Source organism: Heterodontus francisci, chromosome 17 (genome assembly GCF_036365525.1).
Source record: "Heterodontus francisci isolate sHetFra1 chromosome 17, sHetFra1.hap1, whole genome shotgun sequence".
Taxonomy (NCBI): Eukaryota; Metazoa; Chordata; class Chondrichthyes; order Heterodontiformes; family Heterodontidae; genus Heterodontus; species Heterodontus francisci.
This window is the reverse complement of record NC_090387.1, coordinates 61,193,742-61,265,830: the sequence shown is the minus strand read 5'-3', so window position 1 is coordinate 61,265,830 and position 72,089 is coordinate 61,193,742. Positions and strand designations below refer to the sequence as shown.

Here is a 72,089-nt window from a genome sequence, read left to right as displayed (position 1 = left end):
GCAGAATTGTAGTTGGCTCTCTTCCCCTGGTCTCTGGCTGTAGCAGTCTGTAGGCTTGGAGGGTCCACAGTCACAGATGGTTTTCACACAATGTTTTCTGGGGGGAGAGAGAGAGAAAAGGAATCCCACAGCTTTCTCTGCTGCTGCAGTCTCAGTTTCTGCTTGTCTTCTTTGTCCAAAGGAAACAAACCAGCTCCCCCTGAGATGGTCACATGGCTGCTTCAGGTTTCCTGGAATCTTCTAATGAATTCAAGGTTAGGAATTGGCTCCACATGCCCCAGGATGCCAATTTACACTTGGAGGAGGTTTGCTCTTTCAAAGTCAATATAAGAACATAAGAACCTAAGAACTAGGAGCAGGAGTAGGCAATTCAGCCCCTTGAGCCTGCCCCGCCATTCAATACGATCATGGCTGATCTCATCTCAGCCTCAACTCTACTTTCCTGCCCGTTCTCCATAACCCTTCAACCCATTACTAATTAAAAATCTGTCTATCTCCTCCTTAAATTTACTCAATGTCCCGGCATCCACCGCACTCTGGGGTAGTGAAGTCCACAGACTCACAACCCTTTGAGAGAAGTAATTTCTCCTCATCTCTGTTTTAAATATGCTACCCCTTATCCTAAAACTATGACCTCTCGGTCTAGATTGCCCCACCAGATGAAACATCTTCTCTACGTCTGCTTTGTCAATCCCCTTAATCATCTTATATACCTCAATTAGATCTCCTCTCATTCTTCTAAACTCTCGAGAATAAAGGCCTAAACTGCTCAATCTGTCTTCATAAGACAAACCCCTCATCTCTGGAATCAATCTTGTGAACCTCCTCTGAACTGCCTCCAATGCAACTACATCCCTCCTCAAGTAAGGGGACCAAAACTGTACACAATACTCCAAGTGCGGTCTCACTAATGCCTTGTACAGTTGCCAATGAAGCCATTTTAGGTAATTTAATCACTTAGAGCAAGCCATTGTTCTGGCTGAGCTTCTTGTTAGACCTTTGTCTCCCGTTCAGTCACCTGCTATTTCAGATGCAAATTGCAGTAGCCATTTTGGCTGCTAGTTTTTTTGAAGTTACTGTAGGATTTTTTCCATTAAAAGTCTAATGTAAGTTTCCAACTGGTGAAATTAATATTTCTCATTTGGCATAAAGGGTTTTCTTGACAGCCCATAACTGGTTTTATTTCCTATCACAACAGCTATCTTATTTCAACATCTGATAATTATTGGAAGTTACATTTTTGTTGGCCCCATCAAACCAGGAGAGATACAATTAAGAGATCCTATTAGGTCAAATAGAGTTCTCTATGTGTGAGTCAAGTGAACTGTCCATGAGCAGCCATTACAGCTTCTACGAAGTTATTTGAAGTGTATTTTGGAAGTGGATTTCCACCATTTGTAAAAGACATTCAGACAAAATATGCATATACCACAGAATGGAAATTCTGTTCTCATCAAAGCTACTCTCCTATGGCTACTAATATAAAATAAAAATAGAAAATGATGGAAATACTCAGCAGGTCTGGACCTGATTTTTCTATCTCCATAGATGCTGCCAGACCTGCTGAGTATTTTCAACATTTTATGTTTTTATTTCAGATTTCTAGCACTTGCACATAGTCGTTTGCTTTTGCTCCCATGGTTTGGTTTAATTTTTCCGAGCTCCTAATTACCCTTCATTATCTAGTTCACCACCTCTGTCCAACATCACTCCTTCCCCTTCCTTATTTATCCAGGCTCTGTTTGCAATTCCCGATCTTCCCTGTTCAGTGATCTAAACAAAGTAGACTGCTTGGATCCAGATATCTATTCCAGTCCTGCATTATTGCAACTAGCTCCACCATACCATACTTATAGACAAGGATGGGAACATTTCTAAACATGCCTTTTTAAACCTGTCTTGTTTCACAGTTATATTGAGCATTAATGAGGTTGAAATTCCAACCATTCATAATAAATAGGTGGAAGATCAAGTCCAAAATTCCCATCTCAGGAATGCTTGATGCACATATCCCCAGGATATCCCAAAGCATATCATAGCCAATGAAGTTCTTTTGAAGTCTTGTCGCTGTTGTAATGTGGGCAACCTTGGCAGACAATTTGTGAATAGTACAGTCCCACAAACAGAAGTGAGATAAATGACCAGATCATTTATTTTTGCTGGTGTTGGTTGAAGGGGGGATATTGGTCAGAACAGCAGAATTCCCGTGCTCTTCTTTGGACACCGCTATAGATCATTCACGTCCATCTGAGAAGACAGATGGAACCTTGGCGTAATATCTAAAAGATGTCCATTCCATCAGTACAGCACTAGAAATCTCAAGCTGGTTTATACACTAAAGTCTTGAACCCATGATTTTCTGACTCAGCTATGAGAGTGCTACTACTAATGTAAAGCGATGTAAAAATTAAGGTTGCATACGGCAAGATCCTCCCAATTTGCTGCAAGAAAGATCTGCCACAGGCAGTCAGTAGTACATACATTTATCAAGCAAGTGAGTGTGTACAAACAGATGCTATGTAATATTTTAAATGGCATCTCACAGAGAGATTCCAACTTAGATTAACGGCATGCTTCATAGTAGCATATCTCCCTCTGATACTAGCAAATGCATATGAAGGACCTGGGTGATTGTATTGATTTGATTCAAGATCTCCCTCTTTCCAGGTTGTACCTGTGCTGTTATTGGAGGGTAAACTTCAGCCTCAAATGGGGTTATCCTCCATTGGTGCACCACCTGCAGCAGAAGTTCTAACTCTTCAGTGTCAATGGACACAGTGCTGTCTGCATGTCTCTGCTGTGCCTTTGCACATATTTCTGTTGCCACCACAACTTTCACTTCAATGGCAAGTTGCAGCCTTTTAGAAGCTGCTGTGTTACTGGATTTTACGTCCCAACTAAGAATGCCACAGACATGTTTCATGTGCAACTAACCTATTTAATTTAGAGAAGGGATCCCTGTCACAATTGTTAGCACAGTCTATTTTTTGAGCTGCTGGCACAGTTGAGGGTCTGTCATGGGCTAGTTCACTGCACTTAAGGGGAAACTAGATAAGCACATGATGGAGACAGGAATAGAAAGATATGGTGATAGGGTTAGATAAAGCAGTGGTAGGAGGTTCATGTGGAGCATAAACACTGGGCCAAATGGGTTGTTTTGTGCTGAAGATTGTATGCAATACCATTTTAACATTCTCCAAATCAGGCTTTATATCTCAACTTTAATCAGTGAGAGGAAATTTAAAACCATCTTAGGAATCAGCAGTCAACTTTTATTGTGCTTCATACAAAAATTCACTGAAAACTTTGATTTCAATGTTGTAGATCTACTTTAAATTGCGCTGGATATGTATAATAATCTGAAAAGCAATCACTGCCTATGTTATAATTTGGTTTCACTACATAGTGTTTAACTCATGCCAAGCAATGCCAAGGTATTTTCATTAATTCAAATGGTTTCATGTAACAATATTCTAATTTTGCAGTTAGTTCTATGTGATGATTATCATAATATGAATCTAAAGTGCAAGATGATGTTGTCAGTGCCAGCTCAACCTTAAATGCTCTCATCTGGACCAGATATCTGCTACCTGCAGTTGGCAGTATCAGGCGACATCTGGAGGTATGCGTGTGCGGAAGCCAGTGAACGTGTGTTGACACCCATGGTCAAATAACTTGCCAACACAAAATATCAAGACTTATATGTGAGCACTCCAGCAAACTACTCCTCAGGCAGCCTGCATCCATGGAACTATACTGAAGAAATGAACCTATAGCTTCAGCAGAAACATTTTCTGAGAAAAAAACTTTTTTAAGATCACATGATGATGTCACCTCCCCAACAATTTACTAAGTAGAAATTCATCTTGGGCGATGGTGTAAATCGGGTAGTATAGGATTGGCCACATGTTCTACACAGCGCCTGATATTTAATTCTATTGACTAATGCAACTGAGTATCAGGCGCTGCATATAATGGCCGGCCAATCTGATAACACTCATTTTACACTAATGGCCAAGACGAATTTCTACCTCTATGTGTTTCTCTATTTAACAACAGTCACAACACAGCGAGTGTAATTCATTGTTTAAAGTACTGTGAGAGGTTTTGAAATGATCAACCATAACAGAAATTCAATTATTATTATTATTCATTACAATTTTAGGCCGCAGTTAAATTACCACTTTTAGATCAATGGAAAGTTGTGATGAGTCTACATTAATGTGAAAGAATCAATATATCTCGGGAATTGGGTCTTGATCTGATTCCTGAATATACTAAAGCCAAGTGGTATGAAAACTATCTCACACCACTTGGGATAGGCAGAAACTGGATGTGCCAATGACTTTCTAAAATTGCTTACAGTCTTAATGTTATATTGTCCCCTGTTCGCTTCACAAATATTAGTAACCAGCATCATGGAGAGTGAAACATTTTGCCTATACATAAGCACTTTACAACACCCAATCGACAGCTTTTGGTTCAGTGTACTATAACTACAACTTCAAAAAGCACCTACAAACTCAACAAAGCTCTTTGTTAGATCCAAATTGTACAGGGCAGGAACTCCCGCTAGGTTGCATTGGTTTTTCAGCACAATTCGCTTCACATCAGCCAAACCAATGGAAAAGATCAAGGAATTTTAAGTACAAGTTACATTCAGCATAAGTCGAGTTTCTGCAATCTTTTGCACCAGAATAAAAAGCATTGCACTGCCCTGTGTGTTTCTGCTAGTTGTGTTTGTGGTCCTTTGAACAGGCTTTTAAAATTAAGCTGGTTTATTTAAGCACCAGGATACTAATAAGCACATCTTAAAACCTTTTAAGCATTTAAAAAAAAATGTACTGAGAAACTAACTACTATACACGAGTGTAACTAGCAAATGGTTCTACATATTTTTTAGAGTCATTTTCAGTTATTTAAAACCAGGTTAGTCACAGGTGGAGGACTAGTACATTCCCTTTAAAAATGCTTATGTTTTGTGATAAACGCTTTCTCAGCTATATTAATAAACTACATATAAATATATTAAGGAGTACTTTTAAAGAAAATGTTTTTAAAAAATTAAGTTTTAAATTGTTGCCCAATTGCACCGGTTCATGGCAGTTTGCTGGTGATCTGCAAATTAGTTTGAACAGAAGCTTGAGAAAATAAACACTTCTTAAAATTAGCGCAATTTTGAACACAATTTGCACCAATTGCACCCAAAGTGGAAACTCTTGGCCACATCAATTTTGCTTTTATTTTTACATTGGGTTTTGTTTAGCAAATATTTGTAAATGTGTTCTTTATATATGATTTTTTTGTGTAGTAAGTTTTATTTCCAGTGTTATTTTTTTACTGTCCTGGTATATCCTTTTGTTGTAGAATTTCCAACATTCATTTGCAGTTCTTTGTTGGCAGACCCCATTTTAACATTCAATACACTGGCACTTTTGTAACAGATTGTTTTCCATAGTCTGCAAACTGTACAATGTACTTGGTCTCTGCTTGCTGCATTTCTTCTTTTAATGTGTTGTTCATTCACTGTTAGCCAAATAGTTTTCCTTATCTCTCAGTGTTGTGCGGGGTGGAGTACTCCATTGCCATTGTCAGTAAAAAATCTCAAGAAAAACGCATATCCACCAAATGGGCTTTCAACAGCCATTCGTAGAGTGAACAAGCGAAGGTGAAATACTGCTATTCTGGGTTCAAGAAATTACTAGCAAGGAACATATTCAAAAGGCACAAAGACAGTAGCACCTTGTGCCATTTGCACCAAAATGTTCCCTGAAAAAATATAATGCTATAAGCATCTACATAGGAGTTTACTAAGAAATACATGCATAGACCTTACCCAGCTAACCATAATGTACCTTCCAGAAACAGTATTGTAAATCACAAATGCCTGTTTCGTTAGAGAATAACAATACTCTGGTTGCAGTAATCCATTTATATTGGTGCCCAGCACATGTACTAATACATTACATAGCCATTGTCTCTCGTCTATGTTAAAGACCCCATTGCACCAAAAAGGAACAGCACATTTTCTTAATGTCCAGGCCAGCATTCCTCCCACAACCATCATCAAAAAAAAATCAATGTTTTGACTCCTGCTGTTAGTGAGATCTTGCTCTGTGCAAAATGGCTGCCTCATTTACCTAGTAATTTAAAGTAATTTGTTGTATGTGAAACTATTTCTTTCTTTAATGACTAGCCATTACTGTGTACAATTAAACATGGAATACTTAGTTCAAATTAGTTCATATAATTAAATCTAGATTGCCTTTCCCTGCATTGTCCTCTGAAGAAATCCATGGTCTGAGTTAGAAATGTAAATGAAGCCTCGCTGTATTTAATTTTAATAAAATATGAATACTACATTTAAAAACTTTAATTTCCGAATTGCAGGGAACCAACTAAGCTCAAGCAGCATTCTTGCACAACTTACATGATTAAACAGATATGAATTTATATGAATAAATTCAAACACCCAACTCAATTCAACATCACTACTGTCAGAACTAAAATGTCATTCCGGTGCAAGTCTGTTACAATGTAAACATTGTCAAGTTCAATACCAGTGTGGGTATATTTGTGTGCAACTGGCTCATTCATGATCAGTATGGCTCTCCTTACATCTCAAGTGTCATGCTAGACCCCCACCTGCCAAGAATGAGGCAAAATAATTTTGTCATGAACATTGATTTTAAACTGTTACTGGAGTGAGGGGAGATCTTGTTGAACAGATCAGCTGTGGCTGGAAAATATATTTGCATATTAACAGACGGTGTTTGGAAGGACAAAGCAGCCATTCCCTGACATTCAAACCACAATGGACTTTTGATCACCAGACATTGAAGGTCGGGGAGCTCGCATTCCAGGTTGACTGCTAAAATGGCCGATTACACAAACGGACATTGACAAACCAGCTAGTCACATGACTAACCTGCTGGGCAACTTGAGTTTTTTGAATTTGTACAAACAGTTTGGGCAGAAAGCTGTTTGCTCCTGGACTGAGAAGATCTCTCTCCTGTCTGCTCCCATCTCTTTCTCACAAGCCTCTGAATCCACTGAAGACACATGAACCCCAAGAGAAAAGTCTCCTACAGTGAACAAGGTTTAAGAAGAATACTGGGCCCCAACGAAAAGCAAGATCTACCTCTACAGTGAGCTCAAAGAGCCATAACAACAACTCTTCAGATATTGCCTCAAACTTTTCCACTTAATTTATTTTGCTCTGTTCTGTCTCTGTCTGCATGTGTGTATCGCGTATGCATGCTAGTGTGGGTGCACCGTGTATCCGTAGGCGTCAACCAAATTAGAGTTTAAGTTTAATAAATTTCTACTTTTCTTCTTTAAACCTAAGAAAACCTGTTTGTGCTGGTTTCTTTGCCTTATAATTGGAAAGCGGTGATTGAGGATTCACCAAGGGAGAGCTAAAAACACGGTGTGTTTAAAATTAAACCCTGTTACAGTAAGGCCAGGTGAAGGCTGAAAGGGAACCCGAGACCTCTTTCTCACCTGGTCATAACACAAGGCTAAATCAGCATTCAAGACAGTCAGGTACAATAATCTCACAGTTGTGAGGTAGTTCTATGTGGTAAGCATATTTGGTTTAAAAGTCTGTATTAATTACACTGCACTGACTAGCCTATAGGTGTACAACAAACAGAACACAACAGGTGAGCATGGTGAGATGCTATGATGCCCATCATATTACGGTGTCTGAAACATACTTTATTTACAACAGTAAATTGGTAGTATTGTTAAGAAAATACTTTGATTGCATATTGCAATGTATTGTACCCAGTTTGATCAAAAGTGTAATCAAATTAGCAAAATGCAAAATTGGACTGCTGTTATTCTTATTAGATATAAAAGGTGTTGCGATAACATATACAATTATGCAAACTAATCTGAAAACCATGCTGTGTTTTGCATGCTATACTTAATGTAGGATTAAGATTGGGAAAATTGACTTCAAGCAGATAAAGCATGAATGTTTTTTGTACTAAAACATTACGGTTTTAAAATATCAACACGAAAATTACTTATCCTTCTCCACTTGGTAGAACTCAATCAACAATGATAGCATTGTCATAAAATGGAGTTTGAAGCTGTAATTACAAAGAATGAAGGCATAACACACCCCAGACAATTCTCATTTTCACCATCAAATTCACATTGGATACAACAGAAGTGAATATAGCTGATTGTAACAAAATAAAAAATATGTTTTAACCAAATTAAAATATGTGTGATCTTATGACCAGTGGGTTAGTAATTCAATACCAAGTATTCCAAGGGCTCTTGCCAGCACAGATTCAAGTGTGCACCTCTCCATCATGCCCCCCACTATGCACCGGATTTCTCGTCACAACTGGAGAAGTCTGTATGGCCTAAGTAAAAAGAACATAACAAAATCCACTAAAATATACGTGTGGAGCTGAATCAGGAAATTTGAAAATGTCTGCTCCCCACCTATTGTCAAGGTGAAAGGGGCCCAGTTCACACCACAAGAACATAAGAAATAGGAGCAGAAGTAGACCGTATAACCCATCAAGCCTGCTCTGCCATTCAATACGATCATGGCTGATCTTGGGCTTCAATTCCACTTTCCTGCCTGCTCCCCAAATCCTTTGATTCCCTGCGAGACCAAAAATCGATCTATCCCAGCTTTAAATGTATTCAATGATGGAGCATCCACAACCCACTAGGGTAGAGAATTCCAAAGATTCACAACCCTTTGAGTGAAGTAATTTCTCCTCATCTCAGTCCTGAATGATTGGCGCCTTATCCTGAGACTATGTCCCCGTGTTCTAGATTCCCTGACCAGTGGGAACAATCTCTCAGCTTCTCCCTATCAAGCCTTTTCAGAATCTTGTATGTCTCAATTAGATCACCTCTCATTCTTCTAAACTCCAGAGAATATAGGCCCAATTTACTCAGCCTCTCATCATAGGACAACTCCCTTGCCAAATATAACACAACTTGCAACCGACAGAATTACAGTGACACAACCAAATCCCAGTAGAGACTAACTCAGCAGGAAAGTTCAGTGGTTCTTCCTGCTACCATTCTCTACCAAAAGCACTCATTCTATACTATTGGGCAGGTGGTGGCATAGTGAGATTGTATTGGACTAGTAACCCAGAGAGTCAGGGTATTATTCTGGGGACATGGGTTCAAATCCCACCACAGAAGAAGGTGGAATTTGAATTTAATTAATAAAAATCTGGAATTTTAAAAAAAACCTAATGATGGCCATGAAACCATTGTTGATTGTTATAGAAGCCCATCTGGTTCACTAATGCCCTTTAGGGAAGGAAATCTGCTGTCCTTACCTGGCTGACATGTGATTCCAGACCCACAGCAATGTGGTTGACTCTGAAATGGCCCAGCAAGTTACTCAGTTGTATCTAACTGCTACGAAGTCAATAAAGAATGAAACCGGATGGACCACCCGGTGTCGACCTAGGCACCAGAAATTACAACGGCAGACCCAGCCCTGTCGACCCTGCAAAGTCATCCTTACTAACATCTGGGGGCTTGTGCCAAAGTTGGGAAAGCTGTCCCACAGACTAGTCAAGCAACAACCTGATATAGTCATATGGAATCATACCTTACAGACAATGTCCCAGACACCGCCATCTCATTCCCCAGGTATGTCCTGTCCGCCAGCAGAGGTGGTATACAGTCGCTGTGGGAGTCCTCAAGATTGACTCCAGACCCCATGAAGTCTCATGGCATCAGGTCAAACACGGGCAAGGAAACTGCCTGCTGATTACCACCTACTGCCTTTCCTTAGCTGATGAATCAGTACTCCCCCATGTTGAACACCACTTGGAGGAAGCACTGAGGGTGGCAAGGGTGCAGAATGTACTCTGGGTGGGGTACTTCAATGTACATTACCAAGAGTGGCTCGGTAGCACCACAACTGGCCGAGTCCTAAAGGACATAGCTGCTAGACTGGGTCTGCAGCAGCTGGTGAGGGAAGAACATACTTGACCTTGTCCTCACCAATCTGCCTGGCGCAGATGCATCTGTCCATGACAGTATTGGCAGGGGTAACCACCCCACAGTCCTTGTGGAGACGAAGTCCGGGCCTTCACATTGAGGGTAACGTCCATCGTGTTGTTTGGCACTGCCACTGCGCTAAATGGGATAGATTTCGAACAGATCTAGCAATGCAAATCTGGGCATCCATAAGGCGCTGTGGGCCATCATCAGCAGCAGAATTGTACTCAACCACAATCTGTAACCTCATGGCCCGACATATCCCCCACTCTACCATTACCATCAAGCCAGGAGACCAATCCTGGTTCAATGAAGAGTGCAGGAGGGCATCCCAGGGGCAGCACCAGGCATACCTCAAAATGAGGTATCAATCTGGTGAAGCTACAAGCCAGGACTACTTGCATGCCAAACTGCGATAGCAGCATGCAATAGGCAGAGCTAAGCGATCCCATAACTAATGGATCAGATCCAAGCTCTGTAGTCTTGCCACATCCAGTCATGAATGGTGGTGGACAATTAAACAACCAACTGGAGGAGGTGGCTCCACAAATATCCCCATCCTCAATGATGGGAGAGCCCAGCACATCAGTGCAAAAGATAAGGATGAAACATTTGCATTCATCTTCAGCCAAAAGTGTCGAGTTGATGATCCATCTTTGCCTCCTCCTGAAGTCCCCAGCATCACAGATGCCAGTCTTCAGCTAATTCGATTCACTCTGCACAATATCAAGAAATTAGAATTAGAATTAGAATTAGAACATTACAGCGCAGTACAGGCCCTTCGGCCCTCGATGTTGCGCCGATCATCTGACCTACACTATTCCATTTTCATCCATATGTCTATCCAATGACCACTTAAATGCCCTTAAAGTTGGCGAGTCTACTACTGTTGCAGGCAGGGCGTTCCACGCCCCTACTACTCTCTGCGTAAAGAAACTACCTCTGACATCTGTCCTATATCTTTCACCCCTCAACTTAAAGCTATGTCCCCTTGTGTTTGCCATCATCATCCGAGGAAACAGTCTCTCACTATCCACCCTATCTAACCCTCTGATTATCTTGTATGTCTCTATTAAGTCACCTCTCCTCCTCCTTCTCTCTAACGAAAACAACCCCAAGTCCCTCAGCCTTTCCTCGTAAGACCTTCCTTCCATACCAGGCAACATCCTAGTAAATCTCCTCTGCACCCTTTCCAAAGCTTCCACATCCTTCCTATAATGCGGTGACCAGAACTGCACGCAATACTCAAGGTGCGGCCTCACCAGAGTTTTGTACAGCTGCATCATGACCTCGTGGCTCCGAAACTCGATCCCCCTACTAATAAAAGCTAACACACCATATGCCTTCTTAACAGCCCTATTAACCTGGGTAGCAACTTTCAGGGATTTATGTACCTGGACACCAAGATCTCTCTGCTCATCTACGCTACCAAGAATCTTCCCATTAGCCCAGTACTCTGCATTGCTGTTACTCCTTCCAAAGTGAATCACCTCACACTTCTCCGCATTAAACTCCATTTGCCATCTCTCAGCCCAGCTCTGCAGCCTATCTATGTCCCTCTGTACCCTACAACACCCTTCGACACTATCCACAACTCCACCGACCTTCGTGTCATCCGCAAATTTACTAACCCACCCTTCTACACCCTCATCCAGGTCATTTATAAAAATGACAAACAGCAGTGGCCCCAAAACAGAACTTTGCGGTACACCACTAGTAACTAAACTCCAGGATGAACATTTGCCATCAACCACCACCCTCTGTCTTCTTTCAGCTAGCCAATTTCTGATCCAAAGCTCTAAATCACCTTCAACCCCATACTTCCGTATTTTCTGCAATAGCCTACCGTGGGGAACCTTATCAAACGCCTTACTGAAATCCATATACACCACATCCACGGCTTTACCCTCATCCACCTGTTTGGTCACCTTCTCGAAAAACTCAATAAGGTTTGTGAGGCACGACCTACCTTTCACAAAACCGTGCTGACTATCGCAAATGAACTTATTCCTTTCAAGATGATTATAAATCCTATCTCTTATAACCCTTTCCAACATTTTACCCACAACCGAAGTAAGGCTCACAGGTCTATAATTACCAGGGCTGTCTCTACTCCCCTTCTTGAACAAGGGGACAACATTTGCTATCCTCCAGTCCTCCGGCACTACTCCTGTCGACAATGATGACATAAAGATCAACAACAACGGCTCTGCAATCTCCTCCCTGGCTTCCCAGAGAATCCTAGGATAAATCCCATCTGGCCCAGGGGACTTATCTATTTTCACTCTTTCCAAAATTGCTAACACCTCCTCCTTGTGAATCTCAATCCCATCTAGCCTAGTAGGCTGTATCTCAGTAATCTCCTCGGCAACATTTTCTTTCTCTACTGTAAATACTGACGAAAAATATTCATTTCACGCTTCCCCTATCTCCTCTGATTCCGCACACAACTTCCCACTACAATCCTTGATTGGCCCTGTTCTAACTCTTATCATTCTTTTATTCCTGATATACCTATAGAAAGCCTTAGGGTTTTCTTTGATCCTATCCGCCAATGACTTCTCGTGTCCTCTCCTTGCTCTTCTTAGCCCTCCCTTTAGATCCTTCCTGGCTAGCTTGTAACTCTCAAGCGCCCTAACTGAGCCTTCACGTCTCATCCTAACATAAGCCGCCCTCTTCCTCTTGACAAGCGCTTCAACTTCTTGAGTAAACCACAGCTCCCTCGCTCGACAACTTCCTCCCTGCCTGACAGGTACATACTTATCAAGGACACGCATTAGCTGCTCCTTGAATAAGCTCCACATTTCGTTTGTGCCCATCCCCTGCAGTTTCCTTCCCCATCCTACACATCCTAAATCTTGCCTAATCGCGTCATAATTTCCTTTCCCCCAGCTATAATTCTTGCCCTGCGGTATATACCTGTCCCTGCCCATCGCTAAGGTAAACCTAACCGAATTGTGATCACTATCGCCAAAGTGCTCACCTACATCTAAATCGAACACCTGGCCGGGTTCATTACCCAGTACCAAATCCAATGTGGCATCGCCCCTGGTTGGCCTGTCCACATACTGTGTCAGAAAACCCTCCTGCACACACTGGACAAAAACAGACCCATCTAAAGTACTCGAACTATAGTATTTCCAGTCAATATTTGGAAAGTTAAAGTCCCCCATAACCACTACCCTGTTACTCTCGCTCCTGTCGAGAATCATCTTCGCTATCCTTTCCTCTACATCTCTGGAACTATTCGGAGGTCTATAGAAAACTCCCAACAGGGTGACCTCTCCTCTCCTGTTTCTAACCTCGGCCCATACTACCTCAGTAGACGAGTCCTCAAACGTCCTTTCTGCCGCTGTAATACTTTCCTTGATTAACAATGCCACACCCCCCCCTCTTTTACCCTCTTCTCTGTTCTTACTGAAACATCTAAATCCCGGAACCTGCAACATCCATTCCTGCCCCTGCTCTACCCATGTCTCTGAAATGGCCACAACATCAGGATCCCAGGTACCAACCCATGCTGCAAGCTCACCCACCTTATTCCGGATGCTCCTGGCGTTGAAGTAGACACACTTTAAACCAAGTTCTTGCTTGCCAGTGCCCTCTTGCGTCCCTGTAACCTTATCCCCTACCTCACTACTCTCAACAGCCTGTACACTGGAACTACAATTTAGGTTCCCATTCCCCTGCTGATTTAGTTTAAACCCCCCCGAAGAGCACTAACAAATCTCCCCCCCAGGATATTGGTACCCCTCTGGTTCAGGTGAAGACCATCCTGTTTGTAGAGGTCCCACCTACCCCAGAAAGAGCCCCAATTATCCAGGAAACCAAAACCCTCCCTCCTACACCATCCCTGCAGCCATGTGTTCAACTCCTCTCTCTCCCTATTCCTCTCTTCGCTAGCACGTGGCACGGGCAACAACCCAGAGATAACGACTCTGGTTGTTCTCGCTCTAAGCTTCCACCCTAGCTCCCTGAATTTCTGCCTTAAATCCCCATCTCTCTTCCTACCTATGTCGTTGGTGCCTATGTGGACCACGACTTGGGGGTGCTCCCCCTCCCCCTTAAGGATCCCAAAAACACGATCAGAGACATCACGTATCCTGGCACCTGGGAGGCAACACACCAACCGTGAGTCTCTCTCGTTCCCACAGAACCTCTTATCTGTTCCCCTAACTATGGAGTCCCCAATGACTAATGCTCTGCTCCTCTTCCCCTTTCCCTTCTGAGCAACAGGGACAGACTCTGTGCCAGAGACCTGCACCCCATTGCTTACCCCTGGTAAGTCGTCCCCCCCAACAGTATCCAAAACGGTATACCTGTTGTTGAGGGAAACGGCCACAGGGGATCCCTGCACTGCCTGCTGGTTCCCTTTCCTTCCCCTGACGGTAACCCATCTGCCTACTTCTTTTACCTGAGGTGTGACTACCTCCCTATAACTCCTGTCAATAATCCCCTCCGCCTCCCAAATGATCCGAAGTTCATCCAGCTCCAGCTCCAGTTCCCTAACGCGGTCTGCGAGGAGCTGGAGTTGGGTGCACTTCCCGCAGATGCAGTCAGCAGGGACACTCTTGGCGACCCCTACCTCCCACATTCTGCAGGAGGAACATGCAACTGCCTTTACCTCCATTCCCACTATTCTAGATTCCCAACAAATCTACTGAAAAACCAAACAAAAAAAAAAGTCAAAACTTGTTCGCTTAGCAATCCGACGGACTGAACTTTTTAAATAAAAAGCTTACCTTATCAACACACCAGAGTCCTTTTTTTTTGGTTAGAGGAGGAGGGTGGGTGGGAGACACTACACGTGTAGTGTCTCGGGTACTGCCACTGCCCAAATAAATAGTTTTCCCTTACCCAGCAGTCCCCTGGTCCTCCGAAACAAAAGGGGATTAACTTGTAACTTACTGAAATTGACCGCTCAGCTGTAAGTCCGCTCCGCACCTCGTTCTGTCAAGTGGAATTGACCGCTCAGCTGTAAGTCCGCTCCGCACCTCGTTCTGTCAAGTGAAATTGACCGCTCAGCTGTAAGTCCGCTCCGCACCTCGTTCTGTCAAGCTGCTCCTCGCAAAAAGCTGAAATGACTGCAGGCAGTGGATACTGCAAAGGCTATGGGCCCTGACAACATTCTGGCAATAGTACTGAAGACCTGTGCTCCAGAACTTGCCACACCCCTAGACAAGCTGTTTCAGTACATCTACAACATTGGCATCTACCCGACAATGAGGAAAATTGCACAGGTATGTCCTGTACACAAAAAGCAGGACAAGTCCACCCTGGCCAATTAGCGCTCCATCAGTCTACTCTCAATCATCAGTACAGTGATGGAAGTGTCGTCGACAGTCCTATCAAGCGGCACTCGCTTAGCAGTGACGCTCAGTTTGGGTTGCGCCAGGGCCACTCAGCTCCTGACATCATTACAGCCTTGGGTCAAACATGGACAAAAGAGCTGAACTCAAGAGATGAGGTGAGAGTGACTGCCCTTGACATCAAGACAGTATTTGTCCGAGTATGGCATTAAGGAGCCCTAGCAAAACCGAAGTCAATGGGAATCGGGGGAAAACTCTCTGCTGGTTGGAGTCAGACCTAGCGCAAAGGAAGATGGTTGTGGGTGTTGGAGGTCAATCATCTCAGCTCCAGGACATCACTGCTGGAGTTCCTCAGGGTAGTGTCCTAGGCCCAACCATCTTCAGCGGCTTCATCAATGACTTTCCTTCAATCATAAAGGTCAGAAGTGGGGATGTTCGCTGATGATTGCACAATGTTCAGCACCATTCGCGACTCCTTAGATACTGAAGCAGTCCGTGTAGAAATGCAGCAAGACCTGGACAATATTCAGGCTTGGGCTGATAAGTGGCAAGTAACACTCGCGCCACACAAGTGCCAGGCAATGACCATCTCCAACAAGAGAGAATCTAACCATCTCCCCTTGAAATTAATGGCATTACGATCGCTGAATCCCCCACTATCAATATCCTGGGGTTATCATTGACCAGAATCTGAACTGGAGTAGCCATATAAATATCGTGGCTACAAGAGCAGGTCAGAGGCTAAGAATCCTGTGGCGAGTCACTCACCTCCTGACTCCCCAAAGCCTGTCCATCATCTACAAACGCAAATCAGGAGTGTGATGGAATACTCTCCACTTGCCTGGATGGGTGCAGCTCCAACAACATTCAAGAAGCTTGACACCATCCAGGACAAAGCAGCCCACTTGATTGGCACCCCATCCACAAACATTCACTCCCTCCATCACCAACGCACAGTGGCAGCAGTGTGTACCATCTACAAGATGCACTGCAGCAAAGCACTAAGGCTTCTTCGACAGCACCTTCCAAACCCGCGATCTCGACCACCTAGAAGGACAAGGGCAGCAAATGGTTGGGAACACCACTACCTGCAAGTTCCCCTCCAAGCCACACACCATCCTGACTTGGAACTATCTCACTGTTCCTTCACTGTCGCTGGGTCAAAATCCTGGAACTCCCTTCCTAACGGCACTGTGGGTGTCCCTACCTCACATGGACTGCAGCAGTTCAAGAAGGCAGCTCACCACCACTTTCTCAAGGGCAATTAGGGATGGGCAATAAATGCTGTCCTAGCCAGCGATGCCCACATCCCATGAATGAATAAAAAAAACACATTGTACCCAGTATAATATTAATATATTGTATGACTAGGTGTTGCAACTCAAGAAAAATGCCAATAAAATGTTGAATGAGAGGGAAAAAAAGAAATAAAATTATCTTGCATCTCAACTCATTTAATTATAAATGACTTGCATTACAACAGTAACTACGTTTCCAAGTACTTCATTGGTCATAAAGTGCCTTAGGACATTCTAGGTCATTAAAGGAGCTTGACACCATCCAGCTTATACACACTACTGAGTCAGCGGCGCTTGAGATGGCTTGGCCATGTGAGCCGCATGGAAGATGGCAGGATCCCCAAAGACACATTGTACAGCGAGCTCGCCACTGGTATCAGACCCACCGGCCACCCATGTCTCCGCTTTAAAGACGTCTGCAAACGTGACATGAAATCCTGTGACATTGATCACAAGTCGTGGGAGTCAGTTGCCAGCGTTCGCCAGAGCTGGCGGGCAGCCATAAAGGTGGGGCTAAAGTGTGGTGAGTCGAAGAGACTTAGTAGTTGGCAGGAAAAAAGACAGAGGCGCAAGGGGAAAGCCAACTGTGTAACAGCCCCGACAAACAAAATTCTCTGCAGCACCTGTGGAAAAGCCTGTCACTCTAGAATTGGCCTTTATAGCCACTCCAGGCGCTGCTTCACAAACCACTGACCACCTCCAGGCGCTTATCCATTGTCTCTCGAGATAAGGAGGCCAAAGAAGAAAGGAGCTATATAAAAGCAAGTTTTTCTTTACTGAATTTCCTTTGATATTATTGACAGTCAGATGATAATGTTTAATAATGTAACACTGTGTAACACACAATGTATTATACTCTTGTTAATGTAGGGATGAGTTTAAATAGATCTGTCCCTTTAGGTAAAATAAAAGCAAAATACTGTAGATGCTGGAAATAAGAAATAAAAACAAGAAATGCTGGAAATACTCAGCAGGTCTGGCAGCATCTGTGGAGAGAGGAGGAGTTAACGTTTCAGGTCAAAGGTCACAGACCTGAAATGTTAACTCTGCTTCTCTCTCCGCAGATGCTGCCAGACCTGCTGAGTATTTCCAGCATTTCTTGTTTTTATTCCAGTCCCTTTCGGTGTTTGATGAGGGAAGTTTGCAGATAGAGATGCTCGCAAATTTCTGGCTCTAAGTCATGAAAACAGAAGCATGGAATGACTCATTTTTTTTTTATAGTTAGACACTTTGATGTGTGGTACCTGAAGTTTCAAAGACCTACTGATATATAAATAGATACATTTACTGACAGATAGATAAAATGCATATAAATGCCGCATTTTCTAGGAAACCAGTGATGTCAGGAAGTTAATGGAATAGTTGTGACATAACTGTGTTCTAGTATTGTGTTAACTGGTCACGAATACCGAAAGAAATTTGTATTTTCAGAAATCAAGAACAATAAATACTTTTATCCCTAGGAAGATAATTACACCTCCACATCTAGGTCAAGGCAAACTTTTATACTTTAGGGTTTCCTAAATGCTTATTAACGGCTATAAATGGACAACACTTCCAAAGATCACTAGTCCTCCACCGCTTCTAAAGCTCCTTTTTACTATATTATCACGGCAACTTAGCAGAAAAACATGGTTGCAAATTGTACGAAACGGGAAAGGGCAATTTTGTTTATCTAAACTAACACGTTTAATTGAGAAAAAGTAAAACTAGCGACCAATTTAGGGAATTAAATCGGTAGCAAATGTAAGGTACAGGAGTCGACCCTTTGCTCCGGGAGGCAGTAAATAGGTTTTACTGGACTTGGTGCAACTTTATGAGCCCATGTTTTCGCTTTTTTAAAAAGCTCTCAGGACTTTCACTTTCGATGCGAGTACTTACTCCCATTGCAGTTAATTTTCGGTGAAATGACCAAACGAAATGCAATAAAACATCACCAGTCCTTGCTGATTTACATTCTACGTTGCCGCCTCGTTAGCCCAGGGTTCGCCAGAAAACCAACAGTGTCGCGGTTATCATCAAGTTGGTTGTCATTCTGTGCCCTGGTGAGATGACAGAATTAGTTCCATCACTTAAAGATTTACCCAGAAATCCTGGAGAATTCGTGAATAAATCATTGCTGTCAACAGGTATAACATGTTTTTTTCCAAAACAAAAGTATTTCCACAATGATGCTGGCCACCAGCTCCTGTCTCAAACCATAAAAGCTTACTTTAATTCGAGTTAGCTCCAAACAGAAGTTTTCCACCAGCGTTTTAAAAAAATTTTTATTTAAGAACCATCAAGTTCAGACTGGTTAATCATTATTTGCACCAACTACCCTTTATCTCAAAATAAATCTTTAATAGGTTAGGAATCCCTGGCACAACGAGTTCAGTTCTTACCAAGAGTTATCAAGAGTAAAATTACAGTAAACGGTAACAATACGGTGCCCTTTACGGGAAGTGTTACTGAAGTTAATACTGTAAGGGTCACAGAATGTGGTCTGATGCAACGACTGCTACTGTACACAGGTTTGTTCTGAAGGCGTGGCGCCGTTTCTATGGGAATCCCATGGTGATCTGGGCGGTTGCAATCTTGAAACAAACAAAACCTGTCGAGTGCCGTAAAGGTGCAAATGTAAAGTATTTACAATTGCAGGCTCTTGTAACTGGACGGTCGCTGGAGCAATCTTGTTTCTGCGAGTTTCTAACGAGTCTCTGAGTGGGTTTCACTTGGGGAGGTTCAGGCGGCCCTTGGAACTGCACTCCCACCTTCCAACCGTGTTTACAGTAGCAAGTCCGTCTGGGGTGAACGGCAAACAGACCTGGTTATTGTTTAACCGAGGCAGCCAGAGGCCGGAGCACGTGTTCAGCCCACACTACGCGGAAGTAAATCCTTCACACTGATTTCATTCCGAAGGAATAACACCAGCCTCTTGCATATATATTACAAAGGAAAATATTACTCTGGACAAACTATTTTCTGCAATTCCAATTCAGACCTAAAAAAATAGAAATAAGAATGGCCATATTATTAATAATTGTACCGAAAATACAACAACAAGTCACAGTCATTTATGGCACAGAAGGAGGCCATTCGGCCCATCTAGTCCATGTCGGCTCTCCTCGGAGCTATTCAGTCAGTCCCAGTCCCCTGTTGCATCCCCGTAGCCCTGCAAGTCTATTTTCCTTACGTGGCCATCCAATTTCCTTTTGAAATCATTGATTGTCTCCACTTCCACCACCCTTGTGGGCAGCGAGTTTCATGTCTTTACCGCCCACAGTGTAAAACGGTTCTTCCTCATATTCCCACTGCAACTCTTGCCCAAAACCTTCAATCTGTGTCCCCTAGTCCTTGTAACAAAAATTAATGAGAACAGCTTTTCCTTGTCTAACTTATATAAGCCTGTCATAACTTCTATTAAATCTCCCCTCGATCTTAAACCCAGCTTTTCAATCCTAACCTCGTAACTCAAATCCCCCATCCCTGGAAACATTCTGGTAAATTTCCTCTGCACCCTCTCAAGGATCTTCATATCCTTCCTGAAGTGTGGTGACCAGAACCGCACGCAATACTCTAGTTGGGGCTTATCCAGAGCTTTATATAGGTTCAGCATAATTTCCCTGCTTTTGTACTCAATGCCTCTATTTATGAAGCCCACAATCCCATATGCTTTACTAACCACTCTCTTAGTATGTCCTGCCACCTTCAAAGATTGATACACATGCACCCCCAGGTCCCTCTGTTCCTACACACTCTTTAGAACTGTGCCATTAAGTATATATTGTCTCTCCCTATTCCTTCTGCCAAAATGCATCATTTCACATTTGTCAGTATTGAATTCCATCTTCCACCTGTCTACCGACTCTGCTAGCCTATCTATTTCCTTTTGCAGGTGGTTCATATCATCCTCACCGTTTGCCGCACCTCAAGGTTTTAGTGTCATCAGCAAATTTTGTGATTCTATTCTGTATTCCAAGATTCAAATCATTTGTGTATAGCAAAAAAAGCAGTGGTCCCAGCACTGACCCTTGGGGAACACAACTGTCTACCACCCTCCATTCTGGAAGGCAACCATTTACTGTGACTTACTGTTTTCTGTCCACAAGCTAATTTTTTTATCCAGTTGGACACTGACCCTCCTATGCCATGAGCCTCAATTTTGTTAACTAGCCTTTTATGTTGTACCTTATCAAATGCTTTTTAAAAATCCATATAGACAACATCCACTGCATTCCTTTCCTCAACCGTCTCTGCTGCTTCATCAAAAAATTCAATTAGATTAGTCAAACATGATCTGCCGTTACAAATCTGTGCTGGCTTTTCTTAATTAACTCGAACCTCTCTAGGTGTCTGGTGATATCTTCCCTGATTATTGTTTCTAAAACCTTACCCACCACTGATATTAAACAAACTGGCCTGTAGTTACTAGGACTGTCCTTACAGGGTGTCACATTTGCCACTCTGCAATCCTCCATTAATGTAAATATATTAAGCACAAATATACCAGGAGGACATCTCTAATTCTGAAGATGCAATATTAGGAATTATTTTATATAAATTTCATTAAAATGATTTCCAAGCAATTGCTCCATAATATATATTTTGTGTATACTGTTAAATGTGATAACCAAATATAGTTTTGCAAAAATACTGACTTGCAACTGTCATTATGACAAACACATCTTTATAACCAAGTGGCGCGTTCTTTTTTGTTAGAAATAGTGAATGCTGGAATTAAATCTAAACCTTAATCACTATTTGACAACCAGAATGACTAGCTTCCAAATCATCTGTCATTAGATATAAAGTGCAAGTCTGATGTAAAGATGCGAATGAAGACTGGAACCATTTTTTTCTTTGCTTTAAGGGTCTGATGGAAAATATCATGAAAACTGTAATTACAATGTAACATTGATAAGCATTGGGAGTGCAATCCGCTTTATCATTGGCTTTATTGCTAAACCATCATAGATTAATATCAATCAAACAGCTTCCCCTGAATTCAGGGAAGTTGAAGGCTGTTATTATTTTCAGTAGAGCAATTCCAAACGATCCACCAAATGGAAGGCTTGTAAATTAGTTGAAATTTCCGTAATTCTTCAGAAACTGGCTCGAAATTAGGTCAATAAACCACGGTGAAATGACAAGTTAAGACTATGTTTGTGGTTTTAAAAAAGTAAATTGTAAAAATCTAGAATCCTTCTTGTTCCATTCGTGAATAAAATACTTCCATTTGCATTGGTTTACGGGAACATTATATTTTTTAGTTTAGAGATACAGCACTGAAACAGGCCCTTCGGCCCACCGAGTCTGTGCCGACCATCAACCACCCATTTATACTAATCCTACACTAATTCCATGTTCCTACCACATCCCCACCTGTCCCTATATTTCCCTACCACCTACCTACACTAGGGGCAATTTATAATGGCCAATTTACCTATCAACCTGCAAGTCTTTGGCGTGTGGGAGGAAACCGGAGCACCCGGAAGAAACCCACGCAGACACAGGGAGAACTTGCAAACTCCACACAGGCAGCACCCAGAATTGAACACGGGTCGCTGGAGCTGTGAGGCTATTGACCATACGAGTGGAAACTCTAGCCCAATGCATTATTATGGTATCCAGTGACAAACACCAATGAGGCGAATGGCCAGCTCATCTGTTTTTCTTGGTGTTGATTGGTGGAAAAATGTTAACCAGAACACTAGGAGAACTTCTGATGAAAGGTCACAGACCTGAAACATTAACTCTGCTTCTCTCCACAGATGCTGCCAGACCTGCTGAATATTTCCAACACTTTCTGCTTTTATTACTGTCCTTCCAATATCTCCACGAAATCTTTACCCGAGGTGACAAGTCTTCAAGTTTTGGAGAACTTTATATTCATCGTTTTAATATCTCATCAGAAGGACAGAAACGCCTCTGACACCAGAGCCCACAAGCTTGACACAGAGCCAGAGTGCAGCCAATGCTGATTTAAACCCTACCACTAATATAGGATGGCAGTGCCTCATAGAATTGGAAATGAACATGTAACACTCAGCAATAAACCTTCTAAAGTTTGTTAACTTTAGAGATTCAAAAATACAACGGCTTAGAAATAATGAGTTCGATGAAACTCTAAATAAGCTTGAAGATATCCTTAACAGATCAAAATGAGACTCCCATCTGTACACAGTAATAGATAACTTTGAGCAACCGAGTTGTCGATATCCGAACATTCAGTAGGTTGTTTCATTTTAAATGTCAACAGTGGCCTGGTCTTCCAAGCAAACCTTACATAAGAAAAATTTAAGGTAAAGTGAGAAAGGTGGTGTGTTTAGATATCTTTTGATTCTACACTCAGTAAAAGGTGAAAAGCCGATTGGGCTATTCCATTACATACAATGCCACGTCCCTGTTTTCTTGTTTGCAATGAGCCAATGGAATCTCCCTGGCGAGAGCTGCTTTGCTTGTCACATGGTCTGATCTGTAGGCAGGTAAATGAGGACAGAAAGCAGCCATCGTTTCCCCATGTCAGAGTGAAAGAGACAAGCTTTGTCAGTTTCGCCTCGTGAATGATCAAATCCACAAACACCTTGGGATCAGGTAGACTTAGAGGAGCTACTTTTGCTGTATGAGAAAAAAGACTTTCTTATCTTCCCTTTCTTTTTTTTTTCTTTCTTTAAGACCGGTAGAGGTGATCACTCGAAAGGTGAACACTTTTTTTTGTTTTTTTTTGTGTGTTTGAACCTTTGCTTATTGTAGTTCTCCGTCATGATGGCTTCGCACGATTCTCTGGTGGTTTTGTATGGGGCAACAGCTGGTGCAAATGGGGCTAAACTTGGTTCGGATGAAAGGGAACTAGTTCTCTTGGTGTGGCAAGTTGTGGATCTACACAACAAGAAGGTATGCAATCGTCCTGGATTTTTTTTTTTGTCTGTCTTCTGTCTTTTTTGATTTGTACACAAATCTGTCCACAGCGGTGAATAAATGCTCCTTATACAGTGCTTTGTTGTGAACGGCTTGTTTCATGCAACATTGCTGCCCCTTTTCCCGCTTTAACAGGTGGGAGAAGTTCACAAAGTCTTAGTGAAAACCGACAGCCAGGAGTTAAGCGAGCAGTGTAAAGAGGAGATAGGCGTTAGCCCGGAGGAAATCAACAAGGCGGAGCCGCTCGATGGAGTCATTGAACAGGTGAGTCTGCTCTCGATCTTGACCCGAAAAAACGTTTTTAAACTTAAGGGGAAACTTTGCAGGCAAATAAATCAGAGTGTGAGGACTGCAAGAGACCGACAGAGGGGGAGGGATAAAACCTGGATGATAAGCGCCATCGAAACCTGTTGCCTAAATACAGGAAGCAGCTCCACTCCTCGGAGTGACCCACCTGAATCTTAAAGGAAATTTCTACTCTCTTACTTAACCCCGGCATCTTTGGAGTTGGGCTTAAATATATTTTAGGAACAGTTAAATGGGTTGACATACAAATCGTGTGAACTAAGTTTAATCGGGTTGGGAAGCGTCAGAACATTGCTGTATCAGAACTTGGATTTCAAGACCCGGAACTATGTGCGTGGATGAAACTTTGGGAGAGCTGCTTTCTTGGGATATTTTGAAACTGTGACGGCCTGATAGCTTGTTGAGCTCAATTGGCCGATGCTGAAATGTAGTCACCTGTGACTGATCTGATCTGAATTGCACACAGCTGTTCGGAAGGAGGGGATCGCTCCCATTTTAACGATTTGTTTTTAAACGTATCCAAATTGCGTTTGAAAGAAACAATTAAGTATAATTAATCTGTTCCCATTATTGAGATTTTAACATTTGCCAGAGTTTAAAAGTTTAAGTCTCCTCGAGTTTAAATATAGCCTTAGTAAATTGAAATAGTTTTTGTCCAAGAGTAAAAACTGAGTCAGGGAATTAGGTGAGACGGTTATTTCACCCTTCTTTGCTGATTTAAAAATGCAACCAGTGTAACAAAACAAAATCCTTATCAGTTGTCTTGTGCTGGTGAGTGAACACGGCTCAGTATCAAATATGGCCATCGAGTGGAAAGTTTTAGTGTAAAGTTGAGTTATAAAAGAATGGATTGTAACCGCCTAGATTTTAAACTCGCAACAAAACTTCCATTTTAGGCTTTGAAATCCAAAGGTTTACTTTAATTGGAGCAATGACAATGTAAAGCTCATTATATAGCATGCGTACCAGTTTTTGCTCTTTTTTTTATTGTATGTACAGAAAGCACGTGTCTGTGGATACCAGCGTGTTCATTTAGCGGTAACGAGGTATGCTGCTTTCAGTTGGAGTTAAATAGATCAGTTAAATCTCTCTTGATTTAATCGGTGCCAGTTCCCTCCTCTCCTGCCCTCCGCTCCCATCCGCCCTGCAACTGTTTTACTTCTCCCTTCATTGCAGTTCAACAAACAACCTGAAGTTTGACTGAGCGGAAGTGATGGGTTCAAGTTAATCAAATGAACAACAATGTATTTTTTTTGTGTTCATGTTTCTACGGAAGAGTGTCATATATGACTGAAAATAAAAATGGTAAATACAACAAACTTTTTATAGCTGGAGATTAGGAAACACCTGTGAACAGAAATTACTCTCCAGGAGCCCATTGACTTGATGTCCAAAAAACAAGTGGCAGTTACTCAAAGGAATAGTACTATTGGAGTGTCGATTAAACTGGGCAATCACATTTTGACAACTTTTACAATCTAGAATTCTGGAGTTTTTTTGTTGCACGCTGCCCCAAGCTTCAGAAAGAGAATTTCCCTAACACATCCTCTGGATGAACCCCCAGGTTTGGAAACTCATGAAGTTTTAGAAATAGGCCCGATGTTTTGTACGTTTTCATGTTTCAAGCAGGTCTTGCGTAAATGACTACTAAAGATCGGCTTTTAAAAGGTGGCTAAATGGAGTTGAGCGGTCAAAAAGGCTCAAAGGGCTGAATAGCCTACTCCTAGTGGAAATGTACAACAGGTCTGTGGGCATCTGTAATTTTAAAAAAATAGTTTAAAGTCCTCTGAGTCGTGGTCTGTTGAGGCAGACTCATTCACCTCATCCGCTAGCCTGCCTTTTCTTTTATGTAGGCCAACTAGCCTCATAGCTATCTTGTATTTTTTTAAATTCACAGCTTCAGCCACTTTCAGAACAAAGTAATTGTCTCTCAAGTCTAATATCCTCTCTTTACATTTTTACAAATTCTTACCTTTAATGTTTTATTTTTGACAGTTCTCATTCCCTTGCTTGCTGGAATGCCCCTCCTAAATGGTTATAGTTTTCCTCTGACTTCAGCTAATCGCCTTAAACTAGAGATGCTTGAACAGTGTCGGAGGTTTTCCTCTCTTGACCTGCCCCCAGCATGGTTCTGGTGAGATCACCAACTTGGAAGAAATTGATATTAGGTCCCTATACATGGTTGACCACTGCATATCGATTTTGTAGATTTAACCAGATAGAAATATTTTAATAGGTTCTAATTGCAGGCCTCTACTAACCTGGAGAGTAGATAAGTTCCTCCTTTTTAAAAAAAAAACTTGCATTTATATAATGCCTTTTATGACCTCAGATGTCCCAAAGTGCTTTACAGCCAATGAAGCATTTTTGAAGTGTAATCACTTTTGTAAGGTAGGAAATGTGTCAATTTTCACACAGCAAGCTCCCATACACAGCACTGTGATAATGACCAGATAATTTACATTAGTAATATTGATTGTGAAATATTAGCCAGGACACCAGGGATAACTCCATTGCTCTTTGATATAATGTTACAGGACTTATACACCCCTGCGAAAGCAGACAGTCTTGGTTTAAAGTCTCATCTGAAAGACAGCATCTTTGATAGTGCTGCACTGGAGTGTCAGCCTAGATTTTTGTGTTCAAATCCTGGAGTGGGACTTGAACCACAACCTTCTGACCCCGATGAGCCATTACTGACACCTGAGGAAGGTAGCTTAAAGGTTGATGTGTGTAGAGGTGAAATCTGAATTAAGTGACTTGTTTTTAAAAAATAATCTATTGTGATATAAATAGATAATTCATAGAGAATAGGCCTTAACCAGGTGATTCCATTAACTTGCATTAAAATATTGAAGTATCTTTAAGTACTAAACTGTGCCTATAGGTCTTTTGAATTAATATTGCTTTCCTTTGAACATTGTTTGAAAAAAAGTTTTATTGCTATACAAGACTCTTTTCAACTAAGAGTAATCTGAGCATTTGGGGATGTTGGATTGTGGTGTGCATGGCTGATGGGAGATTAGTTTTTTTTAAAGTGGTTAAACATGTTATTCTGCCTTATAGTCTGGGCAATGACAAAGCTGCCAAACTAGTATTTCCACTTCTGAAACTTTATGTATTTCCTTTTAACCCTTTCCCAGCTGGATCACCTATACATGGTTTATTTTGAAAGCTGAACTAAGAAGCCTATGTCTGAACAGATTTTGTTTGTTTTCCTTTTTTAACCTGAGTTTAGTTGGTAAAGGTGCAGTTGGTGGAATCACTGACATTTTGGGTATTGTGTTCATGATGCAAGTGGTTGTCATTTTGATGCTGCCATCACTACAAACAATTTGGTGTTGGTAGACTTAGTGGAGCCACCCATAATTGCTAGGGGAGGACACTTCAGGTTCAGTGCTTTGTGGTCTGAAGCATGTAATGAAAGGAATGACATGTTTTTGCAGATAAAGAGTAATTTCAAAATTGGTAACTTGATAAATCTTGTGCACACTTAATGACTTGATTTTCATATTTGGTGTTCATCCTTTTTATAGGGTGTCATCAATTGATGAAATCCCATTTGATGAAATCAAGGAATGACAGTCTTGTATACATTTACTGTGCAAAACTGATTGGATAGTAAGCTTTCTGTCTGAGAAGTATATAATTTGATTTCATTAGATTAAACAAATGAATATGATGCCTCTGTTTCCTCTGACATACGCCTAATTGTTGGTATGGCCTGTTTGTACATCCTTTTTTGTGCCTTTTCGTTTCTCCCCCCCCCCCCCCCCCCCCAACAGACACTGGACCTGTTAAATAAGGAATTGTTCTTTTGATATATTTTTATCTTGTATTTAAACAGTTGGTGCACTCTCAAATCTGTCAGATATTTTGCTATACAATGCCATTTATATGTCCTTTCACGCAACTGGTTTTAAAAAAAGGTTGATTTTGATTTATCAATTTCAAGCATTACTTTTACTTCTACTTTAATGCTAATTATGTAGTGATCCTGGATGTACAGCTATTAAAGATATGTAAGTTCTGTTCACTTCGTTCTGAAATGGAACATGCCTGTAGGTATGGGAGTTGTCTCTTTATCTCCCTCTCCACCCACCTCAATCTGAACAAACCAAATCTAGCACGCAAAACTCTTCTGCCTGTTTCCTAACTTGCACCAAGCCCTGTTCAGCCTTCACATTGTTTGCTGACCTACAGTGTCCCCCAGTCCGGGAACCTTTTTTGTTAATAGTCGCTTATTTTCAAATTTCCTTCATGGCCTCGTGCCCCATGCACCCCCCACCCCCCAATCTCTAACTCCCTCCTGCCCCACAACCCTCCATGATCTCAGCACTCCTCCATTTCTGGCCTCTTGTGCATCCCTAATTCTGAACACTGCACCACTGTCTGGGCCCTAACGTCTGGAATTCCCTCCCTAAATCTCACTGCCTTTCTCCCTCACTACCTCTTCAAGATGCTCCTTACAACCTACCTCTTGATCAAGTTTTAGATAATCAGTCTTAATATCTCCTTCTGTGGCTTGTTAAATTTTGTTAGCACTTCTGGAAGTGGCTTGGGACATTTCAACAGAACACTAAAATCCTGCCAGTTCATATGCACACTGGCTAAAAGGCTAAAACTGAACCTGGTTACAAGTGATGCTTCCCCAAATTTGTAAGCTTTGTTTCACTTTATTTTGAAATGGAATATACCTGTGGTATGGGAGTAGAAAAGTTTTATCTCTTGTCTGTTGATAGCCCTCCCCACCCACGTACAATCTGAACAAATGAATCTATAGCCGTCGAAGTACTGTAATTATGAACGATCAAGATTTAGGACACAGATAGTTTGTGAATGTTGGCCAATGCAACCTTTTTGTGGTTTAAATGTTTTCAGTATAGCATGAGTCCTCCCACATTCTCTAGAAAGGTGTGAACGAATAATTGTAAATGTACTGAATAAATATATGAATCATTTCTTTTCAGTTCAACCAGGTTGTGACGAATGAGTTGAAAGCACTTGGGAGAAGTTCTTATTGCCTTTGTACAGATGGCCAGTTACTCATTCGGCAGGCTCTACACCCAGAAGCATCCAAAAAGGTGAAGGAATTTGACAGCTGTAAGGTTGTGAATGTTTATTATCTGGCAACCAAAATGCTTAATTTAAATTGAGGTGTCAAATTGGTGTGATCTAAACCTAAACTGGACTAATGGGGACATCATTTCAGTTTGGGTGTCATTTATGATGTACACTCATCTAGAAAAGGTGAAGTGATGCAATTTCCTTGTGATAGCATTTTTTTCCACAGATCCCAGCTTCCTTTTCTTGGTGTCAAATTTTACAAGCTTTTAAAAATAAGATGTTGCTTCCTGGTGCACAAACCTCCCTAGCTGCTAATGAGATTGGTTTTCATGTGACATAGTGAGTTGCTGCTCCAGGAATTGGTTTTGGTTTAGTAAACTTAAATCCTGTACATACACCTGAATCTTTTTAGACTAAACTTAATTACCTGCAATGAGACAGCTGGCTTCAGGGGTGATAGTTGATGACATAAAAAATGATCATTCACTGCAGTTCATTCTCTGGTACTCCAGCCCAGCTAACTTCACTTGGAGCTCTCCATGTCTTTGACATCACCACTCTTAACTGGTAGATTATTCCAAACATTTTACCAACCTTTTGAGTAGTAACGTTTTATAATCTGTGCATTAACTTACTGTCCTCTTGTTCTCCTGGGCTGATTCACCTTTGCTAATATTCTGGACTCGTTATGTAACAACTTGTATTTATATAGCTTTTTTAACACAATACTTCCCAAGGTGCTTCACAGGCATATTAATTTTGACATATAGAACATAAATTTTAAACTCTTGCTGGACTAAAAACAAATTTGAAAGTCTGTATACAAAGCCCCAATGAGATGGCAAGATCGAACTGCAATCAAAGACTATGCATCAAACTCAGAACACAGTAAATGAACTCCAGTTATAGCTTCAAACCTTTCTCCTTTTCTGTCTCTATCTGTGTGTTTATATCGCGTATGCATGCCAACGTTGTCACCTTATTTTTTTAGTACTTTTCACCGCATTAGAGTTTTACAGTTACTGAACTTATACCTTTCTTGTTTAAATCTAAGAAAACCTGTCTGGTTGATTTCTTTGTCATTACAATTGGAGAGCAGTGTACTGAGAGGAAGCTTAAAAATAGTGTTTTAAAAAGTAAACCCTATTACGGTCAAACCAGGAAAAGGCTGAGGGAACCACTAGACCCCTTTCTCACCTGGTCGTAACAATACCCTTTTAACAATGAACATGAGACAACTGTCATTCTCTGATCCCTTTTGTATTTTTCCAGTGCTCACTGTATATCTATGCTACTCATTATTTTCTCTGAAGTTGCAAAGTTTTCCATTTTGTCATCTGAATTTCATTTGTATCATAATTGCAAATGGGTATTTTTGAGCAAACCTAAATTGCATCCTTTCATTCCCACTACTATCCTTGTTTATGGATGCAAAAAAAGAAGCTTGTGAAATTGGCTCTTATATGCAGCTGTGTTTCATGCAGTGATCCAGGTATTGATTCCCTATATATTTCATTTAGTATTTCTTCCAGCCTGACAATGGTGCTCCCAAGAGTGCAGTTTCCTTTTTAGTTTTCAATCCAATTTCTCCATGAACATTAATTTTAAACTGTTGCTGGAGTGAAGAAATGAGTTGTTTAAAGAGATCACCAGACATTTGGCTGGAGGACATTTGCATACTAAGGCAATGTTTAGAAAGAAAGCAACTACTCCCTGGTCCAATTAACCCAAATGGATTTTGATCACCAGATATTGGAGATGTAAGAAAGCCCACAGTCCAGTGTCTGCTAAGATGGAGAATCCACAAACGCAGGAATGGTTAAACCAGCTGGTCCCATGACAACCGGCTGGCCCAGGCTTTTTTTGAATTAGACACGAGACAGTTTGAAGACAGACTGCAGATTGTAACTGAAACTGGAACTAGAGAGCCTCTCTCCTGGCTGGTGCTCTCTCGCTTTCTCACAAAACTCCAGAACCATTGAAGTCGCATAATCCTCAAGAGAGAAACAAGTTAAAGCGTGCACTGGGCCCCAATGAATGGCAAGACTTACCAGCAACCAAAGACTCCACATAGACTGTAATTACAATCCAGCTATTGTCTCACTTTCCCCGTTATTCTTTCTACTTTTTCTTTCTCTATCTGCGTGTGTGTTTATCACAGATGCGTGCTAGCGTCATTGTGTAGTTGTTAACCTTAAACTCTAATTTGGTTAATAAACTTCCACCTTTTCTTTAAATCTAAGAAAACCTGTCTGATTTCTTTGTCTTACAATTGGAAAGCAGTGAACAAGGATTCACCTGAGGGGGGGAGCTAAAACAGTTTTTTAAAAAAAAAATTAAACCCTATTACGGTTAAAACAGGCAAAGGCTGAGGGAACCCCTACCATCCTTTTTCACTTGGTCGTAACATGCACTTCCACTGGAGTCATACATAGCACAAAGGAAGTTGGTTGTGATTGGGGGCCAATCATCTCAACTGCAGGTGTTCCTCAGCAGCGTCCTAGGCCCAACGATTTTCAACTACTTCAGTAATGACCTTCCCTCTAACATGAGGTTAGGAGTGGGGATGTTCACTGACGCACAGTCTTCAGTCCCATTTGTAACTCCTCAGATACTGAAGCAGTCTGTACCCACATGCAGAAGACTTGGACAACCTTCAGGCTTGGGCTGATAAGTGGCAAGTAATATTTGTGCCACCCAAGAGCCAGGCAATGAGAATCTCAAATTCTAATCATCATCCCTCGATGTTCAATGGCATTATCATCGTTGAATTACCCCACCACCAACATCCTGGGGATTACCATTGACCAGACCACTCGTATAAATATTGTGGCTGCAAAAGCAGGTCAGAGGCTGGAAATTCTGTGATGAGTAACTCCTGACTCTCGACTGCCCAAACCTGTCCTCCATCTACCAGATACAAGCCAGGACAAAGCAGCCTGCTTGATTGGCACTCCATCAACCACCTCAAACATTTTCTGCCTGCGGCAGTATTGTATCATCTTTAAGATGCACTGCAGCAACTTGCCAAGGCTCCTTTGACACCACCTTTCAAATCCGTGACCTCTACCACTTACAAGGGCAATGGGCACATGAGAATATCACCTGCAAGTTCCCCTGCAATTTGCACACTATGAATTGGAAATATATCACTGTTCTTTTGTCTGTGGGTCAAAATCCTGGAAATCCCACCTCAACGGCCCTGTGTAGGTGTACCTACGCCACAAGGACTGCAATGTTTCTCTAACCTGGTCCACCATCATTAAAGGGGCACTTGGGGATGGGCTATAAATGCTGGCCTTGCCAGTGATGTCACATCCCATGAATGAATTAAAAAAAAATCTATGTTCCTCATAGAATTGTTAATTTTAATTATTCAAAATCTTTATAAAATGTTGGTTCCGCCTCAGTTAAGTGTTTGTTTCATTCTGGGCACCATACTTTAGGAAGGATGTCGAGGCCTTCAAGAGGTTGCAGAAGAGATTTACTAGAATGACACCAAGTTACGTGGAGAGACTGAAAATACTGGGGTTGTTCTCCTTGCAGCAGAGATGTTTCAGAGGAAGATTGGATAAAGGTGTTCAAAATTATGGAACAGTTTCAATAGAGTAAATAAAGGGAAACTGCAATATTTGCACAGGAAAGATGATTAGAACTGAGAATTTCAGAGTGGGACTTGACAATGTTCCTTTCTGGAAGTGTAATGCCAGTGGGTAGTATTACTGAATTACAGGAACCGAATAGGTCAAATTACACTTTTTTTTATTTGTTTTGGGATCAAATTCTGATTCAGTCCATTTATAAATTAGTTGCTTGACCATTGGGAGGAGATCCAGTTAATTCTATTCATGAGGTACAATACTATCCGTGATGCATAATCTGATAGTTACTTGATCGGCATAATGCACTTGCAGTGTTTGGTGTTACAATGTAAATATGTGGCAAGTTTGTTTTTTTTATTCATTCATGGGATGTCGGCGACGCTGGTTAGGCCAGCATTTATTGCCCATCCCTAATTGCCCTTGAGAAAGTGGTGGTGAGCTGCTGCCTTGAACCACTGCAGTCCATGTGAGGTAGATACACCCACAGTGTTAGGAAGGGAGTTCCAGGATTTTGACCCAGCGACAGTGAAGGAACAGCGATATAGTTCCAAGTCAGGATGGTGTGTGACTTGGACGGAACTTGCAGGTGGTGATCCCATGTATCTGCTGGCCTTGTCCTTCGAGGTGGTAGAAGTCACGGGTTTGGAAGGTGCTGTCTAAGGAGCCTTGGTGCATTGCTGCAGTGCATCTTGTAGATGGTACACACTGTTGCCACTGTGCGTCGGTGGTGGAGGGAGAATTGTTAGTGGATGGTGTGCCAATCAAGCAGGCTGCTTTGTCCTGGATGGTGTCGAGCTTCTTGAGTGTTGGAGCTGCACTCATCCAGGCAAGTGGAGAGTATTCCATCACACTCCTGACTTGTGCCTTTGTAGATGGTGGACAGGCTTTGGGGAGCCAGGAGGTGAGTGACTCGTTGCAGGATTCCTAGCCTCTGACCTGCTCCTGTAGCCACGGTATTTATATGGCTACTCCAGTTCAGTTTCTGTTCAATGGTAGCCCCTAGGATGTTGATAGGGGATTCAGCGATGATAATGCCGTTGAATGTCAAGGGGAGATGGTTAGATTCTCTCGTTGGCGATGTCATTGCCTGGCACTTGTATGGCGCAAATGCTACTTGCCACTTGTCAGCCCAAGCCTGGATATCATCCAGGTCTTGCTGCATTTTTACCCGGACTGCTTCAGTATGTGAGGAGTCGGGAATGGTGCTGAACCTTGTGCAATCATCGGCAAACATCCCCACTTCTGACCTTATGATTGAAGGAAGGCCATTGATGAAGCAGCTGAAGATGGTTGGGCCTAGGACACTACCCTGAGGAACTCCTGCAGTGATGTCCTGGAGCTCAGATGATTGACCTCCAACAACCACAGCCATCTTGCTTTGCGCTAGGTATGACTCCAGCCAGCAGAGTGTTTTCCCCCTGATTCCCATTGACTCCAGTTTTGCTGGGGCTCCTTGATGCCATACTCTGTGAAATGCTGCTTGATGTCAAGGGCAGTCACTCTCACCTCATCTCTTGAGTTCAGCTCTTTTGTCCATGTTTGAACCAAAGCTGTAATGAAGTCCAGAGCTGAGTGGCCCTGGCGGAACCCAAACTGAGCATCACCTGAGCAGGTTATTGCTAAGTAAGTGCTGCTTGATAGCACTGTTGATGATGCTCTGCTGATTGAGAGCAGACTGATGGGTGGTAATTGGCCAGGTTGGACTTGTCCTGCTTTTTGTGTACAGGACATACCTGGGCAATTTTCCACATTGCAGGGTAAAAGCCAGTGCTGTAGCTGTACTGGAACAGCTTGGCTAGGGGTCAGGCAAGTTCTCGAGCACAGTTTTCAGTTCTATTGTTGGGGCCCAAAATCTTTGCAGTATCCAGTGCCTTCAGTCGTTTCTTTCACGTGGAGTGAATGAAATTGACTGATGTCTGGCATCTGCGATGCTGGGGACTTCAAGAGGAGGCTGAGATGGATCAACAACTCGGTAATTCTGGCTGAAGATTGTTGCAAATGCTTCAGCCTTGTCTTTTGCACTGATGTGATGGGCACCCCATCATTGAGGATGAGGATATTTGTGCAGCCTGTCAATTGTTTTAATTGTCCACCATCATTCATGACTGGATGTGGCAGGGCTGCAGAGCTTGGATCTGATCCATTGGTTGTGGGATTGCTTAGCTCTGTCTATCACCTGTTGCTTCCACTGTTTGGCATGTTTTAGTTTTTTTTTTTAGTTTGAGATACAGCACTGAAACAGGCCCTTCGGCCCACCGAGTCTATGCTGACCATCAACCACCCATTTATACTAATCCTACGCTAATTCCATATTCCTACCACATCCCCACCTGTCCTTATATTTCCCTACCAGCTACCTATACTAGGGGCAATTTATAATGGCCAATTAACCTATCAACCAGCAAGTCTTTGGCATGTGGGAGGAAACCGGAGCACCCGGAGGAAACCCACGCAGACACAGGGAGAACTTGCAAACTCCACAAAGGCAGTACCCAGAATTGAACCCAGGTCGCTGGAGCTGTGAGGCTGCGGTGCTAACCACAGCGCCACTGTGCTGCATGTAAGTAGTCCTGGGTTGTAGCTTCACTAAGTTGACACCTCATTCTGAGGTATGCCTGGTGCTGCTCCTGACATGCCCGCCTGCATTCTTCTTTGAACTAGGCTTGGTCCTTCGGCTTGATGGTCATGGTAGAGTGGGGGGATGTGTCAGGCCATGAGGTTATAGATTGTGGTTGAGTACAATTCAGCTGATGGCCCACAGTGCCTCATGAATGCCCAGTTTTACATTGCTAGATCTGTTCTAAACCTATCCCATTTAGCACGGAGGTAGTGCCACACAACACGATGGAGGGTATTCTCAATGTGAAGACGGGATTTCGTCTCCACAAGGACTGTGCGGTGGTCACTCCTACCAATACTGTCATGGACAGATGCATCTGTGGCAGGTAGATTGGTGAGGACGTGGTCAAGTACGTTTTACCCTCTTGGTTCTCTCATCACCCGCAGACCCAGTTTAGCAGCTGTGTCCTTTAGGGCTCGGTCAGTAGTGGTGCTACTGAGACACTCTTAGTGATGGACGTTGAAGTCCCCCACCCAGAGTACATTCTGTGTCCTTACTACCCTCAGTGCTTCCTCCAAGTGGTGCTCAACGTGAAGGAGTATTGATTCATCAGCTGAGGGGCAGGATCCGTAGATGGTAAGCAGCAGGAGGTTTCCTTGTCCATGTTTGACCTGATGCCATGAGACTTCATGGGGTCTGGAGTCTATGTTCAGACCACCCAGGGCAACTCCTTCCCAACTGTATACGACTGTGCCGCCACCTCTGCTGGGTCTGTCCTGCCAGTGGGACAGGACGTATCCGGGGATTGCGATGGCGGTGTCTGGGACATTGTCTGTCTGTAAGGTATGATTCCGTGAGTATGATTTATGTCGGGCTGTTTCTTGGCTCTTCAACTTTGGCACAAGTCCCCAGATGATCATATGGAGGACTTTCCAGGGTTGCCAGGGCTAGGTTTGTCATTTCTGGTGCCTAGGTGCCGTGTGGCTGTCCGGTTTCACTCCTTATTGACTTTGTAGCTTGCTATGCCATTTGAGAGCATTAAGGGTCAACCACATTGCTGTGGGTCTGGAGTCACTTGTAGGGTAGGGCAGACCAGGTAAGGACAGCAGATTTCCTCCCCTAAAGAACATTAGTGAACCAGATGGGTTTTTACGGCAATCAATTGGTTTCATGGCCATCATTTAGACTAGCTTTTAAATCCAGATTTATTAATTGAATTGAAATAATTGAATTCAAATTCCACCTTCTGCTGTGGTGGGATTTGAACCCATGCCCCCAGAGCAGTACCCTGGGTCTCTGAGTTACTAGTCCAGTGACAATACCACTAAGCCACCGCCTCTCCATGTTGCCTCTGTTTTGTGGTGAAACCTTCAATTTTCCACCATACCATATCCATCAATCTCTACTCTCGATCAGATTGTTGCTTGAATCTATATGTACTTTTCACTGGGAATTTGTAAGTCTATTATAAAACAACAGATGCCCCTCTGCATTGCTTTCATTGATCTCACCAAAGCCTTTGACCTCGTCAGCAGATGTGGTCTCTTCAGACTACTAGAAAAGATTGGATGCCCACCAAAGCTACTAAGTATCATCACCTCATTCCATGACAATATGAAAGGCACAATTCAACATGGTGGCTCCTCCTCAGAGCCCTTTCCTATCCTGAGTGGCGTGAAACAGGGCTGTGTTCTCGCACCCACACTTTTTGGGATTTTCTTCTCCCTGCTGCTTTCACATGCGTTCAAGTCCTCAGAAGAAGGAATTTTCCTCCACACAAGATCAGGGGGCAGGTTGTTCAACCTGCCTAAGAGCGAAGTCCAAAGTACGGAAAGTCCTCATCAGGGAACTCCTCTTTGCTGACGATGCTGCTTTAACATCTCACACTGAAGAGTGCCTGCAGAGTCTCATTGACAGGTTTGCGTCTGCCTGCAATGAATTTGGCCTAACCATCAGCCTCAAGAAAACGAACATCATGGGGCAGGACGTCAGAAATGCTCCATCCATCAATATTGGCGACCACGCTCTGGAAGTGGTTCAAGAGTTCACCTACCTAGGCTCAACTATCACCAGTAACCTGTCTCTGGATGCAGAAATCAACAAGCGCATGGGAAAGGCTTCCACTGCTATGTCCAGACTGGCCAAGAGAGAGTGTGGGAAAATGGCGCACTGACACACTGGGACTCTTGTGTTCCATATCAAGCCTGTGTCCTCAGTACCTTGCTGTATGGCAGTGAGGCCTGGACAATGTATGTCAGCCAAGAGCGACGTCTCAATTCATTCCATCTTCGCTGCCTCCGGAGAATACTTGGCATCAGGTGGCAGGACCGTATCTCCAACACAGAAGTCCTCGAGGCGGCCAACATCCCCAGCTTGTACACACTACTGAGTCAGTGGCGCTTGAGATGGCTTGGCCATGTGAGCCGCATGGAAGATGGCAAGATCCCCAAAGACACATTGTACAGTGAGCTCGCCACTGGTATCAGACCCACCAGCCGTCCATGTCTCCACTTTAAAGACGTCTGCAAACGCGACATGAAATCCTGTGACATTGATCACAAGTTGTGGGGCAAAAACAAGAAATGCTGGAATCACTCAGCAGGTCTGGCAGCATCTGTGGAAAGAGAAGCAGAGTTAACGTTTCTGTCAGTGACCCTTACAAGTTGTGGGAGTCAGTTGCCAGTGTTCGCCAGAGCTGGCGGGCAGCCATAAAGACGGGGCTAAAGTGTGGCGAGTCGAAGAGACTTAGCAGTTGGCAGGAGAAAAGACAGAAGCGCAAGGGGAGAGCCAACTGTGTAACAGCCGCGACAAACAAATTTCTCTGCAGCACCTGTGGAAGAGCCTGTCACTCTAGAATTGGCCTTTATAGCCACTCCAGGCGCCGCTTCACAAACCACTGACCACCCCCAGGCGCTTATCCATTGTCTCTCGAGATATGGAGGCCAAAGAAGATTATAATTTCATAAACTTGTCTAAAAATGGACCCAAGAAGAACAAAGGATATTGGTCATTAACTTCAAGTTGCAAGTTATAAAGTGAATTCTATCATCCATTCATTAAATCAATCTCTCCATTTGATTTATTCTTTAGTAATTTGTGTGTTTCATTTGGGTTTTTGTTGAAAAAGAAAATATCCAGGACCTTTTTGTATGGCTTAGCTCCTCACTGAACTAGTAAATGAGCTATAGAATTTTCACACATGACTTGCTGCAATCTTGCTCCCACCCCCCACCCAAGCAGAGTTGGTGTTCAGTGTAACTTTGTACTGATCTTGCAAGAAAACTATGGATCTGGTTTGAAAAATTCTGTCTTCTGTGCTGTTGCAATATTTTTCTATCTCTAAACAAGATCATTTCTTCGAGCATAAGGACTTCAAAATGGAAATATCAACTGTTCTTGGCCTTAAAATTTCATGCATTTTTGTGTAGCATGCTTAATTTGATTCTCCCTTATCTTTATAGAACTTGGTGCTGCCTGACTGTTTCTACTCGTTTTATGACCTGCAGAAGGAGTTTCACAAATGCTGTCCAAATGCAGCCTCCGTGAAAGAACTCTCTATCAGTTCCATGGCTGAATGTATCCTTCCCTCTGGTTAACATTTGTCTTGTGCTGAGCCACTTCAAGGAATGTAACTGACTTTCTGTAATTACAGCTCTGATCAGAGATCACTGATCTGGAAATAGATATACATTTACTGGGCTCCAATACAGCAATTACTTTTATACACCTTTTAACACAGTAAGGCATTGTTAAACAAAATTTGATACTGGGCCACGTGGAATGTTGGGGAAGATGGTAGTCTTGGTCAAAGAGGCAGTCTTAAAGGAGGAGAGGGAGGAAGTGAGGTTTAGGGAGGGAGTTCCATAGCTTAGGGGCTAGGCAGCTGAAGGCATAGCTGCTAATGGTGGTGCAATTAAAATCTGATGCTTGGGGACAGAATTGGAGTGCAGATATGAGGGTCATAGGGCTGGAGGAGATTACAAAGCTGGAGAGGGGTGAAGCCATGGAGAGAGATTAAAACAAATGAGAATTCTAAGCAAGGTGTTGCTTAACTGGGAGCCAAGTAAGTCAGCAAGTAGAGAGGTGAATGGGACTTGGTGCAAGTTAAGGCAGTAGAGTTTTGGATGACCTCAAGTTTATGGAGGGTAGAACATGGGAGGCCAACCAGGATTGTATTGAAATTGTCAAGACTAGAGGTAACAAAGGCATGGATGAGGGTTTCAGCAACAGGTGTGCTGAGGTAAGGGTGGGAAATGTTAAAGACGGAAATAGGTGATCTTATGGTGCAGATATATGGTTAGAAGCTCACCTTGACCAAATATGCTAAGATTGCAAATAGTCTGGTTCATCCTCAAGACAGTTGCCAGGGAGAGGGATGGAGTCTGTAGAAGAAGGACCTGAAGGAGTTAATGTTGGAGATGGTAAGAGCAGCCCCTCCCACAGTAATGATGTAACAGTCACATGGTATTGGCTTTGGGAGAAGAGTAGTGGCACAAAGGATGCTAGCTAGAGAAGCTTATGGACATTGTAAATCGAGATGTGTAAATAATTTATTAGTTGACCTTATCCAGACTCTAAGACTTTATCAATAATGCCCTAGCTATACTACAACAACACACATGGTGGCACCAGTTAAAGTTCTGAGAACATCTTGCCTCATGAAGTAGTGCCAAGAGAACAGATCTAGTCAGGGGACTGCAAGGAGCTGCAGAGCTGCTCCGTAGCTGAAGAAGACACGGACAGTTGATGATTCAGCCGTGCAGGCTCTCAGACTGCACCACAGTAGCATGGTGCTCTGCAATGAAACATCTAAGTCCAACAATCGGATTCTGAGTCCCAGTGCCAGGTTGCAGAATTTTAAAAGACATGGTTGGATAACGACGCACTGGGTTGGAAAAGTGAGGAGAGGTCGATCAGGCGAAACAGCGCCTCAGGTTAGGTGGAGTCGGCAGCCATTACTCAACCAGACTGCGGAGTGAGTGTGGGAACTCCCAGAAAGAGCGTGAACCCTTCCATTAAAGTCAAAACGATTTAAAAAGAAAGGGGAACACCAAAAAGAGCCTAGGAAAACAAAATGGATTCAAAATTTAGAATGCCTGAAAGCTTCCAAGATCAGGAAGGACCCAATCAGGTACAAAATTGGTCCTTTATGGAGCAAAAAGATTTCTATGATTTAGGATGGCTTCCCGGCTGCATACTAAATCAGAAGCCGAACAAGTAAATATCCTTTTATACTCTATGGGTTTAATTGCAGATGGTGATTGAGTCGAGGAATAAACGAAGCTGCTGATAAATTTTGAGGATGTGCTACAAGCCTTTGACAAATATTTCAATTTAAGCACTTACAAAATAAATAAATAAAATAATTCTGGCAAGAGAAAAATTTTACAAGTGAGTCCAGAAGGTAGGTGAATCAGTAGATTCTTTTATAAATGATTTGTACAGATTGGCTGCGGGACATGACCATGGAGAATTGAAGGCAGAACTGATGAGACTGAATTGTTGAAATAGCTGAGTCTTTATCAGATTTCACACAGTTGAAAGATAACCTTGCGCTCTAAGGCAATCCAAATCGTACGACAGGCAGAAGTGCGTAGACAAAATAACCGTTCTGCGGGCTGAAGAGAAGCCTTGAATTAGAAGTCATCCAATGGCTGCCTCTCCATCTTTTGCTTCAAGAACTGCACAATCTGTAGAGAAGCAAACAATCGGGTGAGAAGGTGTATGACGCCAGGAAACCGTGCCAGCATAGTGGAGCCAAAAAGAACCACCGAGGGGAGCAATGTACTGCTAGTATAGTGGAATGTTTCAACATGTAAAAAGACAGGCCATTATGGGAAAAATGTGCCAGAGCAAGACTTTGCTCAAAATCGCAAAGCACACAGAGCAGTGAATGAAGTGCATCAACTTCTAGCAGAAAAGGAACCAGGAGCTTTCCCAGGAGAAATTAATGACCCAAATCAAAGCATTTGGACAGCAGACATTTATGTAAATGGACATCTAATGAATTTCAAATTGGACACTGTTACTAGTGTCACAGTTCTGTCAGACCAAGAGCTGTGGTTGATGACATTGCCTACAACCAGCAGACAGCAGTTACATGGTCCGGGCAGGACCCCACTGAAAGTGAATGGTAAACTTCAAGCATCTCTCCAATATAGAGGGAGATGAATTATAGAAACCCTACATGTCTTGCAAAAGCAAGAAATTTCCCTCCGAAGCAGCAAAGCATGCTTAGAGCTGCATCTGATCAAGAAAATTGAGATCAAACAGTCGCTTTCCAGCAGACTATCTGAAACTTTTCTCAAGTCTTGAAGACTGAAGACAGAGTATATAATCACTTAAAGATAATGCCAGACCAGTATGTATTGTTGCACCCAGAAAGATACCACACCGCTCTTTGAAACAAGTTCAAGACCAGCTGGAACAGATGACCAGGATAGGAGTCGCTTCCCCTGTTACAAAGCCAACCGTGGTGTTCAGCTATAGTTCAGCCCCAAAACAAAATGGTACTCCTTCGTATCATCTGTGAACTTAATACAACTTAAAGCAGTGGTAACAAAACCGCTAAGACAACTTCTTAAAGAGCAAGCGTGGTGTCAGAGTTCAGATCAAGAACGAGCATTCTGGAAGATTTAAAATAATGCTCATATCACTGGACATCTTGGTACACTATAACCCTACACTACCAACAATAGCTGCAGACGCCTCCTCCACGGGGTTAGGGATGGTCCTTTTCCATGAGCAACCTGGAAAATAGACTAAGACCGGTATACTAAGTAACCAGCACTTTGTCCAAGACTGAGACAAGATATGTGGTAATTGAAAAGGAAGCACTTGTCACATGGGCATGTGAAGTTTTCTGATTACATTGTTGGATTGAGAGTAGTCATCAAGACAGACCATAAACCTTTGGTATCTTTTGGATGAAGAGGAGATTGCAAAAATGCCTCAAGAATCCAAAGATTTTGTTTGAGAACGTATACGCCCAGGAAATGATGTAAACGTCCGCTGATGCACTATTGACAATAGACCATCTGACACAAGATATGAATTTTGTGGACGGGATAGTTATATTTGCACAACAATGGCTGGCAAGCATACAAAAACTGCATGAAATTCATCACGCGCAAAAAAAAAAAAAAAAGTGCTGAATAATGTGTGCAATACTGCCTTATACAAGGGTGGCCACAAGAACGTCCTGATGGGAAGACTGAAAACTTTCTATGAATATAGAAAATACTTCACACATTGAATTTCCTTTTGTTTTGCTAATTTTATAATAGACTAATCTTTCCCAGTTCGCTTAGATCTGCTATCTACTTGAATGTACACATCAAGGCCATATGGGAATAATAAAGTGCAGAGCAAGGGTGCAATCATTGTGTGGTGGCCAGGAATATCCAAAGACATCGAAAATGTGATCCAGAACTGCCAGATCTGTGCAATACAAAGACTAGGACAGTGTGAACCTCTGATAACTACTCCCAATTTCTGACCAGACTGCGAGAACTTCTAGGTATGAATTTATTCATGTTCAATGGAAAGTCCTACATACTAAATCATCATTGATACCTTCACACTTCTATCCACCTTGAAGTATATATTCAACAGAAGCAGTTATGAGAGTTCTACAAGACATCTTTGCAACATGGTATCCTGGACTAAGTACTGTCAGACAATGAGCCACAGTTTGTGACGAGTGGGATTTCAGCATCTCAAGATCTCAAGCTCATCATGTTCTCTACTGTCAAATGGTGAAGTGGAAGGAGGTGCAAGAACCATAATATGCTTATTGAAGAATGAAGACCTTCCAACCTTTTCAATTTATTGATCAACACCATTGATATGTAGATAAATCACCTGCAGAGTTTCTGATGAGCAGGAAGATAACATAACTTCTTATATCACCTTAAAATAAATTGCTTTGAGGATTGCAAGGGACCAGGAAAGCTTTTCTAGAAGACAAAACTCAATTATAACAAAAGATTTTGTGCTAGAGCCTTACTGAAACTGAATGAAGGTCAACGAATATGGATGAGACCTAGAAAGGGAAGGTACTGTAATCCAGAGAGATGAAAACTACCAGAGATCATATGTGGTACATACAACTGAAGGGAACGTATGTAGAAATATTATCCCCATTCCCCAGAAGCAACAGTCATTCATTCATTTGGGGGGGAAAAAAACAGATGAAGAAACAGCACTGAGCAAACAGGATACTACAATCCTTAGGATTACCGACTTGGCTGCTTTTTACTAACGTACAAGGAAGACCACTGATCATCCCACTCACCTGGAACAAGATCAGGGAGAGTCGTGAAACCTTCTAATAGACCAAATCTGAAGTCACAGACATGGGGGAGGGGTGTGGGTAGGGGCGAAAGAGGAGAGAAAGGATAGTGGGTACATTCAAGAATGTATATATGTTAAAGAAAAGTATGGATAAAGATGTGAGGGATGGGGCGGGGAAGAGAGGAGCAGAGATGTAGTAAAGACCTGAAAGGGTTAATGTAGATTGAGTCACCCCTCCCATTGTAGTGATGTAATAGCCACATGGTAAGGGGCTTTGGGAGAAGAGAGTAGCAGCACAAACTATGTTGGCTAGGGAGTCTTGTGGAGAGTGTAAATAGATTTATTCGTTGACCTTCTCCAGACTCCAAGACTTTATCAATAATACCCTAGCTATGCTACAACTACAACAAATAACATGAGTCAGTGGCTTGTGAACAGAGTTTCTGGTGGGCACTGACACCAATGGCTTTGGTCTTCCCAATATTAAAAATTTCTACTCCAGTAATGGATGTTGGAAAAGAATTCTGACAATTTAGACAGTGGAGGGGTCGCAAGAGGTGGTCACAGAATTGTTACAGCACAGAAGGAGGCTATTCAGCCCATTGTCTGGAATGGTGATGTACAGCTGGGTGTCACCAGTGTATGTGGAAACTGACACTTTTCAGACGGATGCTTGATGGCTTGTGATGGGGCTTTCTATTGGCTTAATTTTAATTTTTTAAGTTATGAATTTATGAAGTCCCATATTTATGCACAAACCATAACCTCTGGAAGTTCCCCTCTGCATTATTTTCTAGTTGGATAACGCAAAGGAATGTGATGCATTAATAAAAACTGATTTACAGTGAGCCGCCATGATCTGCCATAGCTCAAATTCCCTTTTTCTGCCCCACACCACCCCCAACAAAAGGCGAATGGACCTTGTTTTCTGGTTTTGCATGCATACAGCAAAACCCTAGGGACATGATTATGAAGACTAGAACAATACAAAAAATAAAATCAATTTGCTAGTCAAAAGGCAAATAATTGGCATATGGATATTGGCGGTTCTAGTGTAATAGCTTGGGAATTTTATTTGGTCCATTGATCAAGAAATTGTATTCAACATCCTCTTCCTGTTTCTGCTCCATCTCTCCCAAAAAAAGCTCTAGTTTGACCAATATCTAGAAGTAGTATGTCTGTGCTGATGTAGTCTATTTCTCCCATTCTTGAATTGCAAGTAATGGATGAGTAAGATGCAACTTTATGGAAAGTGGAAAGGATTCTGTCAATTTAACTTCCTTAATGCTGTTTACAGATTTGGAATTAAGCCCAGCCAATACAGCCAACGAGTTTGGTGTATTCGAAGTTACCACCATGGGTGCAATTATTTTAAGTTTAATAAGTGAACCTTACAGTAAGTTGTTTGTCTCTTTTTATTCCGCATTCTAAGTCTTTCAATAGTGACTGGTGTATAGTTACTTCACTTTCTTTTTCAGACTATGGGTTCAAAAACTTTGAAACTGTCAAGTACAAATTTGAAACTGGTCCCTGGTAAGTGGTGCACTTATATATTATTCAGAAGGTATCATATTGCAGTCTAAGAATATTTAACTGAAAATAATACTTACAAATTGTGTGTGTCTGTGTAATAAAGTTTAGTAATTTGCCTCCAAAATAGAAGTACTGCCTACATCTAGAAAACCTGAGCAAGGGCAGCTTATTTTATTCTTGGTCCAGTTTTCCGCAGAGAACGCTGAATGGGTTCATATCTTTGATGTTGTACTTCACACTTTAGTTGTGAACAGATGTTGTGCAAACACTGGCCACTTCTGAGGGAAGGAAATTAGCTGGACTGCAAGTATCCCAATTGCTCGATTTGAGTGGCAGCAGTAGATGCCAGGGAACAGATGGTCTGAATGATGTGGGAAAAGACCCAAGAGAAGGAAAAAATGCCTTTTAAAGGAAAGTGATGCATGCTCCAATTTATCAAAGCCAGTTAGACCTAGACTTTCTGTAAGAGGAGACTAAATGTTTTGAATTGTTGCATAATGGTCATTTTTCAGTTAACAGTGATGGGTAGAAATTTATGTAAACTGTTCTTTTACAGTAGCAAGGCTGAAGGAGTAAATGGTGAAACTGTAATTAGGGCAAGAGGTCTACCATGGCAATCATCTGACCAAGATATTGCAAGATTTTTTAAAGGACTAAACATAGCAAAGTAAGTGTGCTTTAAAATAAGAACACAATCCTGTGAATGTGTTTCATAGCTTTAAGTTGAAATGAGTGCTTGGCTCAGCTTACCAGAGCTGTAATTGTCATAAAATACCTTTTAATGGAGTTAAAATCACCTTTTTGCAAACTGTTTACAACTTGGAATACTAGGGCTCGAAAGGGCTACCAAATATCTTGTATTCCAGTTATTTCCAAGATTGGTTGTAGTGCCTGGATGATGCTCTCTGGAGTTCCCTCTAAACCTCTCTGCCTCAAGTTTTTTTTTCTTAAAAACAAACCAACTTTTCATAACCCAACTACCCCTCTCGCCAAGTTTTCGGTAATCCTTTTCTAATCGCTCCCTAGCGTCTTGCTTTCTTTATCCCTGTCTAAAACACCTCAGGCTGCTGTTTATAATAAATGTATTGTACAAATGCTTGTTGGTGTCGAGCCACTTGTACTCTGACCCCAGCACTGCTGCTGTCAGTAATTGGAAGTATTTACTGTTGAGTTGCTGACTATCCTCTAAAGCCATTAGTGAGCGTCTTCCGAGGCAGCAGTGATATCAAGACTACTTTGCCTCCCCAATTGCCCTGTGATGCCTGCTGCTTGTTTCTGGATATGGGTGGGCTGAACCTGCCCCGACTAGTGGTGCAATTTTCTCGAGCTTGCAAGTACGATTCTTTTTAGCCATAGAAGGAATTGCTGACTGCCAGCCCTTCAAGATTCAGAAGACTTTCCAGGACAGGATAGCACAGATTTGTTGGCAAAATTAAAACCTATGGGCTGTGAGGTTACAAAATTGGCTAAGGGACAGAAAGCAGAGTAGTGGTGAACAGTTGTTTCTCAGACTGGAGGGAAGTATATAATGGTACTCTTGGGTCAGTATTGGGAGCACTGCTCTTTTTGATATAAATTAATGTCCTGGACTTGGGTATACAGGGCATAATTTCAAAATTTGCAGATGATACAAAACTGGAAAATGTAGGAAACTGAGGAGGATCGTAGCAGTCTTCAAGAGGACATTGATGGGCAGGCACAAACAGATGAAATTTTAATGCAGAGAAATGTGGAATGATGCAGGTTGGTAGGAAGAATGAGGAGAGGCAATATAAATTTGTTCCCTTTTTAAAGGTGGTGCAGGAACAGAGTTTATCTCTTATGTACACAAATCTTTATAACAGAACAAGTTGAGAAGGCTGTTAAAGCATATGAGATCCTTGGTCTTAATATGAAGTATAAAAGCAAGGAAGTTATGATCAATCTTTTATAAAATGCTGGTCAGGGTTGGAGTATTCCATTCAGTGCACCATCCTTTAGGAAGAATGTCAAGGTGTTGGAAAGAGTGCTGAAGTAATTTACTAGAATGGTACCAGGGATGAGGGACTTCAGTTAGGTGGAGAGACGAGAGAAGCTGGGGTTGTTCTCCTGAGAGCAGAGAAGGCTACGAGGAGATTTGATAGATGTTCAAAATCATGAAGGGTTTTGGTAGAGTAAATAAGGAGAAACTGGTTCCTGTGGTGGTAGGGTCAGTAACCCGTGGACACAGATTTAAGGTGGTATGAGGAAACATTTCTTTACACAAAGTTGTTGTGATCTGCAATGCCCTGTCTTGAGGATAGTGGAAGCAACTTCAATAGCTTTCAAAACAATTAAATAACTATTTGAATAGAAAAAAATACAGGGCTGTGGGAAAGAACAGGAGTGGGATTAATTGGATAGCTCTACCAAAGTGCAGGCATGATTGCACGAATGGCCCCCCTCTGTGCTATATCATTCTATGATTTTTAGCAGGTGGTTATTCAGTCCAGCTGGGTGCTTATTCTGTATTTGAGCTATCTAATCCCATTTCCCTATGTTCCTTTTTAATCTTTGTGTTTACAGTTCTAGCATAACCTCCCTGCTCTTAAATTTCACACTTCAGCGAATAAAGAAAAGCATGTCATATGCCTTCTTAACCACCTTTATCGAACTGTCCTGCTACCTTTAGTATAGTGGTTAGTATTCCCGCCTGTTACGCAGGAGACCGGGGTTCAATTCCCCGATGGGGAGGCGTGAGTGTTTGAGGCCATCCGAGGGCAGAAAGGGTCAGCTTTGACAAGGGAGACTTGTCAAGAAAGCAAATGCACATGGGATACAAGGTAACTTGATAAGGTGGATTCGAAATTGGCTTAGCTGTAGGAGACAGAGAGTGATGACAGACGGCTGTTTTAGTGACTGGAAGCCAGTGTCCATTAGCGTACCACAGGGATCTGTGCTGGGTCCCCCGTTTGTCACTTATATAAACAACATAGATGACTATGTGGGGGGTAGGATCAGTAAGTTCGCGGATGACACAAAGATTGGCCGAGTGGTTAACAGTGAGGTGGAGTGTCTTGGGTTACAGGAAGATCTAGACGGGATGCCCAAATGGGCAGACAAGTGGCAGATGGAATTTAACGTGTGAGGTGATACACTTTGGAAGGAGTAAAGTGAGATGGAAGTATTCAATGAATGGCCTGACACTGGGAAGTTCCGAGGAACAAAGGGACCTTGGCGTGTTTGTCCATAGATCTCTGAAGGCAGAAGGGCAGGTTAATAGGGTGGTGAAAAAGGCATATGGGACACTTGCCTTTATCAATTGAGGCATAGATTACAAAAGCAGGGAGGTCATGTTGGAGTTGGACAGAACTTTGGTAAGGCCACAGCTGGAGTACTGTGTGCAATTCTGGTCACCACATTATAGGAAGGATGTGATTGCATTGGAGGGGGTGCAGAGGCGATTCATCAGGATGTTGCCTGGGATGGAACGTTTAAGCTTTGAAGAGAGGTTGGATAGGCTTGGGTTGTTTTTGCTGGAGCAGAGAAGACTGAGGGGTGACCTGATCGAGGTGTACAGGATTGAGGGGCATGGACAGGATGAATAGGGAGCAGCTGTTCCCCTTAGTTGAAGGGTCAGTTACGAGGGGTCACAAGTTTAAGGTGAGGGGCGGGAGGTTTAAGGGGGATTTGAGGAAGAACATTTTTTACCCAGAATGTGGTGATGGTCTGGAATGCCCTGCCTGGGAGGGTGGTAGAGGCGGGTTGCCTCACATTCTTTAAAAAGTACCTGGATGAGCACTTGGCACGTCATAACATTCAAGGCTATGGGCCAAGTGCTGGCAAATGGGATTAGGTAGACAGGTCAGGTGTCTTTAATGCATCGGTGCAGACTCGATGGGCCGAAGGGCCTCTTCTGCACTGTATTCTGTGATTCTTTTAAGGATCTTTGGACGTGCCCTCCAAGGTCCCTCTGTTGCTCCAGGTGCCTCTGTATCCTCCCATTTTATTGTATATTCCCTTGCCTTGTTGCACCTCCTAAAATGCATTGCCTCACATTCTCTGGATTGATTTCCACTTTTCTGCCCAACTGACCAGACCACCTATATCTTCCTGTAGTCTAAAGCTTTCCTCCTCGCTGTTAGCCCCACGGCCAATTTTTGTATCATCTGCAAATTTCTTTATCTACCCCCTACATCTGAGACTAAATCATTAATATAAACTACAAAAAGCATGGGAGTGAGTACTGAGCCCTGTGGAATTTCACTAGTCATAGTCATTTATGGCACAGAAGGAGGCCGTTCAGCCCATTAAGTCTGTGCTGTCTCTCCACAGAGAAATCCAGTCAGTCCCGCTCCCCTGCTTAATCCCTGTAGCCCTACAAGTTTACTTCCTTCAAGAACCCATCCAGTTTCCTTTTTGAAATCAGTTTCCCTTACCACCACCCTTGTGAGCAGCGAGTTCTGGTTATTACTCACATTCCCCCTGCATTTCTTGCCCAAAACCTTCAATCTGTCTCCCCTGGTCCTTGTACCATCAGTTAATGGCAACAGATTTTACTTCTCTCAGCCTGTCATAATCTTGCACACCTCTATCACATTTTCCCTCAATCTCCTTTGCTCCAAGGAGAACAACCCCAGCTTCTCCAACCTAACCTTGTAACTAAAATCCCCCCCATCCCTGGAAACCATTCTGGTAAATCTCCTGTGTATCCTGTTAGGACCTTCGCATCCTTCCTAAGCTGTGGTGAGCAGAACTGGACACAATACTCTATTTGGGGTCTAACCAGAGTTGTATAAAGGTTTAGTATAACTGGCAACAACAGTCTTCCATTCGTAAAAATGCCTGCAAACCATTACCCTTTGCTTCCTCCCACGAAGGCAATTTTGGATCCTATTTGCTATCTTTGGATCCCAAGAACTTTTTTTTACTTTTTTGATCAGCCTGCCATGCAGGGCCTTGCTTAAAAAAAAAAATCCATGTAGACCACATCCACTGCACTGCCCTCAACAACGGTACTTGTTATCACCTCAAAAAATTCATTCAAGTTAGTCAGGCATGACCTTCCCTTAACAAATCCATGTTGACTTTTTCCTTGATTAGTCTATGCCCTTCCAAATTAAAGTTAATACTGTCCCTCAGAATGGATTCCAATTTTCCGCAACTGAAGTTATGCTAACTGGCCTATAATTACTCAGATTATCCCTTCCTCCCTTTTTAAACAACAGTCTTCCAATGCTCTGGCACCACTTCTGTAGCCAGGGAAGATCAAAATATGATGGTCTGAGCCTCTGCAATTTCTTCCCTTGCTTCTTTTGATAACCTAACTTTAAAAAAAAAACCGGGAAATGGCCAGTGCCCTCCTTCAGCCCCTGTTGCCAGCCTGTACAAGTGGTGAATCAAAAAGTTTATTTTCCCATTTTCTCCTCCTCCTGAGGTGAGACACCTTGTCTGTGGAATGATTTGTCTCCTGTCTTCTCCCTCCCTTCCCCCAGCAACCATTGCTCTCTAGTACTCTGTCAAATAGCTGTTCACGTGCCAGCTTTGACACTGAATGGCAGCAAGTATTTAACTATAAGGGAAAATGCAGTAGAATTAATCTTGCCCTCACCCAGTGTTGCATGCATTGCTGGATAGAGATCAAGAGCAAGAATTCTGCCTCTCTTATTTTATTTTGTGCTTAAATTAGGGTGCCAAGGTCCAATTTGTAGCACCCGTACTATTGCACAGTTGAGATGCACAAAGGATTATTCCTGGGACCTTTTTTGGTCTGTATGTTTTCATTACTTATTGGACCAGCTTGAGTCATCGAGAAGCCACCTCTTCCCTGCCCTCCCCCCCACCCCATCCTGCAAGAGTTGCATGTTGTAAAGATCAGTCGAGCACAATGCTGAGTATCTTTTACTAATCTTATTCAAGATACAAGATGTTAATTGGGTTTAAACATCAGTGTTAAGTGGATTGAAGGCTCAGATTTGTAGTTGGCAATAATGGATGCATCTGAATATTTTTACAATAGAAATTACTGATTTTATTGTAGAGGTGGTGTAGCACTGTGCCTCAACTCGCAAGGAAGAAGAAATGGAGAAGCACTGGTTAGGTTCATCAATCCAGAACACCGTGACCTTGCACTTGAGAGGCACAAACATCACATGGGGAGTAGATACATTGAGGTGAGCACTAATGTCAAGTAACTTTTTTGAATTTCACTTTAAATAGCAAAAGCTAAAGAAAAGAATGGTTGATTTATATGAAAATTAATTTCCATTCAGGTATACAAGGCTACTGGAGAAGAATTCTTAAAAATTGCTGGAGGTAAGTTTTTGGAAAAATCAATGGGGAAAAATTATAAGCTAAAATATATACATAATATAGAAGAAATCGCAGGAGATGAATGGTTTTTAATCTGACCCCCCCACCCCCATCCCCAAGTAACAAAGGGGTCCATTAAATATTGTACTGGCTGGTGCATTTAGTTGATGGGCTATTACAGCTCTCAATGAATGCTATGACCCTGGAACTCTGCAATTCTGCTGTCACTATAACTGTGGCTGAGTAGCATTTCCTCTCTACTTGTCTGAATTCCTGGGATCAGGGGCATCAGTTAGTGGTACTGTTCAGTCACCAGCTAATGGGTTGGGGGAATGGGGGCAAGCAATGGAGGAGCGTTGGCAAATCTGGATGAAAAGCAGGTATTTAGCTCCATTCTAGGTACTTGCCTTCAGTGTTACCCATGCATAGAAAGACTGGCCCTACAAAGGAGCTTGCCTTTCAACATCTGCAGGCCTTACTTCTGTGATCCTGGCAACTGCAGGTGCAGCTGTTGCCTACAGAGATAGATGTGGCCAGAATTCTGATGCCATTCCATCAGTTGCGCCTCCTAAAGACACTGCCAGTGTCGGCAGACACAAAGTTCTGCCCCTCTGCCTGTGGAAACCCTGTGATGCCCAAACAAGGCAGAGATGCAGCCTAACAGGGTCCAACTCTAAAACATATCTGATATGCCCATAATTCACCTTGAAGATTTTTTGCAGACTGAGCCTCATTCTCAATTCCAGTGTAAAGCTAGGGGAATGTGCATTGCTACCATAATGGCAGCTGTTACCTTCTGTCCTGAAGCACTTCAAACTGTCTGCACGTTGACTTTACTCCAGATGACACATGATATTGCGAAATTTGAAGCCTACTTCAAGTGAGGTTTCTAACCTGAAACCAAGATGGCAGCCAACTTTTTGGATTCGTTTTAAAACTCCTCTTTTAGATGAAGTGGGTAACTGACAGAGAAATCTGAATTTGCTGCTATGTTAAGTTAAAATAGGGGAGGGGGCAGTGAGGGGCGAGAGAGAAGGATAATTAATTTAGCTCCTGTTGTAGTGAAGTTGTATTTTAAGTGTTCAGACTTTTTTTTTCATTAAACAAGCATCCAAATAGTTTGTTAAAATTACAACTGTTTTTGGTACACTTTTCTGGTTGGACTTTTTTTTTCTTGATATTAACTACCTCTCATCATAAATTAATCTCTTGGGAGAGGATTATTATGCAGCGTGAGTCCAACAAACATACACACATTCTAGACTTTTTTTTTTTCCTTTTGGCAATGACTCATTAAGATGGTTAAATGTGGTCTCGTTGAAGAGCTTTTTTTTTTCAAATAAAGCCCTGAAGTGATTACAAGGCAGTAAATTAATTTGGCATTCAAGTGACCATTGTAATCGGCTCCAGGTTTGTCCTTTTTGTGATGTATTAAAATTATTGAACTTGCCACTTCATAAATTCATTTCTGTATTTAGATAATCTTGGGCCATTGCTGTATTCACTGATATTTCCTGCCGTGGACAATAAGAGGGTGGTTACATAGTTAATGCACTGTTGGTACCATTTTGAAAGATTACTTCTGATGCAGGTACTTCAAATGAAGTGGCACAATTTTTGTCGAAGGAGAACCAAGTTATAATACGAATGCGTGGACTACCTTTCACAGCCACAGCAGATGATGTCCTAGGCTTTTTTGGAAATGAGTATCCTGTTACAGGTGGCAAGGAAGGGCTCCTCTTTGTTAAGTATCCTGATGGAAGACCTACTGGCGATGCATTTGTCGTATTTGCATGTGAAGAGTTTGCACAAAATGCACTTAAAAAACACAAGGAAATATTGGGGAAGCGTTACATTGAGCTGTTCAGGAGTACTGCGGCAGAAGTACAGCAGGTTAGCAATACTGCATCATGTAGTGCATTATTCATATAGCAATTGTGCATGATCTTGATCTAACAATGTTAGAATGAATAAACATTTGTCATTCACTTGTGGTCTCCCTCCTCCAATTCATCCCCCTTCTCTCTCCACTTCAAAATTGGTGTTGACCATCCACAGTTTGAAGCCATAGAATCTTAAGGCACAGAACAGGCCTGATATGACCCGGTGAGAAAGGTGTTTAGGGGTTCTGCTCAGCCTTGACCTGGTCTTGCCATAATAGGGTTTAATTTTAAACAGTGTTTTCAACTCCCCCTTGGTGAACCCTTGTTCACCGCTTTCTAATTATAAGGCAAAGAAACCAGCACAAACAGGTTTTCTTAGGTTTAAAGAAGAAAGACTGAAATATATTAAACTTGAACTTAACCTTTTAGTTTGGTTGACGCCTACAGATGCACGACGTACCCATGCTAGCATGCATACGCGATACACACATGCAAATAGAGACAGAAGAGCAGAAGAAAAAATAAAGTGGAAAAGTTTGAGGCAATATCTGAAGAGTTGTTATGGTTCTTCGAGCTCACAGTAGAGTCCTTGATTTGTAGGTAGATCTTGCTTCTCATTGGGGCCCAGTATTCTACTTAAACCTTGATCGCTGTAGGAGACTTTTTTCTCTTGGGGTTCATGTGTCTTCAGTGATTCAGAGACTTGAGAAAGAGATGGGAGCAGACAGGAGAGATCTTCTCAGTCCAGGAGCAAACAGACAGAGTTCAAACTGTTTGTACAATTCAGAAAACCCCAGGTTGCCAAGCAGGTTAGTCATGTGACTAACTGGTCTGACCACGTCTTGGATTGTATCACCTTAGCAGTCTCTGGAATGCTCCTCTTGCACACATACCTGGTGATCCAGGTATTGTGTGTTTGAATGTGTCAGGGAATGGTCCTTTCTCCTTCCAATCGCCATCTGTTAACATGCAAATGTCTTTTCCAGCCACGGCTGATCTGTTTACCAAGTCTTTCTTCACTCCAGTAACAATTTTAAAATCAATGTGCCTCATTCTTGGCAGGTAGGGACCTAGCATGACAGGCCATTTAGTCAGTCGTATCTGTGTCAGCTCTTTGAAAGAGCTACCCAATTAGTCCCACACTCCTCATTCCTCACAGCCTTGAAAATCTTTTTGAGTCCGATCTGTTGCATTATGTTACTTATGCCAGCCAAACTGTGCAGATCATGATCAGGACTCATGAAATAACTTTTATGAAGTTTAATTTCATGTAGAGAGTGTTAATTTACCACCTGCAACTTGGCATTAAGCAGCTGCTTGCGTTCATCACTAAGTACTGACTGCAACCTCCTACACTAGAATAGCTGATGGTGTAGCGGAGATAGCAGAGCTGTTTTCTTTGTGTGACTGTGTAGGCACTGACTTGAGGTTTTGTCTGATTCTGTAAATGTCACTTGTGGCAAGGGGCATGCTTTTAAGTTGAGTGTCCCAATGAGTTAACAGGCTACCTACAGTGCTGACTATACAAGTCTCGGACATGTTTTGTCCTGTCGAGGAACCAATTTAACAACTTCTTTCAGACAATGGACTAGTTTTTAAAATAAAATTCAGCATCTTGAGAAAATTTCAAAACTGCCAGTTAATGAAACAAACTTCATTCTGTAATCTTCTCTGGCATTATTTTTGATTGTTTCCCTAACATCAAATGTAAAGATCTTCCTTTTTGCACTTTGGGATGTGACTGTGTCGAGGAAGAAATGTGATGTCTGGTATAATGTAACATTAACTCCCCACTAGTGAAGTTTTTACAAAATCTAGAATGTGCTAATCTGTCCAGAACAATATGGGTGCAGTATTTCCTTGTACTATTTAATCAGCCCTCTTGGGCTGTATTTACAATGCAATTGTAACATTAGTATGAGGTGCTAGGAAGTTGCAGTGTTAAGTCTGGAACCAGGGCTCATTGAGACTCCACAGTAAAGTGGGGTGATACACCCTGAAGGAGGATTTTGCTTTGCATCATTCAAATTTGAGTCTGCTGCTGACTCCAGCCTTGCACTACAACGTCTGGCATTAGTGTGAAGCAAAAGTGCTTTGCTCCTATACAGCTGAAGTATAAGTGTGACTTTAATGCTTCTGCACAAGTGCTACTGAGCATGCTGGAGCAGCTTTGCAATGATGCTCCATTTATTTCTAAAGTATTACATGAAAATTCCCTCCAACTGATTTTTTTCTCTTCCAATGTCTCAGGTATTAAATAGATACATGTCTGCACCACTAATTTCAACACTCCCAGCTCCTATTATCCCTGTAATACCTCAGCCGTTCATTGCCACTGGAAATACAAGAGACTGTATACGTCTTCGGGGCCTTCCCTACACAGCAACCATTGAGGACATTCTGGACTTCATGGGAGAATTTACAATTGACATAAAACCTCATGGTGTTCACATGGTACTAAATCAACAGGTAACTTGCAGTCTATTGCCACTAATGTGCTAACATTACCTTTTGAGAATGCAAACCTCTAGTTGAGATTGTGTAAAGGACATTTGTGAAGCTACCATTCAATTCATGTGCCGTAAAACACTCTGGACTTTTAACATTACTTGAATGTATATAAACGCTGACCTGTAAATCAAACACCCCTCAATTCAGGTGTGTTTAATTGAGTTATGAACTTTTCTGTATATGAATCAATTTAAATTGCTTAGTTAGCAAGTTGACCTCCACTATAATTGTAATATAGTGTAGATTTGTAGCACTGGTTTGGCTTGTGGAAAACCTTGTCCCTTAGGTGGTGGGTGAGAGGGGTGGGAAAGAGTGACATTTAAATTCTAACTAACTTACCTGTTTTAGTGCCTGGTGGGTTTAGTTGTTCCACTAGAGTTTTGGAAGTTGCCCTGTTTGGGAGTGTTGTCTGTGTTGCCCAGCTATTGGGAACAGGGAAGTAAATTTTAAAGAATCTCTAGTAGTTGAATATCCTATTAAAACCGCATAAAAATGTACTGTGATTCTGATTCAGATGAAATTTGTATAGTCTCAGCTAGCATCTGTTGTAGCTTACACTGCAGAGAGTATTCAGTCTGGATTTGCTTTCAATCCCCTCAATGACTAGTTATTTTGTAAATCAGCATTTATGTGTACTTGAGTACTTATGAGACAGCCATTTTTGCTATTGCAAAAGTTGATTTGAAGCAAGGCTTCAAACTTGGTTTAGGAATGCACTTAAAGAATATGTTGCCTCTTTCCTATCTCTTCACCCACTCCATCAATATTTGCTGTTCTACATTGAAAAATGTACTACATCAAAACCAGTCAGGTGTCCTGGTCGCATAAAACCAGGCACTGAATTATAAATACATAATTCAATAACATTTGGAACTTTTATCTATGTTTAAGTTTACTATTCCAGGTCAGAACAAAAGATCCTCTTTTATAAAGTCACTTTTGGTCCTGTTTTACTAAGGTTCTCATTTTCAAATGTGCTCAATGTTTCTAGGGATTAATGAATTAGACAGTGAGTAAAACAAATAATGGTTTCAGGAACTAGCTCTGAGCACAACATGTTTAGGCAGGGAAGTACTTGAGGGTTGATCTACCTTTTTCACAGCACTGCTTCATGAGCAGAATGTTGCTGTAACTGGAGTTAGCAATGTAGAAACCTGGGAAATGTCAGTCGACCATCTTGATTCTCCAATAACTGCAGCTACAAGGAAATCCCATTCATATTCAAGCTATAGGCCCCCTGCTGGTGAGCAGCTGTCAGGATTTTGTGTTCTGAGGTTTCTTCTATTTTTATTTTTGTTATTAACGTCCTCCTTGACCCTGGCTAGCTGCATCTCTGTTCACAATCATCCTATGATATACTTGGTAAGTAAGCCTGTAGCATAAGCCCATATACTGAAGGTTGCCCTCCACTAACTGTTAACTAATCAGAAGACAGTGCATGTTATCTTCACAGATTTCAGTAAGATTCACAAAAATTTAAGCTGCTTTTTGCTTTCAATGTAACTTATTTTAAATGGTGGATTCAGCAATATATTTAACCAAACTTTGGGTATAGGAAGTAAAAGTCTGTATGTAAATTATTCTATGTACATTTTGTTTGGGTATTTTGAGGGAATGAAAGCCTGGTAGCATTGGACTCCTGAGCCTGCTTTTTCTCTCCGAATATTTATCTTTTTGCACAGAGTTGAGTTTATTAATTTAAATATGAATTGGTCTAACTGTTCACAAAACTGTCCCATGCATGAAGCAGTTTCACAACCAATAAGTGGGGCTAGGAAAAAGCCACTAGCCCCACAGCGGTCTTCTGACTTCACATTTTCTGCTTGTGCCTTGAGGTGACTTTTTTCTAAGTAAAGAGAGACGAAAGTCTTCAAATCAAATACAAATTCCCTATTTAAAACTTGGCACATAGGAAGCAGACGCTCTCCCTTTTGGGAATGAGTTTAATACTGATAGCTCTGTTTTGAACTGTTTGTTTGTTGATGGGTGTCTTAGTCTGAGTTGCCTTCAAGTTGGCCTCGATCCTGCAGGTGGCTTCAAGTTAAGCCAGTTGAGGTTAGGATTGCATGTTTAATACTATTGAAAAGGTCCTGAGATTTGAGTAGATTCAGGTGAAATTTATTGTATGAAAGGCGATTTTATGTCCTTTTGTAAATACAATTTTCATTGTTTGAAAGAAAAACTGCTTTAAGCTTGCAATAACTTTTTTCCCTCTCCCCACCCCAAACTCCTTTGTTCCTCCTATTGTCCCCAACTACCTCTCCTGCCCTCAGGGCCGGCCCTCAGGTGATGCATTTATTCAGATGAAGTCTGCAGACCGTGCTTTCTTGGTTGCACAGAAATGTCACAAGAAGACAATGAAGGATAGATATGTGGAAGTGTTTCAGTGTTCTGGAGATGAAATGAGCTATGTTTTAATGGGTGGCACTTTAAATCGTAGCGGCTTGTCTCCGCCACCATGTAAGTTACCATGTAAGTTTTGAATTCTGACGCTCTCTTGCTGCTAAAGGCTGAAATTGTGGTAGGTGGAGGCTGGGGCTTTGTTTACCTTTTCATCTTTACCTGGTTTGCCATAATCAGTAATTCATTAATCAAGGCTTGAGGTTGAATGGGGGTTTTGATTTTTTTTTCTCTCCACTGCCCCCCCCCCCCCACCACTCCCCCTTCCAATGGCGAAATTGGACATGTAGTGGGCAATTTTTGCTTTTGAGGGTCCTTTCTGGAGCTCTGCAGTAGGTCTGCCGGGTAATAGGATTTTTATACTTTGTAGATGCTGCTCAGAGTTGCCAATGAGTTGAAGATAAGGTGGCCATTCACTGGGGTGTGGTAGGGTGTCTCTCCTGCTTAACACTCAAGATGTCATACATGTTCAAATTAGTGTTGGACTTGCACGAATATGAGCATGTATAGTTTTTAAAATGTAGGGATAAGCAGTATGCCAAATTAACTTGATGGATATGCATGCAGGCAAAACTGGATTAAGGAGTTTGTTGGTGACATTGCAATGGCTGCCCATGGAGTTCCGACTCTTCGAATGCTAATTATGCACTCGAGTGTTTGGGACCTTTTTGTCAGATACATAAGGTGATTAAATACCTATGCTGTTCTCATTTGTCCCTTTTTTTTTTTGTTTATCATGTAGGCCTTTCTCCACCCACGTACCCGACATTCTCGCCAGGTACTGCTGTAATACCAGCTGAAGCAGCGCTTTATCAACCACAAGCCTTGTTGGCCCCAGCACGGACAGCACCAGCACCACCGCCTGCAGTTGCCTATTATCCTGCTCAGGCAACAGCTACTCAGCTTTATATGAACTACACAACCTACTATCCAAGGTAAATGTTTCGGTGGCATCTCCTTCATTTTGTTACTGGTAATGTAATACTTGAGCCTTTAGTCAAAGAAGGTTTGTTTGCGATGTTTTCCTATAATTCAGTGTGCAAATGTATTGCATGGGATGATACTGAACCATGCAGCCAAGAAACATCTTGGGACTCTGCTTTCACTTTTATGGTGAATATTTGGACTGATTTTTTTAAGGCCACTTTCCTTCCAGCCCTCCAGTATCTCCAACGACAGTAGGATATTTTGCAGCTCCCCAAGCAGCAATGGCTGCTGCTGCCTCATCTGCAACCCATGCTGTGTTACCACAACCAGGAGCACTTGTTCGCATGCAGGGCTTACCTTATAACATTGCAACGAAAGACATCCTTAGCTTCTTCCAGGGATACCAGGTAATGATCATTAATTTGTACTTCTTGAGGATCTTTTCTTGTCCACTACAACATATTTTGATTTGAGGATATTCTGCATATATGCCTCCTTTTTTCAAGATTGCAGTGCAACTATGAAACTCAGATGTCTGTCTATATTATGGTTCACCTGTTCGCTAAGGCCTAAGGATATCTAACTGAGCAATTTTTTTTCTCATGCGTTCCATTTCTCTTGCTCTCCTGGATGTGTTGAATGACGTGCTGATCTTAAAGTGAATACATTTTGGACCACCTCTAGCTTGGTATGGCCATGTGAAAATGGGAGTACAATTTACATTGCACTGTATGTGGGTATTGATCTGACAGGTGTCGATGGTGATGTAATTTAGTGGGAGTTTGGTCTCTACCATCTCTGGGACAAATGAGATGATGGTGAGTTTTTGGGTTCCCTGTCCCTCCTCCCTCCCTCTCCCCCCTCTTTCCCCCCCCCCCACCCCCATATAGAATCGTTTCTATTTCATGGGGCTTTTGTACTGCATGTGTGAACACTTTAATGAGCAGTTGCAGTAATACCAGACCTGCTATAGTATAAACACCATTTATGTGGCAGTAAAATGTGCTGTCTCAAAATGACAGAGGCCCATTTAAATGCACAAGTTTTTAAATACAAATTTGAAAATAGGTTTATCTTTTAAATATGCTAGAATCCGATGTGCTTTGCATCACTTTCTTTCTTGACTGTTATTTGCTATTCTTCAGTATCTTGTTTACTGCTAGTAGTTGTGATGACCTGCTTATATCCAGTTCTGCCTGTCTTCTAATTGAAATTAAGGCATTTTAGTAAAATTGTCAAGTAGAGTTACAATCATTTTTGGGCCAATCCATCTGGTGCACAGCTTCTTCAAATATAAACGTACCATTTTATTTTTGTGTTCCAATGGGTAAAAGGTAATTTTGTTAAGAGAAATGTGCAATTATAGTCCAAGGCATGTCTTTATTAACCATGATGTGTACTTGTCCACTTTTTGCATAAGTGGCTGCTGATTTTTCCAGCTAAACATTCCACGAATGCATGTACTGTCAAGTTTGTAAGATGTACCCCAGCACTTTACTACCAAGCGGATTTTCTTTCCTAGAGTGCCCTGGAAATGGGGCATGTATCTGTAAGATTATCACCCAGCTGCTAGGTGTGCAAGGGAAACTTTTTTTACATTCTCTTCCTCTTGAGTGTGTAGTATTTTCTTAGTCCCTGCTCCTCATCCTCATATATCTAGAACTAAATACAAGCTTCTATCTTTACATTTGGTGAGTTCATTGAACTATCCTCAAAATGGCAACATATCCCAATATTTTAGATTTAAATGTAAAAGGTGCTTGATTTTGGTATTAATCTGCACATTTTTTTTTCCTTCCATTGGGCTGTGTATTATGTTTTATTTTGGTCTCCTTTTTGAATAAATGGCACTTTTAGCATTTGATATTGCTGTACATTTCCATTTTTATATGCAAAAGTCACCTGTTTAGATAGTCACAATGTGATGGTCTGTAAACATCTACTACAAAACAAGAACAGGCTAACAAGGTAGTAACTGGGAAGACAAACTAACTAATCTAGTCAAATCTATTTGTTTACGATTCAGATTAAAATCCTGGATTGGTACAAAAGTCTGTATCTTTCCCCACTGTCTGTCCCCTGGACTATTGCACAGAATGAGATTGTGACACATTAAACTTGCAGCAGAAATGAGTCATAAGGCAGCCAAATATTTTGAATACCCTCATTTACTCGATGTTTAGTTTTTGATCACTTGATCTGGGAGGTTTCCAACTAACATTTATATTTCTCTTTTTATTCTTTTCTGGATCGCCGCCTTCCTTCTCCCTCCATCTCCTCCCACAAAAAAATCACTTAGTTAAAATTGCATTCTATGCAAGCAGGTCTGGTAATATGCTAATATTTGCACAGCCTAGCCAATCCAACCTAGAATATTTTGCTGAGTGGGATTAGTCACAAGATAATGGTTTATTATAAAATGGTGGATGGGCCTATGCCAGGATTAATGATTCAACAGCAGATTGTGACTGCATTGTGTGAGTTTGTGATTGTACACATCTGCTTTTATTGTAATTTTGACTTTTTTGCTTCAGATGCCTGAAGCAATTTTTTTCCCCCACCCTTTGTTTGAATCTTGAAATTGGCAGGAGAGAATTTGTACTTTTAAACCAGTGTAATGAAAGTAAACTTGAGGCATCTTGGAAACTGGAAAAGACTAACAGGCACTTCCCAATCCCATTTGTTCACCTGTCCACAAAAAACATTTTTTTGTTGAACTATATACAGCTCAAATGCTGAAATTAGGGGGAAAAGTAACGATATGCAGTTCAAAGTGCTCCTAACTTCTCCTGAATATATTTTTTAGTTTATATTAAAAATGAATTGATGCCAGATCTAGGTTCAGGTATCATATCTATATCTGAATTCTTTTTAATGGGTAGTGGACTTGTGTTCAGTAACTAGAGTGGACTATACCACTGTTTAATTTGCTGTCCTTTTTCTATTTTGAACACATTCAAGGCTTTATATCAAATTATCATATCTTCATAACCTAGTGTTGCAGTGCAGTAATCTGTAGGCTGTACATCATACAGGGCTATATAGCATATGTGCTGGTTGTATGACCATTTATAATATGGCTGATGTATTAGTCAAATACTAGTTTTATTGTCTCCGTGGCTTGTTCTGCCATGATCAGAACAGAGCTTGTTTACGTCATGCAAGGGTTAATAGAGATATACGTGAACTGCAGTTTCAGATGTGATTGGATTGTCCATATTGCTTTTTAATTTTTAAATTCTTGGTGCCTTTAATCTTGCAGTTAAAGGACTGTTAATTGATGATCTGTAAAAGTTAAAATTCTCTCTTTCCAAGTAAAAGCCCAGGTTAAGAACTTTCTAGGTTTGGAATTTGTGGTGAAACATGAACTCACCAAGCAATGTTCCTTTTTGACTGATGCATGTATTCAAACTTGTACTGTAGTATGCACCTGATGACTACAGCGGCCTTATTCAGATGAACGAACAAGCAAGGAGTATGTTTCAGGCACCCAAAGAGTGGGTCTGTTTGTAGATGACCGCCTTTACAAATTTCGATAAGGTAAGAGAGAAACTTCCCAGCTGGCTCTGTGGCCAGGCTTCACTCTCAAGTGACATCAAGTGGTGTTTCCAAACTGGGATATTTATTTCTCTCTCTTCACCTCATCTCTGGGACTACTATCATCTTTCTTGACACCTTCCACTGATGAGTTGCAAATACATGGTGGCGTGGTTGCAGCCACCTTTTTGAGCAGTGGCGGTTGCAGTGCTTTTCCTAAAGGTAGCAAAGCAATTGGGGAGAAAAGTAAAACTTTTCTTTGCATGGCTAAGGTAATGCTGATTCTCCACTCACTGTAGTAATACATTCACTTTGTGCACAAATTAAACGAGAAGTTCTTTCTGCATAGTTTAATGAAGATATTTCTTGTGCATAGATTCCCCTTTCAAGAAGGAACTGGATTGGAAGTAAAAAGAATAGGTATAGAATGATCTAATTCTCTGGCCATAATGGTTCCTGTGCTGCTTTGGAAGACCAGGAAGATGAAGGTGTGAAGGGCAGCAAGACTAGGTTGGATAATGGAAGATGGATAAATACTCATTTATGATGAGGGCAATACAGAATTTTTTCCCCTCCAGCAATTACATAAGTAGATAGAAGGGGTTATACATCTGAAGAAATGGACTGAGTGGGAAGGAAGACATTCTCGATACATGTTATCTAACAAATAGAGAACTGGCTCTGAAATTAGTTTAATGGAGTTATTTGGAATAAACCATTCCTTTTTTGCTTTCACCAGTTTAGTCTACCCAAAATCTAAATTGCTTTAAGTTTGAGCAGATTTCTAATTTTACTGAACTTCAGGCATAGATTGATATTGTAACACTTCAGGAGTGTAACACCACTGAAGTCTAAATTCAATGCCCTGCATTTAATTTTTTTTTTTTTTTTTTAAACCCATCTAGATTGTCAGCACACCATTTTATTTGCTAATGCTACCTCTTATTTTCTGGTTTTATCTGCTGTGCAATTCTATATCGAAGAATTGCATAACTACTTTGCTGTCTTGTGGTGGTTACTCAATACTTCCCGAGTTCTACTGCTTTCCTGTTTTGTTTCCAACTTTTTTTTTATAGTTGACAAACTAGGTCTAAAAGAGGGATCCCTAATAATTTATCTAGATGGAAGCTCAATGAAAGACTGGCCAATGTAAAGTACATTGAACCACAGTAGTCAAATTTCACCGTTTAACAATTGTGGCAATTGAAAGTTTTTTGTTTAAGCATTTTGAAGTCTACGAGCTGGACGGACCAAATCAATAGATTGACTCGAGGTAATTTACCAAAATGTGCTGCTCCATCCAAGTTACAGAAGACATGCTAAAGACGCTCCAACTTTACATCAATGAATTTCTAAGCATCCTTCAATTTATTTTCTCTCTCTCCCTCAGCTTCATGCAGATGCGATCTTAGTTCTGTATAACTTTAATGGTCAGCCCAGTGGAGAAGCTTTGGTGACTTTCCCAACCATTGAGATGGCTACACGAGCAGTGTCGGAAAAGAATGGACAACCTATTGGTCATCAGTGTATAAACCTCAGATTGGTGTAAGACCTACAGATCGACTCGTCAGCCTTCATACCCATGGGAAAAACATAATCATTCCTTTTATAAAAAGGAATGTGGCCTTGTACAGAACATGGCCAAAAAAAAAGGAATCTGCATGTGTAGGACACCCCCTTTCTGCCAAAGGGTTGTGCACTAATGCAAAAGCCATAATAGACTGCAATATTCTGCATCAGCCTATTTTTAAACTGCCAACTCGCATTTATGATTTTGACTTTATACTGATGTGGAAGTGACTTGCAAAACTTGACGATGCTAAGTGTAGTTAAGTTATATATTTTATTTAAACCTAGTAGCTTCAGAGCCACATGTAGACTCACCGTTCTTAACATGCATGCAGTGTTTATGTTAAACCATTTGTATATTATGATACAAGGATGCTGCTTATAGGTAATGCCTTTAATGCATGCAATAGAAATTTTTTGTATATGCCTATAAGCTATAAAGATGAATTTTTTTTTTACACTAAGATGGCTAAGTGACAAACTATCTGCTGTTGGAGCACTAATACTGTTATCCATGATTTTTTTTCCCTGAATTATTTTCCCCCTGTGCCTTAATGCAAAGTGCAATATCAGCAGAACAAAGTTTTGAAAAGGCCTCGTGTGAGGCTAAATGAGTTGTACGTACTTTAGGTTAATAGAGCAAGTTTGAAACTTGAAACAGTCGAAAATTGTATGCTTTGTATAGCCAAACAATAAAAGTTTAAAGATGCATAAATGAGTTTGTTTTCTTCTTGCAAGGTCTCAGCAGTTTTTGCTAACCACTGAATTAGTTCAATCTGATAAGTACAGCGAACCTCCATTAATTTTTCTTTACTCTGTCATCTTGAAGATGACAATTCATGCTGGAGTACTGTTAGCAAGGACAGTGGTCATGCTTCAGTAACTCACCCAAGTGGTCATTGAGTGTGGCAGCAGGCTATTGCTTGTGGGAGGGGTTATTGCAACCAAGGCCAGCTATCTGTCCTGATCAGAATGCCATGCAGATTTCAGTTTTGCATAAGGAAAAAATATAAATGAAGTCTGAGTTCGCTCTCTGATCATCTCTCCACCCACACAAAGCAAAGAAAAACTCATCTATAAAGGCTAAATATGTATATAAACTGTAGCTTGGCTTGCATAGGATCAACCTATGAGTTTCCTACTCTGACTCTATGGCATTTTTAGTCAAATTGGCTTGTTATGCAAAGGAAAATTAGTAGAGACATCAGAAATTGTCCTTCCAGGGATGCCCACGTAAACTGGGTGTGACCGAGTAAGGACAGATATGAAAATAGGGAGGAAAAGGATAGGTTTACCAGTAGGTTTTGGGCAGTGGATGTTGTCTTTATGGATTTCAGTAAAGCCTTTGACAAGGTCCTTCATGGCAGACTGGTACAAAAGGTGAAGTCACACTGGATCAGAGGTGAGCTGGCAAGATGGATATAGGACTGGCTTGGTCATAGACAGAGGGTAGCAGTGGAAGGGTGCTTTTCTGAATGGAGGGATGTGACTAGTGGTGTTCCGCAGGGATCTGTGCTGGGACCTTTGCTGTTTGTAGTATATATAAATGATTTGGAGGAAAATGTAGCTGGTCTGATTAAGTTTGCGGATGACACAAAGGTTGGTGGAGTTGCAGACAGTGATGAGGATTGTCAGAGGATACAGCAGGATATAGATCGGTTGGAGACTTGGGCGGAGAAATGGCAGATGGAGTTTAATCCGGACAAATGTGAGGTAATGCATTTTGGAAGATCTGATACAGGTGGGAAGTATACAGTAAATGGCAGAACCCTTAGGAGTATTGACAGGCAGAGAGATCTGGGTGTACAGGTCCACAGGTCACTGAAAGTGGCAACGCAGGTGGATAAGGTAGTCAAGAAGGCATACGGCATGCTTGCCTTCATCGGTCGGGCATAGAGTATAAAAATTGGCAACTCATGTAGCTGTACAGAACCTTAGTTAGGCCACACTTAGAATATTGTGTACAATTCTGGTCGCCACACTACCAGAAGGACGTGGAGGCTTTGGAGAGGGTACAGAGGAGGTTTACCAGGATGTTGCCTGGTCTGGAGGCTTTTAGCTATGAGGAGAGGTTGGATAAACTCTGATTGTTTTCACTGGAATGACTGAGGTGGAGGGGCAACATGATAGAGGTTTACAAAGTTATGAGCGGCATAGACAGAGTGGATAGTCAGAAGCTTTTTCCCAGGATGGAAGATTCAGTTACTAGGGGATATAGGTTTAAGGTGCGAGGGGCAAAGTTTAGAGGGGATGTGCGAGGCAAGTTCTTTACACAGAGGGTGGTGAATGCCTAGAACTTGTTGCCGGGGGAGGTGGTGGAAGCAGGTACGATAGCGACGTTTAAGAGGCATCTTGACATACGTGAATAGGATGGGAGTAGAGGGATATGGTCCCTGGAAGTGCAGAAGGTTTTAGTTTAGACAGGCATCAAGATCTGCGCAGGCTTGGAGGGCCGAATGGCCTGTTCCTGTGCTGTACTGTTCTTTGTTTTGGGTGCTCATGAAGCCATAATGCAGTTATCAGCTGTGTCCTTCAGGAGTAGGACTACACAAGACTATTCAACCCTTCTCTCCCCATTCTACCTTTTTCCCTTTCTGCCCCACCCTGCCAAACCCCATTGAGTCAATGGTCCAATCCTCCACACTGTTTGTACCAGGAGAGGTAGAAAACTTGCATTAAACCTAAATTAAAAGCACTTGGAAATTCCTAACTCCCTAAAATTTGAACAGTCGAGAGCAAGGGCTCTCAGAAACTAACTTTACACTACTTGTAACTGGAAATGTCCTCGACCCTCTTGAATTCATCACGTTCCTTTTTTTTTAAAAAAGGGCTGTATTCACTCTTGCTGTATATCTTGACCATTTGTTTCTCAAGGTAATGACTGGAAAGAAATACCTGCTAGTGTGTAATATCACTTTTCTTTAGTATTAGATTTGACTTCTATTATCCAAACTGTATCAAGCATTTTTATTTTCAAAAACTTCAGTTACATTTCTGTCTAAGCCTCCATTTCTCAAGTAAATAATACTCTAACTCTTTGAACCCTCCAAAACCCTAAGATTTGGTCTCATCCCAGTTGTCCTAAAGCCTCCACGTATAGGATAATTGTCTGAAACTAACAAGTGCATGACATTGCACTTGGTTTAATGTGAACATCTGCCAAAAAAGGTCCTATTTATAAAATGTATCTAAATCAGTTGGTACCCATTAATTTCATCTGTGCTTTTAAATGCGAGGGCACATTTCTGTATCATCTGTAAATGTAATAATTCAATTTTAGGCTTCCTCTCAGCCATTAATATAACAAGATAAGGAGAGAGAAAGCGGGTAAAGTTTGCTGTCATTACGGACATGAAAATATTTGCTGTCCAACTTGCTCAATGTCTGTCAATTGTGTGGAATCAATGGAAAATAGAACATATCGGAGCTGTTCAGAAATGCTAGTAAGGGAACATACACCTTCCCCTCCCCAAAGCGTGTGCCAGAAACCCATAAATCAGTACTCCTTGCTGTTCCAAGTAAGTTGAATGATGAGGTCTGAATGAGTGCCTTCTGTAAAACTCATGTGCAGAAGCCAATTATTAATAGTGCTTAGTTTAAGAAACCGACATCAGAGTAGATGAGCCCCTCCAATCTGGCACCATGCACATGCGAGTTAATGTAAAGGACAAATTGGTAGATTGATTTGCTGAAAATAGCCAATAGCTTGCTGATAATTGCAGAATAAGCTGAAGAAAGGAACATGGTGAATGTATCACCTTTTAATGAAAGGTCAAGGGCATGATCACGGAAATGAAAAGCTGGTTTAGTTTTGCACCAGCGGTAGTGAAAATAATGTGTATAATGGATACAATTCAGGATTAATACCATATCTTAGTTAATATCAGATTTGCCCGACATCACTTTTTTTCACCAACTTTGTCAGCTGAGCTAAATGAGTGTCTACCATTTGGCTGTATAGGGCCCTTTTAAGAATAGACCAGGTTATGGCAGGAGGGAGGGGATGGTAAGTGGAAAGGAAGGATATGATGAGCTAGGATATGAAGATGTGAATAACAGAATCTTAGCTAAGTTTGAGTTTGTGTGGATTGGAGCTTGGGGAAACCATTGAGGAGGATTGTGGAAAATGAGTCTTGAGGTAATTTATTTAGAGATACAGCACTCAAACAGGCCCTTTGGCCCACCGAGTCTGTGCCGACCAACAACCACCCATTTATACTAATCCTAAATTAACCCCATATTCTCTACCACATCCCCACCATTCTCCTACCACCTACCTACACTAGGGTAAATTGGCCATTGTAAATTGCCACATCAACCTGCAAGTCTTTGGCTGTGGGAGGAAACCGGAGCACCCGGTGGAAACCCACGCAGACACAGGGAGAACTTGCAAACTCTGCACAGGCGGTACCCAGAACTGAACCCAGGTCGCTGGAGCTGTGAGGCTGTGGTGCTAACCACTGTGCCGCCCAAATGAAAGCATAGATAAGGATTGTAGCAGTGGTGGAAAAAGGGTAAGGGAAAGGATGGGTAATGTAAAAGTAAATCTTAGTGATAGGATGAGCAGTTTGAAACTCGGCAGAGTCAAATGACATATAGTCTGTGCATCATCTGCCTCTAACTCTGTGCCTCCTTAGTGTGATGGAAATCACACCTCCCAAATGGAAACATATTAATATAGTCATATATTGTTGCTTGAAACTTTTTTTTTTACTGGACATTGCCAATAACTTGTTTAAAAAAGCAGAACTGAACAGCTGAAAACATGGTTGCACATTTGCATTCTGAGAAGACGAGGGCTGGCTGAGACACACATGAATAGAGAGACGATGGGGGTGCTCCTTGATTCAATTTGCAAGATTGGTATGGGCAATAGTGGTGATCAAAATCCTTTGACTGTGTAAGAGCCAAAACTCCTCCCCCCACCGAGTGTGTCGAGAAAGCTTTGAAATCCAACAACACTCCCAGAAACTGCTGTTTCAAACAAAGAGATGGCCACATGACCTACCTGCTGGTAAGACTAGGGCTTTTGAATTGCGCCTCGGAAAGGAAACGGACTGTAATTCTGAATCTCAAGAAGAAGACATCTCTCACTCTCTCCAGCAAAGTCCCAGGAAGACCAAGGGGGCAGCTTCTATGCTTTAAGACAACAGACAAATCCTCTCTTCGCCCTTCTGGTACAAGAGAAGCAAGCCTGGAATTGTACACGTGGCTCCAGCAAGGACTCCAAGACCTTAACGTCAATTGAGGACATTGTAACAAGGACATTAAGAACCGTATCTGTATTCCATTTATTATAAACTGTACTTCAACCCCCCCCACCATCCACCCCAACTCTTTCTTCCCTTCTATCTATTTGTGTGTGCGTGTGTGTCTCATATGCCTGTGAATACAGATGCATTGTATATTTTAGTAATTTTAACCAGGTTAGAGTGATAATGCTAATAAACTTACATCTTTCTTGTTTAAACTCCAGAAAACCTGTCTGATTGATTCATTTGCAATTACAATCAGAGTGCAGTGAGCAAGGGCTCACTGAGGTGGTAAGCTAAAATCACTATTTTAAAAGATAAACCTTGTTACGGCCAAACCAGGACAGGGGAAAGAGGAGAGCCTGAGATCCCTTCCTCACCCGGTTGTAACATCAAGTAGAGTGGAAAAGACTACAGAGGTTTTAGTGGGTTTTAGTTTTCCCAGTATTTCAGTTGGAGAAAGTTCTAGCTCATCCATGACTTGATGTCAACTAGGCAATCTGACAGCACAGAGATCGGTGGTGATGCAGTAAAGTTGTGGTGTGATCAGCATATATAACTAACCCTATGTCTGGTACATAATGTTTCTAAGGGGTAGCATGCAAATGAAGGAAAGAAGGAGTGAAGGATGGAATCATCAGTTACACCAGTGGTCGGGTGGGGAGATGTACTGACTACACTTGGACAAGTGAATGTAAACAAGTAGGAGTGGTTAATTGTGTTGAATACTGGAACTGTTAAGGGATAATGTGCTATGCTGAGTCACAGAGAATATCATTGGGGGCTGATTTAGCCCATCCCAATGCTCAGCTCTACTTTCTGAAACTTCCTCCCTGAAGCTCTTCCTTTGCTACTTCTCTCTCTCTTGGAAAAGCCTCCTCAAAACCCTTCATTTAAGCAGTATCTTCAGTCATCTTTCCTAACTCTGCTTTACTCCTTGGTACCTGCACTTATGAAAAGCAGCTTGGGACATTTTACAGCAAATGGCTCCATAAAAATGCAAGTTGTTGCTTTGAAAATGTTCCTATCTGTGTTTGCATCCTGATAAAATGATGCTTAACCCAGATGATCCTGTAGTTTTGCCATCAAAGTACAACAGGCAGTCTGCCATTATTTGCACAGCAATAAATCTGGTTAACTTTTTGCTACTAGCTAGAACCTGGCAATAAACTGCTCCCCTGCCCTGGCTGGGCAGTAAAAAGTTCATATCAACAGTAAAATAAAAGTCTTATGGATCTGAGTGACAGAGACATTTTTGCCTATATATCGTTTCTCTTTCATTATATCTTACAATTGGTCTGCTTTAGTATAAATTCTGAAAACTTACCTTGAAGGTGTTGCAACAGGAGAAAACCATTCACCACTTTATCAGTTCCAGTTCAAAAGCAAAATACGGCAGGTGCTGGAAATCTGAAATTTAGACAGGAAATACTGCAAATTCCCAGCAGGTCGGGCATCATCTGTGGAGAAATAAAATAAGTTTGCATGTTATGTTCTGCTGAAAAGTTATTGATCTGAAACGGTAACTTTGAGCTGGATTTTGTTATCGCGCTGCCAGGAACGGGTGCGCAAAATGGCGGCTGTCCATCATGTGACCTTTGCAGCTGCACCGCCACGATTACGCGGCCACTTACCACAATGATGGCTGCCGCCCCCCCCCCCCCCCCCCAATCTCGTGGCATTGGCGACCCTGTGAACGGCTTCACCTGATGTCGGCTCAGGTGCTGGCGCCATCTTTAAAAGGCTGCCATCCCTGCAATTACTCATCTTGCATTTGAGACCAGCTCATTGCAGCAACACTTCTTCACTTTGGATTCATTTTGCATCTCAGCAAACATTCCCTGGGCACCATTGCCAACATGGCAGACGTAAGAGCAAGGGTGGCCCCCATGGGTTGGTGATGCCTCCCTGCTGATTCTCCTCCAGACTGCAAGGGAAAGGAGGGAGATTCCCTTCCCCAGTGACAGCAAGAAAAGGTCCTCCCGCCTGACCAAGCAAGCCTGGACTGAGATTGCAGAGGAAGTCAGCAGCCGTGGGGCCACCTGTCATAAATAGGTCCAGTGCCTGAAGAGGGTCAATGACCTCCTACCATCAGCCAAGGTAAGTTGTGTGGTTCCACAAAGATTGCTGCGATTCACTTGCCCACAGCGTAAAGTCACATGATTGCCACAGCCATTCTAATGATAGGAGGGTCATATCATAATAATAGTTGATTACAGACTACATAATTGAGACCAGTCTCCCTCATTTCTATCATAGCCCAGTTTAGACTCATGACAGATAGAGTCATTATGAGGGCAGGTGAAGAATGGGGGCCCATGTTAGTATTGACGTGCTGTAGAGACATTTAGAACTTAACATTGACTGCATCCTTGATCTCTCAGAAGAGGGCCCATACTCAGGACCAATGGCGGGTTGGTTGACCTGAGGCCTCTGTTGCACACCGAAGAGAAGGTGCTGGAGTTAGCCGGGAGCCGAGGAGCACATGCCCTATCGGACATCGAGCTCGGGGTCCCAGTTGAAGAGAGTGATTATTGACACAGAATGAATCGAACTTACATTTCATATACCAATGCTATGCTGTCATCATTGCGACATATGTACCATCACACCTAAATGTCTGTGCTTCACATTGTATCTTGCAGGGCAGAGCTCACAAAAGCTTGCAGACACCAAGGGAATGGCAACAACCTCTGAGGATGAGCAACACTTAGAGGATGCACTGTCCCATGACACTCCTGCATCTTCCACCAGTGCAGATACTCTCACCTTGGTGAGTATCCGATCGGCATTATATTTGGGGTCACAAGCTGGTGAGAGCACCACAAGTACGCCCAAGCAGCTGGCTGAGGCTGAGACAGCCGAGGCCTC

At 41.9% G+C, this 72,089-nt stretch overlaps 1 protein-coding gene across 4 annotated transcripts; it reads left to right on the top strand.

Moving 5' to 3' along the window:
* Window positions 1-23,067: 23,067 nt before the first annotated feature.
* On the top strand, window positions 23,068-64,671 carry esrp2 (epithelial splicing regulatory protein 2). 4 transcript variants are annotated; one of them, XM_068049498.1, is made up of 16 exons: window positions 23,068-23,182; window positions 23,342-23,482; window positions 23,642-23,770; window positions 28,783-28,896; window positions 38,503-38,617; window positions 44,634-44,732; window positions 44,815-44,869; window positions 45,426-45,536; window positions 50,868-51,000; window positions 51,100-51,142; window positions 52,731-53,032; window positions 55,273-55,491; window positions 57,807-58,005; window positions 58,676-58,868; window positions 59,090-59,267; window positions 63,788-64,671. In XM_068049498.1, the coding sequence occupies exons 2-16, from the start codon at window positions 23,351-23,353 to the stop codon at window positions 63,944-63,946; spliced, it is 2,181 nt and encodes a 726-aa protein (XP_067905599.1). In that variant the 5' UTR covers window positions 23,068-23,182; window positions 23,342-23,350; the 3' UTR covers window positions 63,947-64,671. The 4 variants fall into 4 exon arrangements, with proteins under 4 accessions (XP_067905599.1, XP_067905600.1, XP_067905598.1 ...); XM_068049499.1 differs by adding an exon at window positions 62,284-62,400 and having other exon boundaries at window positions 23,068-23,482; window positions 63,788-63,876; XM_068049497.1 differs by having other exon boundaries at window positions 23,068-23,482.
* The last annotated feature ends 7,418 nt before the right edge of the window (window positions 64,672-72,089 follow it).

Coding starts and splice junctions, on each gene's coding strand:
- esrp2 (XM_068049498.1), top strand. CDS start 23,351: ATGATGGCTTCGCACGATTCTCTGGTGGTTTTGTATGGGGCAACAGCT. Junction 23,771..28,782: donor TCGATGGAGTCATTGAACAG/GTGAGTCTGCTC, acceptor ATTTCTTTTCAG/TTCAACCAGGTTGTGACGAA. Junction 53,033..55,272: donor CTGCGGCAGAAGTACAGCAG/GTTAGCAATACT, acceptor CCAATGTCTCAG/GTATTAAATAGATACATGTC.